The following is a 72,089-nucleotide window of genomic DNA, read 5'->3' on the forward strand; positions in this document are numbered from 1 at the left end:
ACTGATCTCCTTTCTTGAACCCCGACCCTTTCTTATGGTCGTGGTTTCCTTTGTGTCGTTTCTCAGATCTTCGTGAGGTGCCATCCTCACGTTTCCTTTTGTTCTCCTCTGAGCTCTTCATAGCTCTCAATCTGACAACATCTTGAGTGAGGGAGAGGGATAGATCAGCTACGGATCTAAATGTCGTAGGCCTTGAAGCCTTGACGCTTGCCTTTATCTCCGGTGCCAGACCCCCAATAAATCGAGCAATCCTTCGCGGCTCCGGGGTCACCAGATAAGGCACTAACCGAGATAAAGTGTTGAACGTAGTAAGATACGCTTGACAATCGAGGTTCTTCATAACTAGAGACACAAAATCCGATTCAATTCTTTCAACCTCATGCTGTGTAACACCTCGAAAAATTTCGTCCAATAATGTCTTGACACGTGTCATAAGGTTCCGGTATGTGAAAACATACTTTAGAGGGACTAAAAGTGACAAACAGTGAAAACTATGGAACGTAAGGGTCCAAAGTGTCAACAATGGATAATTAGGCTCTATGATAACCACACATAATGTTTATAACCTTAAACGGATGGTTCATGGATCATACGACGCGGAAATTGCACAAAAGTGAAGTATTACAAACTATAGGGGCCAAAAGTGTCAACATGTTGAATTTATACCTCTGAGTGAACTTTTGGCAGACCCGAAGCTTTGTAAAGCTAAAATATACTCACTAGAATATGTGGTAAAAATTTCATGAAGTTTCGTCAACGTATGAGAAAGTTATGGCCAAAACCGTACTTGAAGGACTAAAAGCGTCAACGTCGAATTTCAGGGCTTTTCGGTTGAGCGCAAAATGTTCCGAGGACATTTCCATGTTGGTAAAAGTCCTAAGATTCTTAGAAACCAAGTTTGGGGGTTTACGGGTCAAGAAAAGTAGCCGAAACATCGCGTGCAAGTTCAGGGGCCAAAGCTGTCAAAGATTGAAACTTGTTTGGCTGAACAGGGGGTCAGGCGACCCGCCTGGACTGAACCAAGCGGGCCGCGTGGGGCTCCCAGCGACAGAAATTTCGATTTGGGTTGATTTGGGTCCGAAATTTAGTTGAATACAGCTGGTTCTTGCCTCCAAAAGCCCCAATTAAAAGCCATGCATGGCTATGACTACAGTAACCCTCATTTTTCAGCTTTAAATCAGATCTTCACCTCATTCTTGGGCATTTTCATAGTAACCAAAAAGCTCTCATTGCAAGAATCTTCAAGGCAGACTTCCTGGAGCTAATCTGATCATCAAGACCGATTCCTAGTGTTCACTAAGCACCTATAGGACCTTTGTAAGCTTCCAATTCGTTCTCTAATCCGTTCTTGCTTTGATTATTGCTAAAAGTCAAACTGTTTGTTCATAAGCTTTGACTTTCTGATTAAACGGATTTCTCTCAGTCATTTCCCGAATTGAAACCTGATATATGTTGGTATTCATGTGGGAAACAAACCCTCTAAAGGGTATTATCTGAATCCCACTACATGCATGCTAATTGTCGAGTCAAACGTGATTCTAAAAAGTCAACAGAAGTGATTTTTGAGAAAAATAACTTAAATGGTAAAATAAATGACATGCAATCTGTTTGATCTTCATAGATAGCTTTATTATGAATATAAGAATGTATTTTACCACGATCAACTCGACAATCTATAGTATAGACACGAATCGGAACCGAAAGTCTTGTAAAACGATTATTTCGTAGACTATCGATTCGGATTCACACATGCATGTTCGAGATCTGTATTGGAGAGTATTTTTGACTATTTTTATTTTAGTTAAACTTTCTGGAATTTTCGTTGATTAAGTCTATGCTTAGCCGATTCGAATGCATGTTTCCGATTTATGCATAAAGTTGACTATTTTGCCCTTTTTGATAAAAAACGTGATTTTTGGAAAAGTGAAAGAGTAGAAATCTTTATTTTTAATATATAAACTTGCACCGAAAATTTCGGATCAGTTGGTGGTCCAGATTGTGAGTTATGGCCATTAGCGTAAAACTACATTATAAATTTACATAATCGGTCCTTTTCGCGTATAACCTATTTCTGGCCACGTTTTGATGCAAAACTTTTTACCAACTGATGTATTATAATATTCTGGGAATTTTGATGATTTTTAATTAATTTTTGGCTGAACGGATCCTAGATCGCCTAGTTATTTCGGGTTATGTCGGTTTTGACCGTTTAAGCCATAAAATGAGTTTTACACATTCTTTTGACCCGAAACCTTTTTCTACTGATTTTATAAGTTAAATAAATTATTTTAAGTATTCTGGAAATATAAAAATCTCAGATTTATTGTGAAAACCCGAAAACGCCCTTAAATCGCATTTTTAGCGTTTTTAACGCATAGTAAGCGTTATACTCATATTAAACATATAAGACTCATACCTACTGATGTAATTAGTGTATTTTTATAAAATAACAGTAAGTATAAATATTTGAACTCAGATGTCCAGTTTTGGCATTTTTTAGCCCTTGTGAAATTACTAAAATACCCCTACGGTGCATAGTTTGATTTTAAATGTTAAGTTTGGTATATGGGTCATACCCTACTGTTATAATATGTTAAATGAAGTATATTTACTGTATAAACCAGACCCGGAACTCAGATTTCTAATTTGACTCTTTTATAATCTTTTAAATGACCAAAATGCCCTTATGAGGCATAAATTGAGTTTAAATTTATTCGGGGCATAATAGAACATAACTTGCTGATATTATATCATATTTAAAGCATATTATCTCAGGGAACTTGCATATGACTCCTTTACCTACCCGTAACGCTCTTTTAGCGCTCGGTTCGGTTTATGTGACTAGTTTGCATAAATTGACCGAAGCGGGACAAACGTTATCATTTTTGTCTCAAAATCCAGAGTGTATTTAGTATACCCATATTATACAAGTATTCAAACTTGTCGGGTCTAAATCACGTTCTATCCGGTCTTCGCTTAATCATGCGCTTGAACCGTATATTTCCTTAAAACTAACCGGTCTAAGCTTAGGCTTAATTAAAGACCCGTTAGTATTCTAATTGGTTATTTATACCATCGTTCCAGACTAGAGCCTTCCGGTAAATTGTACCTACGCTTACTTAAGTGAATACGGCTGAGTTATTATAATTCTTGCTATTTAAGACAGGAGCTAGCTCAGGTAAATACTCTTAACTTATTTTCCCTATTATGGGCTTGGGATACGGTAATATAAATACCGCATGGTCAGGTATGGGATTCGAAGACCAATGTGTCGGGAAATCCAAATAACCTGTTTTAATTCGTATTGCTTGACTGAAACATTGGGGGTTAATGCGACCGTGTCCTGGATATCCTTGACTCATTAATTGCAAATGGCCACGACCTAAGCACGGGGTGTAGGCATACACCTGACAGATGCTTTATGCTTATTATTTGATTATACCCAATATGGGATTCCCAATAAGGGAATAGTGGTGTGTCGGTTAATCTTGAACCGGCATAGGACCGGGCCCCGTATGTAGAGCAAGTTATGTAAAACTGATAACATGAGATATAGTTTGTCCCAAGTATAAAAGATTAATCTTGCCTTGTGCATCTTAATCAAGTGTCAAAATAGTTTTGTGCCTTGTGCGCCTAAACCAATTTTCATAAACTCTTTTCAAATGAGTCAGTTGAGTGTATTTACCAGTGAAAACTGACGTATTTTCCAAAGTCTAAGTGACAGGTACAAGTACGTAATAGGCTGGAAGCTGCTCAGGGCGTTAATAAGGAATCTTGCAAATTCTAGGCGTCTAAAGTCTGTTGAACAATACTTAATTTTTAAGATCCGCCTGTGGATCCTCTACTTTCCGTTGTAATACTTGATATTACTTTATATTCGGATTGTAAAATATTATCTTTTGCTTCCGCTGTGCATTTATAAATTGTGTTGTTTGCCTATGATGTTATCAACTACGTCACGATACTCCCCACCGGGCCCACCGGTGACACGTGGAAATTTGGGGTGTGACAGGTTGGTATCAGAGCCAACATTGAGTGAATTAAACACTAGCCCTTAGTGTTTAATCTCAATGACACAATAGCACATTCCTTAACCTTCTGAGTCTAGACTTAACATAGGAATACTCCCGATTCTAATCTGGAATTTACTGCTTCCAATTATTTTATATATTGGATACGTCGCCAAGCGAAGGAGCCGTAATAGGAGTTCTCCACACCCGGAGTCCCGAGATGCTGAGCTTCGTACCACGGCTAAAGTGAAATGAACATCCAAGGAGAAAGCATTCAGAAATAAAATGAAGAAGAAGCTCCTTTTACTGAAGATCGTTTCCTTATTAGTCCTTATAAGGACATATTTATCTTTCAGTCCCTGCGAGGACAACATTATTCCTTTCAAGTCCCGCTTAGGGCAACTCTATACCTTTACTTTTATATAATGGAATGATTACGTTTGGACTTTCATTCTAAATAAGAAATATTAAATAAATGGAAAATATCAATTTTTATTTGATTTGCCATTTAACAAGAATCTTAGTAAGGCAAAACCTAGCTTGAATGTCTTAATAAAAGGCCTGGCCAATATGGTAAAACCTGGTTGAAAAGATTCAAATCTCTGTTAACATATGTAAACATGTTAACACTCCTGGCTAAGCATGACCGTAAAATCACACAAGCCACTCTTTTTTTATAAATTATCTACAGATTATATTTGTATACAAGTCTGATAATGACTTGATGCCTACGGGTAATAAATTTGAAAATTGGGATTTATTTAAAATTCCCTGCAAGTAAAATAGCCATCCATTAGTGATGTAGTGCCTACGGGCCAAACTTATTAAACATCCATTAGTGATGTAGTGCCTACGGGCCAAACTTATTAAACATCCAATAGTGATGTAGCGCCTACGGGCCATAATAATTGTCATATAAGACAAAAGGCAGTGGTGGCCTATGACTCCCTGTCAAGAAAAAGGTAATGAACTAGGTTCAAACCTCAAGGCTTCGATTCTCTGAAATCCTAGCTTATAATTTATAAATGTCCTTGTGACTAGGCCTTTGTGCCACCTCAATATCCGTAATGTTTTATAACTAGGATAAATTGTAGTGCCTCGATTCTCAGAAATCATGGCTTATAAATTAAACTTGTCTACTCGACTAGGCCATTTGTGCCATTACTATCTTATAAATTAGGATTCATGATAAAAATCCTGAATAAAATAAATATTATTCCTTTTCTGTTAAGTGTATGTATTAAAAGAGAATCTTAAAAGGTTTGACCTAGCTTGAATATCATTAAAGACCTTGCTAAGATGGTAAACCTGTGTAGAAGAGATTCAGATCCTGATTAACACTTGAAAACGTGTTAACATTCCCGACAACAGTGATGCGATAAAATCACGATTGTCACCTTTATATTAGGAGCTTCCAAACCCCTTAATTAGCCTATATGATCGATAGGAATCATGGCTAATAAACGTCGAACATGATGTACACATCTAAACATCCACCTGGGATGTATACCTACGGGCAAAGATGCATGCATGAAAACGATAGTTTTATTTCATAACTTCTTGTCAAGACAATGAATTATGAAATTTCCGATCCAGAGGAATCGTTGATTATGTATTAAAAATTTCCCTAGTGACAAGGCATCTGTGCCATCGAAAAGTCCTATGGAACAAGCCGTTGTGCTATATAAGATGTCGCTATGACATTGACAGTCGTGACTTATGTCCCCTGTCTAGTAAGTATAAAGGATTTATTCCATTTAAACGCCAAAGATGGTTTATTTAAAAATCTAGGCAAAACATGATCAAATAAACTTAATACTATCTATTGGCCTATATGGTTTGTTTGCACCATGGCTATTTAAATTATCAAGTTCGACAATTTCCTATAATTAAGTAAGCTATTACTTCATGGTTAGTTAGCCTTCAAAGCTTTACCACGTCTGACTCCTCTGGGGCTCACAATCATCTAGTTAGTCAGAATGATGTGCATTGACTAGCCTTTGTGGCAAAATAAATTGTTTTTCCAAAAGATGACGATTGTAGTCTTTGACTCTCTGTCCAAAGGTGAAGAACTATGTTCGAACCTTAAGATCTCTGATCCAATAAGATTACAGCTTATATATTAATTCCTTAAGTGCCATATTTTGTATGTCCTTTGTGACAAGGCTTCGGGCCTATGATTATTAATGTCCTTCATGTCAAGCCTCCCAACTATCTAAAGATTGTCGTTATGACAAGGACAATTGTGACGTGGTGATCCCCAGTCAAAAGGTGATGGACTCGGTCCAAACCATAAACTCAATTGATAGTCCTTTTGACCTAGGCTAAATATAATTGACATACTTTCTAGTAGCATACTATAAGGAAGTTATAAACCAAACAGCCATTATGGTTTAGTAATACCATGACTTTATAAATCATCCATTACGATGATCTCATAATAACTTGCATCTAAGCATACGTTATTTTTGGTGTTAGTACCAAAGCTCCAGAATGGAGGTTTCCGACGAAGCGCACAGCAGTGCAGCGGCTAAAAACAAGAATGCAAGTATAAATATAAATGTTAATGGCACTACTCTTCAGGCCTTGATTAGCGCAGCAATTAGTGAAGTTGTGGATAAGGTGCTTGAGAACAAAAAGGAACCGAGTGTCACTCACTCAAAGATCCATACGGAAACGCATACATCAGCTCGAAAGGAGAGCTTCGTTCACTCTTCAGATGAAAAGAACGAACCTCAGGAGTTAGTACTCTATGATAAGCCCCGTTCAACTGAGGGCGGGTGCACCTACAAATATTTCGTCTCATGCAAACCCAGAGATTTCAATGGCGAAAAAGGAGCAATTGATGCTATGGAATGGCTTGAGGAAATGGAAACGGTTATGGACATCAGCGATTGTGCTGATAAGGACGTAGTAAAATTTGTTTCACAATCTTTTAAAGGAGAGGCTCTTGTATGGTGGAAGGCCATGATGCAGTCCACGAGGAAAATTCCCCTATACCTTATGGGATGGTCCAAGTTTGCGGACCTTGTCAAAGAGAACTACTGTCCACAGCACGAAGTGGAAAAGGTGGAGACAGATTTTCTGAATCTCACAATGAAAAACCTAAATTGTCAGCAATATGTTACCGACTTCAACTCCCTATCTAGACTGGTACCCTACTTAATTACCCCGGAACCAAAACGCATTGCGCGTTTCATCGGTGGTTTAGCACCAGAAATAAAAGGAAATGTCAAGGCTTCAAGGCCAATCAACTACAGATCAGCTGTAGATCTATCCTTGTCTCTCACTCTAGATGTAGTGAGACAAAAGTCGTTCATGAAGGAAACTAATGACAAAAGACAAAGGGAGGAGGATAACTCTCAGAATCCTAAGAAGAGCAAATCCAAGCTCAACAATAACCAACAGGATTCCAACAAAAAGCCTACATGCAAAACCTGCAAAAGAAGACATTGGGGGCAGTGTCGGTTAAGCCAGAAGATAAAGCAATGTGGCATCTGTAAAAGAACTGGCCACCAGTCCCACGAATGTAGGGACATGAAGGATGCAAACTGTTTCAGCTGTGGTGAAAAGGGGCACATCAGTACTAATTGCCCTAAGGCTGCCAAGAAAGGAGCAGCTAGGTCGGGAAAGGATAAGAAAGGAACTGTCTAGACTACCGGTTGAATACCTGAGACAGTGCACATCGATAATAGCATTAGGTACGTCCTTTACCATTTAGCATTGATAATGACTGCCAAGTATTTTTTTTTGCATTGATGCAAGGGATAATAAACCTTTAGCAAACCATAAGCTTAGCAAACTATGGATTACACTCATAAGGACTCCATATATTAAATATGAGGTATAAGTTACCAATGGAATCTTTAATGACCTCTCTCCCATCCTCGGAGAAAATCCTTTCATAAGAATCTGGAGTACTCTTCCCCAGAAAGAATACGACAATATATATTATTTATCTTATTTTATTATTTTTCTCATTGTTTTCTATCGTCTGCGAATGCCAAACTATGTTTGATAAGAATACCATATGAGGATTTGTGTATCCTAGTGTGTCCCATAGATTGCTTCCATGCCTGATCAATATGGAGGTTTAATGCATGGGATCCCCGAAGATACCCCAATGATCATATTGTACTAAAGTCGACTAGTAGTATTCAAAGAAGATATCCAATATAAAAATGTCCTTATAAGTATCGCTACTTAGGACATCCTTGCAATGGTAAAGGGAATGTGTCATTTATCTGACACCGGCAGCGATAGATGAGCCAAAGTCTGAGAATACGGAAATCTCTGACATCTCTATGTATCATAATTACCTTCTTTATAAGAATTACCATGGTTACCTTCTGAGAAGCAAGAGGATGTTAGGACAAACATCCCGCTTAGGGCTGCAGTTATTGTAAGAATCTTATATCTGTTGTTACCAACGAAATAGGAAGAACTAAGAGCCAAATAAATAAGTTTTGGATAAGGTTTTGTAAAGCCAAAATTCGAGGTTCTAAGAACTCCGATTTTTAGTAAATAAGAAAGACAGTTCATCTTGCTTATGCATTGATTACCGCAACCCTATTTAGGCAATAGCTAGGAATCCCCAAATTGCTGCCAGGATCGTCGATTTATTCGACTGACTTAAAGGATTAGCTACCCCTTAAGGTTAGTTTTAAGCAATGATTGGAATAACCATCTCACCCTAAGATTAGCTTGTCTATAATAGTTGTTATATAAGTATCAGGGCTGCTCCTTTGGGAGACCTTGTATAGATAGATGTTAAACATCTATTGCTAGAAAGAAAATTGGTAAGTCCAATTATCAGGATCTAAAAGTTGCCTTGGAAACAACGAATAAGATCGAGCAAATCCATAACCATCTATAAGTTGCCAGTATTCGGCAGAGAATCAAGGATTCATGGAAATAGCAAACCTCCTAAGTTCTTGTTAAGAAATGAGGTTCAACAAAAGATATCACCCTGGAAAGGTGTGCCAATCTGTTAATTGTCAGGCTAGTAAGCTCAGAATATATGAAATCATTCGAAGTAATCGAATATATCAGGATCAAATAACTTATGAGCTAAAACCTATTTAAGGAGCTTGGTGGAGCTCGCAATGTATTACACCCTAAGGATTAAAGGATATGTTTCGCCAATAAGTCAAGAAGCACTGTCACATAACGGTTGGCAGACAGACGGACAGAGTGAGCGTACCATCCAAACATTGGGAGACATGCTTCGAGTATGTGTGATTAATTTAGGTGGCAGTTGGGATAACCGCCACCCTTGATAGAGTTCTCCTATAACTACCATACTAGTATTAGGGTCGCGCCTTTTGAGGCCCTATACGGTAGAAAGTGTAGATCGCCCATTTGTTGGGCAGAAGTTGGAGATGTCCAGTTGTCTGGACCAGATATCGTCTTTGAGACGACAGACAAGATCGTTCAGATCCGTGATCGTTTGAAAGCTGCCAGGGATAGGCAGAAAAGTTATGCGGATCCTAAGCGCAAGGATTTTCACTTCGATGTAGGTGATAAAGTGTTGCTTAAGGTATCACCTTGGAAAGGTGTAATGTGATTTGGAAAAAAGGGCAAGCTAACCCGAGATACATAGGACCTTTCGAGATAATCGAACATGTCGGGGCAGTCGCTTATAAGTTAAACTTGCCTGAGGAACTTAGCGCTATTCATAATATGTTCCACATCTGTAACTTGAAGAAGTGTTTCGCTGATGAATCACTGGTTATACCGCATACAGATATACACATAGACGAGAGTCTAAAATTTGTGGAAAAACCTTTGTCGATTGAGGATCGACAGGTAAAGAAGCTTCGAAGGAAGCACGTGCCTATTGTTAAGGTCAAGTGGGATGCCCGTAGAGGACCCGAATACACGTGGGAAGTGGAATCCACGATGAAAGAAAAATATCCCCATTTGTTTGAATAAATCTCGGGGTCGAGATTTCTTTTAAGGGGATGAGGATGTAACACCTCGAAAAATTTCGTCCAATAATGTCTTGACACGTGTCATAAGGTTCCGGTATGTGAAAACATACTTTAGAGGGACTAAAAGTGACAAACAGTGAAAACTATGGAACGTAAGGGTCCAAAGTGTCAACAATGGATAATTAGGCTCTATGATAACCCCACATAATGTTTATAACCTTAAACGGATGGTTCATGGATCATACGACGAGGAAATTGCACAAAAGTGAAGTATTACAAACTATAGGGGCCAAAAGTGTCAACATGTTGAATTTATACCTCTGAGTGAACTTTTGGCAGACCCGAAGCTTTGTAAAGCTAAAATATACTCACTAGAATATGTGGTAAAAATTTCATGAAGTTTCGTCAACGTATGAGAAAGTTATGGCCAAAACCGTACTTGAAGGACTAAAAGCGTCAACGTCGAATTTCAGGGCTTTTCGGTTGAGCGCAAAATGTTCCGAGGACATTTCCATGTTGGTAAAAGTCCTTAGATTCTTAGAAACCAAGTTTGGGGGTTTACGGGTCAAGAAAAGTAGCCGAAACATCGCGTGCAAGTTCAGGGGCCAAAGCTGTCAAAGATTGAAACTTGTTTGGCTGAACAGGGGGTCAGGCGACCCGCCTGGACTGACCCAAGCGGGCCGCGTGGGGCTGCCAGCGACAGAAATTTCGATTTGGGTTGATTTGGGTCCGAAATTTAGTTGAATACAGCTGGTTCTTGCCTCCAAAAGCCCCAATTAAAAGCCATGCATGGCTATGACTACAGTAACCCTCATTTTTCAGCTTTAAATCAGATCTTCACCTCATTCTTGGGCATTTTCATAGTAACCAAAAAGCTCTCATTGCAAGAATCTTCAAGGCAGACTTCCTGGAGCTAATCTGATCATCAAGACCGATTCCTAGTGTTCACTAAGCACCTATAGGACCTTTGTAAGCTTCCAATTCGTTCTCTAATCCGTTCTTGCTTTGATTATTGCTAAAAGTCAAACTGTTTGTTCATAAGCTTTGACTTTCTGATTAAACGGATTTCTCTCAGTCATTTCCCGAATTGAAACCTGATATATGTTGGTATTCATGTGGGAAACAAACCCTCTAAAGGGTATTATCTGAATCCCACTACATGCATGCTAATTGTCGAGTCAAACGTGATTCTAAAAAGTCAACAGAAGTGATTTTTGAGAAAAATAACTTAAATGGTAAAATAAATGACATGCAATCTGTTTGATCTTCATAGATAGCTTTATTATGAATATAAGAATGTATTTTACCACGATCAACTCGACAATCTATAGTATAGACACGAATCGGAACCGAAAGTCTTGTAAAACGATTATTTCGTAGACTATCGATTCGGATTCACACATGCATGTTCGAGATCTGTATTGGAGAGTATTTTTGACTATTTTTATTTTAGTTAAACTTTCTGGAATTTTCGTTGATTAAGTCTATGCTTAGCCGATTCGAATGCATGTTTCCGATTTATGCATAAAGTTGACTATTTTGCCCTTTTTGATAAAAAACGTGATTTTTGGAAAAGTGAAAGAGTAGAAATCTTTATTTTTAATATATAAACTTGCACCGAAAATTTCGGATCAGTTGGTGGTCCAGATTGTGAGTTATGGCCATTAGCGTAAAACTACATTATAAATTTACATAATCGGTCCTTTTCGCGTATAACCTATTTCTGGCCACGTTTTGATGCAAAACTTTTTACCAACTGATGTATTATAATATTCTGGGAATTTTGATGATTTTTAATTAATTTTTGGCTGAACGGATCCTAGATCGCCTAGTTATTTCGGGTTATGTCGGTTTTGACCGTTTAAGCCATAAAATGAGTTTTACACATTCTTTTGACCCGAAACCTTTTTCTACTGATTTTATAAGTTAAATAAATTATTTTAAGTATTCTGGAAATATAAAAATCTCAGATTTATTGTGAAAACCCGAAAACGCCCTTAAATCGCATTTTTAGCGTTTTTAACGCATAGTAAGCGTTATACTCATATTAAACATATAAGACTCATACCTACTGATGTAATTAGTGTATTTTTATAAAATAACAGTAAGTATAAATATTTGAACTCAGATGTCCAGTTTTGGCATTTTTTAGCCCTTGTGAAATTACTAAAATACCCCTACGGTGCATAGTTTGATTTTAAATGTTAAGTTTGGTATATGGGTCATACCCTACTGTTATAATATGTTAAATGAAGTATATTTACTGTATAAACCAGACCCGGAACTCAGATTTCTAATTTGACTCTTTTATAATCTTTTAAATGACCAAAATGCCCTTATGAGGCATAAATTGAGTTTAAATTTATTCGGGGCATAATAGAACATAACTTGCTGATATTATATCATATTTAAAGCATATTATCTCAGGGAACTTGCATATGACTCCTTTACCTACCCGTAACGCTCTTTTAGCGCTCGGTTCGGTTTATGTGACTAGTTTGCATAAATTGACCGAAGCGGGACAAACGTTATCATTTTTGTCTCAAAATCCAGAGTGTATTTAGTATACCCATATTATACAAGTATTCAAACTTGTCGGGTCTAAATCACGTTCTATCCGGTCTTCGCTTAATCATGCGCTTGAACCGTATATTTCCTTAAAACTAACCGGTCTAAGCTTAGGCTTAATTAAAGACCCGTTAGTATTCTAATTGGTTATTTATACCATCGTTCCAGACTAGAGCCTTCCGGTAAATTGTACCTACGCTTACTTAAGTGAATACGGCTGAGTTATTATAATTCTTGCTATTTAAGACAGGAGCTAGCTCAGGTAAATACTCTTAACTTATTTTCCCTATTATGGGCTTGGGATACGGTAATATAAATACCGCATGGTCAGGTATGGGATTCGAAGACCAATGTGTCGGGAAATCCAAATAACCTGTTTTAATTCGTATTGCTTGACTGAAACATTGGGGGTTAATGCGACCGTGTCCTGGATATCCTTGACTCATTAATTGCAAATGGCCACGACCTAAGCACGGGGTGTAGGCATACACCTGACAGATGCTTTATGCTTATTATTTGATTATACCCAATATGGGATTCCCAATAAGGGAATAGTGGTGTGTCGGTTAATCTTGAACCGGCATAGGACCGGGCCCCGTATGTAGAGCAAATTATGTAAAACTGATAACATGAGATATAGTTTGTCCCAAGTATAAAAGATTAATCTTGCCTTGTGCATCTTAATCAAGTGTCAAAATAGTTTTGTGCCTTGTGCGCCTAAACCAATTTTCATAAACTCTTTTCAAATGAGTCAGTTGAGTGTATTTACCAGTGAAAACTGACGTATTTTCCAAAGTCTAAGTGACAGGTACAAGTACGTAATAGGCTGGAAGCTGCTCAGGGCGTTAATAAGGAATCTTGCAAATTCTAGGCGTCTAAAGTCTGTTGAACAATACTTAATTTTTAAGATCCGCCTGTGGATCCTCTACTTTCCGTTGTAATACTTGATATTACTTTATATTCGGATTGTAAAATATTATCTTTTGCTTCCGCTGTGCATTTATAAATTGTGTTGTTTGACTATGATGTTATCAACTACGTCACGATACTCCCCACCGGGCCCACCGGTGACACGTGGAAATTTGGGGTGTGACATGCTGCGGCCAGAAGTTCTCCTTGATCAGGGCCACAAACTGTTCCCATGACAAACCGTACAGTGTGGCCTTACCGGCAGCTTGTAGGAGTGACTTCCACCATGCTAACGCATCTCCCTTGAACGACTGGGACACGTACTTCACGACGTCCCTATCAGCACACCCGCAGATATCAACCACAGTATCCATCTCATCAATCCACGTCATGCAATCTACTGCTCCTTTTTCCCCAGTAAAATCTCTGGGTTTGCAAGATACGAAATATTTGTACGTACAGGACTTGCTGTGCGTATCATGTTTCAGCTTGACTTCTTGCTTAGGAATACTGCTGTGGTTGGAGGAGTGGTTATCATCCTCATCTTTCTTCGGCTCACTCTTTTTAGAAGGTGGCTTACTATGAGCCTCAGAATGAGTCTTGGGCTTTACGTGCGTTACTGTTCGGGTCCTACTCCGAGTACCGCTAGATTCCCTGAATTGCCTATCCATAGCTTTGGCAACAGCGTTATCTATCAGTGCTTGCAATTCTTCACCAGTGACGTGAATCCTGGTATTATCTGGGTGTTCTCCAGAATGACTGTTGGTTTCCTCCGATTTGGCCATTGTAGCTTTAAGCTACAATAAAGGACAAGGTCTAATTTAGAACCTAACAGTATTATCGTTCTAGACGATTTATTAACCATGGTATCAAGAACCTTAACAGTTAATTTAATAAATTTCATTCAGGCTCTTAATAGCAACTATATCATGGAATGAAATATATATATATGCACCATAGGCCTAGTCACTACGGACAGTTACTAAATTGTAAATTTAGATTTTTATAGGATTATCAATTGTATAATTAAACAAATAATCCTTTACTAGACAGAGGGTCATAAACCACAACTGCCACTATATGACGTAGTCATAACCCGTAGGTATCAAGTCATTAATAGGCTTGTATACAGATATAATCTGTATATAATTTGTTAATAAGGCATTCAAGCTAGGTTATACCTTACTAAGATTCTTATAAAATGGCAAATCAAATAAAAATTGATATCTTCCATTTATTTTAATATTATATTCATGCATATAAATAAAATGAGAAATTCAAATTAACCATTTCAAATTTTAAATAAAGTAACTAGTACATCTTTGCCCTAAACGGGACTTTAATTCAAATAACATGAATAACATGCCCGCGTAGGGGCTAAACAAATAACAACAACAACAAACAAAAAAAATAAACCCACGCAGGGGTTAACAGAACAACATACCCACGCAGGGGTAGAATAAGGAAATATACCCACGCAGGGGTAGAATACCGGAATAGATGTCCACGCAGGGACATGAGTAAAAGAGCTAACAACAAAGGATTCAACGATCCTTCTTACTCTTACCCTTGAGCAAATCAAACATCTTCTTGAACATGCCATCGTTGCGTCGACGATCAGCTCGCATCTCATGTTGCAAATCACGTCGTACATTGTTTATTCCTTGCAGGATTTCCTGAACCTGCGGCGGCGACATCATAGGTGCCGGCGGTGGTGGCTGGTACTGCTGTGGCTGCGATGGCTGCTGGTAGCCCTGCGGTGGGAAACCAAAAGCTGATGGTCCCGTAGCCCAGGGACCTCCAAATGTACTCTCCTGGTTGAGAGGGTTGTAGCCTGAGGCTAACCAATAGGGATCTCCCGTATAATCATAACCGGGAGGGAAAGTCGGCTCAAACGGGTTGAACTGCGCTGCGCTGGCGTAAGCCGGAATCGGCTCTCCGAAGTTCTGCGGCGGCAGAGGCGGAATCGGCGCAGAAGTGACCTCCGAAACGGGATGCGGAGACTCCCCCATCTCGGACTCCTCATGAAGAGGTGAGTAGCGGCTGCTACCAATGTGCGAAGGGGTACCAATGCGAATCCCTCCTCGCGTAGACATACGCGCATTCCTCCGTGGCCTCTGAGGCGGAGGTGGCAAAACTGGTGGTGGCGGTGGCGACGGAGTGATTACGTCGCGCCAGAGGGCCTCAGATAGGTCCTGCTGCAAGGGCGGCTGTTGAAGCTGCTGCTGCTGAGAGTGGTGCTGCGAGTGCACCGGCGAACCATGGCGAGACTGGAGCATCGGAGAGTTGTGGCGGCTGGGGGTGTAATACCAATCGTGCTGCCAAAACCTCTCCTGAAAGCTATCAACACCATTGTAGGGTGATCCCCTAAATGGTGACCCATCCGATATCTCGATAGGATGGTTGGGCGTACCTGACGGTGGCAGTGAAGGGTCCGTGTCCTCGTCAACTTCCATCTCGTGACCACCAGAGAAGTGGTCTTCAGGTCCTAGTGGGTTATGACCCACTGGCTCATCCAAGAAAGCGTCAGGGTTGTATAGGCCCTGATAAGCTGGTGCTGGGTAGTGGTGAGGTGACTGATGAAGAGGTATATAAGATCCATGGGAACCATGGGGCCCATTTTCCGAGTGGGGCCCAAATGATTGGGGTAGTGATGGCGAAGTGCTCGCAGATACCGAGTGCCTGGCTGGCTCGGCGAATGATCTCCAAAGATCGTTGGCTGCAGTGTTGTGCGAAGCTGATGGAGCTCGCCTGTGTGAGGGTCCTGCCTCATGATCGTGCGATGTGGCGAATCCTCCTCGTCCTCGCATACGTGGCGGCATGATGAACCTGTCAAAATTTAAACAAGTTGCACAACAAAATATATAAGACAAAGCTAATAATAAAAATAAAGATAAAATAAACGAAATGTCGAACATTTCCTAAGTTCTTTGTCTAGACTCGAAAATCGAGGATTGTGCAATTGTGTAACTGAGATTAAACACAAAGGACTAGTGTTTAATTCACTCAGCGTTGGCTCTGATACCAACCTGTCACACCCCGATTTCCACGTGTCACCGGTGGGCCCGGTGTGGGGTACAGTGACGTAGTTGGCATCGTCATAGACAATCAACACAATATAATAATGCACAGCGGAAGCAGAATAGATACATTTCAACTTTAATTAAAATGACATAATAAACATCATAAGTAGTTGAAACGGATCCACAGGCGGATCAAGTAAAAATAAGATAAAATTGTTCAACAGTTATTTGTCGTCCGAGCTTGCGAGACTATAGTGGACGCTCTTAGGAAACAGCCAGCCTAGTTCGTATAGTACCTGCACTTAACCTTTTGGGAAAAATACGTCAGTTTACACTGGTAAATACAAATCGACTGACTCATTTTGAAAATGATTAAAAATTTATTTAAATGCACAAGGCATAAATATTTTTATTAACTTGGGATAATTATGCAATATAAACTTGTGAACGATTTACATGCACTCGTATCTTTGGTGGCCTGGGATCTGTTGTCCGGGCTAAAGATTAAATGACACACCACATCAAAGAGTTATACACGCCAAGTGTACGCCTACACCCCGTGCTCTGGTCGTGGCCATCTCGTAAGATAATGCCAAGGATATCCGGGACACGGTCAATAACCCCCCAAAGCCTAAAGTAAGACAAGACTGTTTAAACGGGTCGCATAAGCTATTCAAGACTGTACACCCATAAGGTGCAGGACTTGTGCGCCCGATCAAGCGGTATTTTAAATACCGTACCCCAAGCCCGTATAGGGAAAATAAGTCAAAATGTATTTACCTGAGCAAGTATGTAACACAATCGGTAAGTGTGGTAGCTTTTACTGGGCCTCCTAATCTGGAACAAAGGTTTATAATAACCTATTAGATTCCTAACGGGTCTTTTATTTAAGCCTAAGCTTTGACCGGTTAGATTTTAAGGATGATACGGTTTACGCACGATTAAGCGAAAGACCGGATAGAATGTGATTTAGACCCGACAAGTTTGAATACTTGTATAATATGGGTATACTAAATACATTCTGGATTTTGAGATAAAAATGATAACGTTTGACCCGTTTCGGTCAATTTACGCAAACTAGTTACGTAAACCGAACCGAACGCTAAAAGGGCGTTACGGGTAGCCAAAAGAGTCAAATGCAAGTTCCCTGAAATAATATGCTTTAAATATGATATAATATCAGTAAGTTAGGTTCTATTATGCCCCGAATAGTTTTAAACTCAATTTGTGCCTTAGAAGGGCATTTTGGTCATTTAAAAGATTCTAAAAGAGTCAAATTAGAAATCTGAGTTTCGGGTCTGGTTTATACAGTAAATATACTTCATTTAACATATTATAACAGTAGGTTATGACCCATATACCAAACTTAACATTTAAAATCAAACTATGCACCGTAGGGGTATTTTAGTAATTTCACAAGGGCTAAAACTGCCAAAACTGGAAACCTGAGTTCATATACTTATACTTACTGTTATTATATGAAAATATACTAATTACATCAGTAGGTATAAGTCTTATATGTTAAAAATGAGTATAACGCTTACTATGCGTTAAAAATGCTTAAAATGCGATTTAACGCCGTTTCCGGGTTTTCAAAATAAATCTGGGATTTATATATTTCCAGAATACTTAAAATAATTTATTTAACATATAAAATCAGTAGGAAAAAGTTTCGGGTCAAAAGAATGCATAAAACTCATTTTATGGCCTAAACGGTCAAAACCGACATAAACCGAAATAACTAAGCGATCTAAGATACGACCAGCCAAAAACTAAATAAAAATCATCAAAATTCCCAAAATAATATATAACATCAGTGGGTAAAAAGTTTTGTATCAAAACGTGGCCTGAAATGGGTTATATGCGAAAAGGGCCGTTTATGTAACTTAAGGACATAGTTTTACGCTAATGGCCATAACTCAAAATCTGGACCACCAACTGATCCGAAATTTTCGGTGCAAGTTTATATATTAAAAATAAAGATTTCTACTCTTTCACTTTTCCAAAAATCACGTTTTATATCAAAAAGGGCAAAATAGTCAACTTTTAAGCATAATCGGAAACATGCAAATGAATCGGCTATGTATAGACTTAAGCAACAAAAATTCCAGAAAGTTTTACCAAAATAAAAATGGTCAAAAATAGTCTCCAATACAGATCTCAAACATGCATGTACGAATCCGAATCGATAGTCTACGAAATAGTCGTTTTACAAGACTTTCGGTTCCGATTCGTATTTATACTAAAGATTGTCAAGTTGATCATGGTAAAACACATTCTTACATTCATTAATAAGCTATTTATGATGATCAAACGGATTGCATGTCCTTTACATTACTATCTAAGCTTATTTTCACAAAAACAACTTCTGTTGACTTTTTAGAAACAAGTTTGACTCGACAATTAGCATGCATGTAGTGGGAATCAGAGATTACCCTTTGGAGGGTTTGTTTCCCACATAAATACCAACATATATCTGGTTTCAATTTGAGAAATGACTGAGTGAAACTCGTTTAATCAGAAAGTCAAAGTATATGAACAATCAGTTTGACTTTTACTAATAATCGATGTAAGAACGAATTAAGGACTGAATTAGAAGCTTACAAAGGTCCTATTGAAGCTTATCTAACACTTGGAGTCGGCCTTGATGTCTAGAAATGCTCCAGAAATCTTGAGAGGGTTCTTGAGAGTTGAGAGCTCTTTGTTTACAAATGCAATTGCCAAGAAATGAGTGAATAATCTGATTTAAGAGGGGAATTCAGAGGTTATAGAGGTTCACAGACGTCCTAGGCATACATGGGCTCTCGTTGGTGATTTATGGAGGTGATACCAGCTGTTACACACCCACAAAACTGACCCAAAATGCAAAATTCGTATTTTTCTGTTACTGGGCAGGCCATGCGGCCCGCTTAAGGCAGCCCAGGCGGGCCGCCTGGGGTTCTGCAGGTCCAACAACTTTCAAACATTGGCAGCTTTGGTCCCTGGTCTTGCACGCGATGTTTCGGCTACTTATCTTGACTCATAAACCCCCAAACTTGGTTTATGTCACACCCCGATTTCCACGTGTCACCGGTGGGCCCGGTGTGGGGTACAGTGACGTAGTTGGCATCGTCATAGACAATCAACACAATATAATAATGCACAGCGGAAGCAGAATAGATACATTTCAACTTTAAATAAAGTGCAATGATAATTATCACAGTAGTTGAAACGGATCCACAGGCGGATCAAATAAAATAAGATAAAAATAGTTCAACAGATATATTGTCGTCCGAGCTTGCGAGACTATAGTGGACGCTCTTAGGAAACAACCAGCCTATTTCCGTATAGTACCTGCACTTAACCTTTTGGGAAAAATACGTCAGTTTACACTGGTAAATACAAATCGACTGACTCATTTTGAAAATGATTGAAAATTGATTTAAATGCACAAGGCATAAATATTTTTATTAACTTGGGATAATTATATAATATAAACTTGTGAACGATTTACATGCACTCGTATCTTTGGTGGCCCGGGATCTGCTGTCCGGGCTAAGAATTAAATGACACACCACATTAAAGAGTTATACACGACGAGTGTACGCCTACACCCCGTGCTCTGGTCGTGGCCATCTCGTGAGATAATGCCAAGGATATCCAGGACACGGTCAATAACCCCCCAAAGCCTTTAAGTAAGACAAGACTGTTTAAACGAAGTCGCACAAGCTATTCAAGACTGTACACCCATAAGGAGCAGGACTTGTGCGCCCGATCAAGCGGTATTTTAAATACCGTACCCCAAGCCCGTATAGGGAAAATAAGTCAAAATGTATTTACCTGAGCAAGTATAAGTCACAAATGATAAGTGTTGGTAGCTTTTACCGGGCCTCCTAATCTGGAACAAAGGTTTATAATTAACCTATTAGATTCCTAACGGGTCTTTTATTTAAGCCTAAGCTTTGACCGGTTAGTTTTAAGAATGATACGGTTTACGCACGATTAAGCGAAAGACCGGATAGAATGTGATTTAGACCCCACAAGTTTGAATACTTTTATAATATGGGTATACTAAATACATTCTGGATTTTGAAATAAAAATGATATCGTTTGGCCCGTTTCGGTCAATTTACGCAAACTAGTTACGTAAACCGAACCGAACGTAAAAAGGGCGATACGGGTAGAAAAATGATTCAAATGCAAGTTCCCTGATATAATATGCTTTAAATATGATATAATATCAGTAAGTTATGTTCTATATTGCCCGGAATAATTTTAAACTCAATTTATGCCTTAGAAGGGCATTTTGGTCATTTAAAAGATAATAAAAGAGTAAAATTAGAACTCTGAGTTTCGGGTCTGGTTCATACAGTAAATATACTTAATATAACATATTATATCAGTAGGGTATGACCCATATATCAAATTTATCATTTAAAACCGAACTATGCACCGTAGGGGTATTTTAGTAATTTCACAAGGGCTAAAAACGCCAAAACTGGAAGTCTGAGTTCATATACTTATACTTACTGTTTTTATATGAAAATATGCTAAACACATCAGTAGGTATAGGTCTTATATGTTTAAAACAAGTATAACGCTCAACATGCGCTTAACACGCTAAATATGCGATTTAAGGGCGTTTTCGGGTTTTCAAATTAAATCTGAGATTTTTATATTTCCAGAATACTTAAAATAATTTATTCATCATATAAAATCAGTAGAAAAAGGTTTCGGGTCAAAAGGATGTGTAAAACTCATTTTATGACTAAAACGGTCAAAACCGACATAAGCCGAAATGACTAGGCGATCTAGGATCCGTTCAGCCAAAAATTAATTAAAAATCATCAAAATTCCCAGAATATTATATTACTTCTGTTGGTAAAGAGTTTCGTATCAAAACGTGGCCAGAAACGGGTTCTACGCGAAAAGGACCGTTTATGTAAATTTATAATATAGTTTTACGCTAATGGCCATAACTCACAATCTGGACCACCAACTGATCCGAAATTTTCGGTGCAAGTTTATATATTAGAAATAAAGATTTCTATCCTTTCACTTTTCCAAAAATCACGTTTTATATCAAAAAGGGCAAAATAGTCAACTTTATGCATAAATCGGAAACATGCATTCGAATCGGCTAAGCATAGACTTATGACATAAATTTCCAGAAAGTTTAACTAAAATGCCAATGGTCAAAAATGCTCTAAAATACAGATCTCACACATGCATGTACGGATCCGAACCGATAGTTTACGAAAAAGTCGTTTATTAGGACTTTCGGTTCCAATCCGGGTTTACACTAAAGATCGTCGAGTTGATCGTGGTAAAATACATTCTTATATTCATAATAAAGCTTTCTATGAAGATCAAACAGATTGCATGTCATCTATATCATTATTCATGTCATTTTTCACAAAAATTGCTTCTGTTGACTTTTTAGAAATAGGTTTGACTCGACATTTAGCATGCATGTAGTGGGAATCAAAGAGTACCCTTTTGAGGGTTTGTTTCCCATAATATTACCAACATGTATCAGGTTTCAATTCGAGAAATGACTGATTGAAACTTGTTAAATCAGAAAGTCAAAGCTTATGAACAAACAGTTTGACTTTTAGCAATAATCACAACAAGAACGGATTAAAGAACGAATTGGAAGCTTACAAAGGTCCTATAGGTGCTTAGTGAACACTAGGATCGGCCTTGAAGATCAGATGAACTCCAGAAATCTGCCTTGAAGGTTCTTGCAATTGAGAGCTTCTTGGTTACTATGAAATTGCTCAAGAAATGGATGCAAAATCGGATTTAAAGCTGGAATTTGAGGGTTACTGTTTGCCTAGCCATGCATGGCTTCTAATTGGAGCAAAAGGAGGCAAGAAACAACTGGATACCACTCAAAATCGGAGCCAAATAACCCAAATCCGCGACTTCTGTCGCTGGCAGCCCCACGCGGCCCGCTTGGGTCAGACCAGGCGGGTCGCCTGACCCCTGATCAGCAAAACAAGTTTCAATTTTGGCAGAAATGGTCCCTGAGCTTGTACGCGATGTTTCGGCTACTTTTCTCGACCCGTAAACCCCCAAACTTGGTTTCTAAGAACCTTAGGACTTTTACCAACATGGAAATGTCCTCGGAACATTTTGCGCTCAACCGAAAAGCCCTGAAATTCGACGTTGACGCTTTTAGTCCTTCAAGTACGGTTTTGGCCATAACTTTCTCATACGTTGACGAAACTTCATGAAATTTTAACCACATATTCTAGTGAGTATATTTTAGCTTCTCAAAGCTTCGGGTCTGCCAAAAGTTCACTCAGAGGTATAAATTAAACATGTTGACACTTTTGGCCCCTATAGTTTGTAATACGTCACTTTTGTGCAATTTCCGCGTCGTATGATCCATGAACCATCCGTTTAAGGTTATGAACATTATGTAGGGTTATCATAGAGCCTATTTATCCATTGTTGACACTTTGGACCCTTACGTTCCATAGTTTTCACTGTTTGTCACTTTTAGTCCCCCTAAAGTATGTTTTCTCATAACGGAACCTTATGACACGTGTCAAGACATTATTGGACGAAATTTTTTCGAGGTGTTACATCCTCACCCCCTTAAAAGAAATCTCGACCCCGAGATTTATTCAAACAAATGGGGATATTTTTCTTTCATCGTGGATTCCACTTCCCACGTGTATTCGGGACCTCTACGGGCATCCCACTTGACCTTAACAATAGGCACGTGCTTCCTTCGAAGCTTCTTTACCTGTCGATCCTCTATCGACAAAGGTTTTTCCACAAATTTTAGACTTTCGTCTATATGTATATCTGTATGCGGTATAACCAGTGAATCGTCAGCGAAACACTTCTTCAAATTACAGATGTGAAACACATTATGAATAGCACTAAGCTCTTCAGGAAAGTTTAACTTGTAAGCGACTGACCCGACACGTTCGATAATCTCGAAAGGTCCTATGTATCTCGGGCTCAGCTTGCCTTTCTTTCCAAATCTCATCACACCTTTCCAAGGTGATACCTTAAGCAACACTTTTTCACCCACATCGAAGTGAAAATCCTTGCGCTTAGGATCCGCATAACTTTTCTGCCTATCCCTGGCAGCTTTCAAACGATCACGGATCTGAACGATCTTGTCTGTCGTCTCAAAGACGATATCTGGTCCAGACAACTGGACATCTCCAACTTCTGCCCAACAAATGGGCGATCTACACTTCCTACCGTATAGGGCCTCAAAAGGCGCAACCTTTATGCTGGAATGGTAGCTATTGTTGTAGGAGAATTCAATCAGTGGTAAGTTCTTATCCCAACTACCACCCAAATCGATCGCACATGCGCGAAGCATGTCTTCCAGAGTTTGAATAGTACGCTCACTCTGACCATCGGTCTGAGGATGATAAGCCGTACTAAAATTCAAACGAGTGCCCAACGACTGTTGGAAACTCTTCCAAAAATGTGACGTATATCTAGTATCTCTATCAGAGATAATAGATATAGGTATACCATGTAGCGCTACTATCTTATCGACGTATAATTGAGCTAACATATCTGAGCTATACGTCTCCTTGATGGGTAGAAAATGGGCTGACTTAGTCAGTCTGTCTACTATGACCCATATGGTATCATTTCCCTTTTTCGTCTTCGGCAACTTGGTGATAAAATCCATTGTCACCATTTCCCATTTCCATGTGGGAATTTCAGGTTGCTGAAGCAAACCTGACGGCTTCTGATGCTCAGCCTTAACTTGAGCACAAGTCAAACATTTTGCTACATGTTCAGCTACTGACTTCTTCAAACCAATCCACCAGTAGTTCGTTTTCAAATCCTGGTACATCTTATCAGCTCCAGGATGAACGGAATATTTAGAGCTGTGGGCTTCCTGGGGGATAACATCCCGAATTCCTCCATAAACTGGAACCCATATTCGTCCGTTTAGTCGTAGCATTCCATCTTTGTCGTGGGATAACTGCTCCTCAGTTACTCCCAACTTTTCTGCAGGATAGTTAGCTTCCAGCACAGCTTCCTTCTGTGCAGCTAACACCCTTTCATTCAAATTATTCCTTATTTCAATGCGCTTGGCATTGATTCTGATCGGTTTCACCCTTTCCTTTCTGCTTAAGGCGTCGGCAACCACATTTGCCTTTCCTGGATGGTATCGTATCTCGCAATCATAGTCATTGAGAGTTTCCATCCATCGCCTTTGACGCATGTTCAATTCCTTCTGATTGAACAGATGCTGAAGACTCTTGTGATCCGAATAAATTATGCACTTGGTGCCATACAAGTAATGTCTCCATAGCTTCAAAGCAAATACAACTGCACCCAATTCCAAATCGTGGGTGGTGTAGTTCTTCTCATGCACCTTGAGCTGTCGAGAAGCGTAGGCAATGACCTTGCCTTTCTGCATGAGTACACAGCCCATGCCCGTATGTGATGCATCACAATACACCACAAATTCCTCTATTCCATCAGGCAATGTCAACACTGGCGCATTGCTCAGCTTCTGCTTCAGAATGTCAAAGGATTCCTGCTGCTTAGGGCCCCAATCAAACTTAATCTTCTTACGGGTCAATGAGGTTAGGGGCGCAGCAATCCTTGAGAAGTTCTCGATGAATCTCCTATAATATCCTGCCAATCCGAGGAAACTGCGAATCTCAGTAGGCGTCTTCGGCTCCTGCCAGTTCATGACTGCTTCTACTTTAGCGGGATCTACTTGGATACCACGCTCGCTTACAACATGTCCAAGGAATTGGACTTCTCGAAGCCAAAATTCACACTTCGAAAATTTGGCATAAAGCTTCTCTTGATTCAGAAGTTTGAGAATACAACGAAGGTGTTTCTCATGATCAGCTTGGCTCTTCGAGTAGATAAGAATGTCATCAATGAAGACGATGACGAACTTATCTAAATAAGGCTTGCAGACGCGATTCATGAGATCCATGAACGCGGCTGGTGCGTTAGTGAGCCCAAACGGCATCACTAGGAACTCGTAATGTCCATAACGAGTCCTAAACGCTGTCTTGTGTACGTCTTCCTCCCTGACTTTCAACTGATGATATCCTGACCTTAGGTCAATCTTGGAGAAATAGCTTGCTCCTTGCAACTGATCGAACAGATCGTCGATCCTGGGTAACGGATACCTATTCTTGATAGTGACCTTATTAAGCTCACGGTAATCGATGCACAGACGCATCGAACCATCCTTCTTTTTAACGAACAAGATTGGCGCTCCCCAAGGAGATGAGCTAGGTCTAATAAAACCTTTAGCTAACAAATCATCCAGCTGCGTCCTCAACTCCTTCATCTCCGTTGGTGCCAATCTGTATGGTGCTCTTGCTACAGGTGCTGCACCTGGAATGATGTCTATCCGAAACTCCACTTGCCTATCTGGTGGCAAACCAGGTAGCTCTTCAGGGAAAACCTCAGGATATTCCGAAATAACAGGGATATCCTCAATCTTCGGCTTCGGCTCATCAATGGTAACTTGTGCCATATAAATGACACATCCCTTCTGCATGCATCTGGATGCTTTGAGCATGGACACTTGCTCAGGCAATCCATGTTGGGTATCTCCTTGAATAGTAAGTGACTCACCGGACGGAGTCTTAACTATTACTTGCTTTCTGTTGCACAGAATCTGGGCTTGGTTATGTAACAACTGCCACTAAAATCCATAATTAGGATGGTAATTAGGTAATAAGGAAACCCTAATTGAGAAACCCAAGTAATTCTGCACTAACCCTAAAATTTCCAGAATAATCGGAATCAGGATCAGGGCCCCTAAAACTCAGGGGGGCAAAACCCTAGCTACGATTATCATCATAACTCTCTGTCGAAATAGAATTTTAAAAATCTATCGACTCAGCAAGCCTACACACGCAAAAACCTAGTCTATGAAAATAGGGTGGTCACTCGCGTAGCGCGACGCCTAAAGGGGTACCCCCTCGCGCTACGCGACGGTGACAAATTTTCAGTATAAATAGCAGGGGTTGGGACTTGAAATCTGGCACTTGAACGACGTTAAAATTCATAATATACGTCGAGTTATAAGCAAAACAGTCCAACACACACACAATTATCGAAACGCTGCCGCAATCAGGGTAATAACTCGATCGCTATTACGATTCAACGTCCGATCGATTATAACTATCCAACGATAGTCCGGGTGCTGCTCAATTGAGCTTGTACTTTGATTATTCGTCGTGATTTCGACTTGAATATTAGAGTGCTGTTCGAATTCGGACTATGCTCTGTTATTCGTTGTGAATCCGATTGAATTATCGAGTATTGCACTGATTAATCGTTGTGAAGGTTTAATCTCGTGAATTGATGTAATTGCTGTATTAGTTACTAACCTGTGTGTGTGCATTGTGTTAAATTAGGTTTAAGCAAGGCTAATCAGTAGGCTTATATCTATTGCTCGTTAATCTGCAATGTGAGTCATTCTTCTTTTTAAACTGTTTTCTCACAGTTTGTGAGTAAATATTACAATACCTCAAATTATTTTCAAAGGTTATAAATACAGGGATTAAGTCTTTGTAATCACCAAATTACAGCTGGTATGTGGGGTATTGTGCACAGTACTGTTATTATCACTCTATGTGAGTGAATATTACTCTATGTGAGTTATTTCTACTCTGTGTGAGTACACCGTCACTATTTGGGCAACGAGACCCAATAGTGGTATGACCACAGTCACAGAAATGAATCGAGTGACAAATACCCATTCTTGATAATTGGTTGATAGAAACATTGTAATCGCTCTTAATACTGTAAATTATAACTAACGGGTCGTTTTAGAAAAACAGAATGATTCACTCAGTATTTCCCTGCTGACAAAACCTTTTTCAAACATGTTTCAGGTGATCTGTGTGATCCAGGAAAAGTGCAGTAAAGCACTATCAAGCTCAGAGAAGTGGCTCAGTGTAAATAAATGAATAAAACGTGTTTTGAAAAATAAAGATTTCTATGTGAAATCAACTTATTGTAAATTATGGGATTTATCCCTTAAACTTTGTGTAATATATTAAACGAGCATATTTCACGGATAAAAGATCCTGTTATAAAAAGACTTCCGCTGCCGCATTAATTAAATACCACGGGAACTGTCTCGCGGTCCCCCGACTCCGTCCAGGGTGGGTCGGGGAGCCGTGACAGCGAAGGTGGTATCAGAGCTAATAATTAAATTGAGCCACTGATCGAGCCACTGATTAAGCCTAAATTAAAGCATTTTGGACCACGATACTTAATTTTACTAATTGTTATTCTGTGATTATTTGTTTTATTAACTGATTATTTGATAGTTACAGTATGGGTAAACAAAAGTTGTCTGCTATCTACCACAAACTAGATGTGGCATCTTCTTCTAGAAATCCGGTAAATCTAGAAGAAGGAATCTTTGTCCGCAAGGCAAACTATGAGAATCCACTTTCCCCAGAGAAAAGGGATTCGATACTTAAAAAGAGTCAGGAGACAAAGAAACCCCGAACCAAGAGAGTTAGGTTTAACCCCGAAGTCCAAGAGTTGGGTAATAGTACACCTTGGGAAGATAAAATAGACGGGAAATGGGCAAATCTCTATATGCTAGCTACTGTAGCAGAAAATGCTAATCTTTAAATATCCGATAAGTTGGGTCTAGTAAGAGAAATCACAATCCCGTAAATAAATAAAGTCCTAAGTGTGTTTATTTCTATTGTTCTTTGTATAAATTAGTATGCAATAAAACTTCAGTATTTTTTTTGTTAAACTTTGTTCCAAAGTTTTAACATTGCATTTTACATATATGCTATGCAGCATGAATGAGATGTCGGAAACATTCCAGAATCTCAACTTATATCCAGTACCTATCGAAGTCTCTCACGACTTTACTGGTTACATTGCTGACATAGAAGAACCTGTGGAATTCCAAGCTCCACCGCTGGAAAAAGCCAAACCTAAAAAGAAGAGAAGATATGTAGGGTGGAGGAAAGTGCGCCGTAGGAAAACTGCCACTAGGAAACTCCATAAAATAGAAAATCCTGTGAGTGTGAGCAAGGGAAAGGAAATAGAAACTGGAGAAGGTTCGAAATTACCTGAAAAAGAAATAGGAATAGATCTGAAACAAAAGGGAATAGAGATTGGCGAAAGCTCTAAACAATCTGAGGAATTCACGTTCCAAGACGAAATAGATCGCCTACTGGAGAATTGTGATGTTTTAGAGCCTATCAACGATAATCTCTTTTCTTACCCGGCTACAGTTCAATTCCCACTAAACCTAGGACCAGCTATTCCAGACCCACTAGTTCATACCAGACCATTAGGCCAAATGGAGGAATGGTGGACTAATGATTGGCAATTCCAAAACATAGTTAACAGTCCTTATAGTTTCCTTCCACAATTTGACCCAGAACCACTCCCAAATCCTCCCATGAGTAATGAAAACCTAGCTGAACTCCGTCAGTTCGGTGAAGAACTGATAGGTACAGGTAATAGGATCAGGGAAATGGGGGAGCATCTAACTTGGAAGTACGATGAGAGGGAGCACCGTTACTAGAACCGTCAGTTAAACCACAGAAAGCCGTATTATATGATAGTAACTTAAAATTCTGTAAAATGGGCAATAAAACTCTGTAAAATACGGTGTGTATGGATGCATATACAATATACTAACAAAGTAAAAGTCGAGAAATCGACAATTTTGGTTATATTCGTATGATGTGATAATCTATGTGTATCTATGTGAATTTTGTCATTGATAAGTTAGACACTAATAATTTTACTAATTAACAGATGGAAAACGCTAATAATGAACCAATTAATGAAGAAAATCAATCTGAGTAAGAACAGGAAGATCAATATATAACTCGACAAGATATCGAGCATTTTATCGCCCAAGGGATAGCTCATGCTATTCCAGAAATTGTAGCTGCTGTTCGAAAACCTGCTGAACCACAATTAATTCCTAGTAAACGTATTCCAGAAGATAACGGCAGTAACAGCATAAATGGAGGCGGTAATCATGACAATCATGATCCGCAACAGGCCCCACTCCCTAAAAGAATGAAAGCTGCAACGCCTGGTTGCACTTACAAAGAATTTCTTGCTTGCAAACCCGCTGAATTTGCAGGTAACGAAGGGGCAACTGCAACACTGCGTTGGTTAGAGAAAACCGAGGCAGTAATTGCAATAAGCAAATGTGCCGATGGAGACCAGGTGATGTATGCATCAAATCTATTCAAAGAAGGAGCACTCGAATGGTGGAACACGGTCCTCCAGGCAAAAGGAAGAAGCATAGCCTATGCAATGAGTTGGGAGGAATTTAAGAGTTTAGTAGAAAGAAAATTCTGTCCCGAATACGAGAAGGAACAAATGGCAAACAAGTTCCTAAGTCATCGTATGCTAGGAGTAGATTGTCGGGGATATACTTCGACATTCTTTGAATACGCAAGGGTAGTGCCATCACTGGCTTCGCCAGAACCGGTACTTATCTCTCGTTACATCTGGGGGTTAATTAGTGAAATCCGAAACATCGTTAAAGCTGCGAGACCTCGTACTATTGACGATGCTGTAGAATTAGCTAATACCCTAACAGATGAATTGGTACGCACAAGAGAGGAAGATCGCAAGAAGGAATTAGCTCACAAGATTACCCAAGGATTTCGTATGGGTAATGTCAAGAAGAGAGGAACCGGACAATCCTCATCATCTCCTTTCTGCAAAGTTTGCAAAAAGAAGCATTATGGACAATGCAATATGGTTTGCAATTTTTGCAAAATGAAAGGACATCGGGAAGAAGACTGCAGGAAGAAAACAAAAGTTTGTTACAATTGCAGAGAGAGGGGACACTTTCAATCTGAATGTCCTAAGTTAGCTAAACCTATAGTTAACCAAGCCAGACCCACGGAAGGAACAACCAAGAAAAATGCTCGTGCATTCCAGCTGACCACTCAAGAGGCCGAACTCATTCCAGATGTGATAGCCGGTACGTTCTTAGTTCACAACGTCTTTGCAAAAGTATTATTTGACTCTGGTGCGAACCAAAGTTTTATAAATACTTTATTTTGCCAAGACCTTAAGTTACCTTTAACCACTCTTAGGCAAAACTTTACAGTAGAAACCGCAGAAGGAAATTCTGTAAAATTAGATAAAATCTGGCAAGAAGGAAAAATAGAGTTATTAGGCCATAAGTTTTCTGCAAATTTGTTACCAATGAATTTAGCAGGATTCGATGTAGTATTAGGAATGGATTGGTTAATAGCCAACCATGCTCGAATCCTATGTGACAAAAATGCAGTAGAAATTCAAACCCCTACAGGAGAAGTAATTTTAATTACTGGAAATAGACCTCGAAAGCCACTAAAATTCATCTCAGTAATGAAGTTGGCTAGTTATTCGAGAAAACAGGAAATGATGTATATGATTTCAGTAATCATTAATACTAAGGATAAGGAACTTCAGGACATCCCAGTAGTGTCAGAATACCCAGACGTTTTTCCAGAAGAATTACCTGGATTACCACCTGATAGGGAAGTAGAGTTTAGAATTCATTTAATTCCAGGTACTGCACCAATAGCTAAAGCACCATATAGATTAGCACCTACCGAAATGCTAGAATTGAAAAAGCAATTAGATGAATTATTAAGCAAAGGATTCATACAACCTAGTTCATCCCCTTGGGGTGCACCGGTACTGTTTGTGAAAAAGAAAGATGGATCGATGAGAATGTGTATCGATTATAGAGAATTGAATAAGGTTACAATTAAGAATCGATACCCACTACCTAGGATTGATGATCTTTTTGATCAATTGCAAGGAGCTAGGTATTTCTCTAAGACAGATTTAAGATCCGGATACCATCAGTTGAAAGTACAAGAAGAAGACATACCTAAAACTGCTTTCAGAACTAGGTATGGTCATTATGAGTTTACAGTCATGCCCTTTGGATTAACGAATGCCCCAGCAGCATTCATGGACATGATGAATCGAATCTGTAAACCATACTTGGATAAATTTGTGATCGTTTTCATTGACGATATACTTATTTACTCCAAAAGCCAAAAAGAACATTGTGAACATTTACATGTTCTCTTAACCTTGTTAAGAAACGAAAGGCTTTATGCCAAATTATCAAAATGTGAATTTTGGTTGCAAGAAGTACAATTCTTAGGTCATGTGGTAAATCACGAAGGTATCCATGTAGATCCTACTAAGATAGACGCAATTACGAAGTGGAAAGTTCCACAAACAGCTATGGAGATAAGAAGTTTTCTAGGCTTAGCTGGATACTATAGACGATTTATCAAAGATTTTTCTAAGATAGCCGTACCATTAACTAAGTTAACCTGTAAAACTGCTAAGTTTGAATGGGGACCTAGACAAGAAGAAGCCTTTAAGATTTTAAAGCATAGGTTGACAAATGCACCAATCTTAGCTTTACCCGAAGGAACAGAAGATTTTGAAGTATATTGTGATGCTTCAAAATTGGGATACGGATGTGTGTTAATGCAACGCAAGAAGGTAATTGCGTATGCCTCTAGACAATTGAAAAAGCACGAAGAAAATTATACGACTCATGATCTAGAATTAGGAGCCATAATTTTTGCCCTTAAGATATGGAGACATTATCTGTATGGAAGTAAGTTTACTGTCTATACAGATCATAAAAGTTTAAGATATATATTTGGGCAAAAAGAATTAAACATGAGGCAAAGAAGATGGATGGAGATGCTAAGCGATTACGACTGTGATATCCAATATCACGAAGGAAAGGCAAATGTAGTTGCAGATGCCTTAAGTCGTAAGTATCATGAGAAACAGAAACAAGTCCGTGCTCTGAGGTTAAATCTACAAGTAGATTTAATGGCACAAATTAAAGAAGTTCAGAAAACAGCAATCCAAGACGATGCTGAAGGAATGAAAGGTTACCTAAAAGAATTAGAACAAGGAAATGATGGAATTTGGAAATTCCATAAGAAACGAATTTGGGTACCTAAGCAAGGAGAATTAAGAAATAAGATCTTAGAAGAAGCTCATAAATCTAGGTATACTATGCACCCAGGAAACAATAAGATGTACCAAGATTTAAGGAAAAATTTCTGGTGGATAGGAATGAAAAAGGATATAGCCGAATACGTATCCAAGTGCTTAACTTGTTCACAAGTTAAAGCTGAACACCAGAAACCTTCAGGACTACTACAACAGTTAGAAATGCCTGTATGGAAATGGGAACTTATAACAATGGACTTTGTTACAAAGTTACCCAAAACCAAAAGAGGTAATGATGCGATTTGGGTAATCGTAGACCGATTAACCAAGTCAGCTCATTTCCTACCAATGAAAGAAACCTTTAGTATGGAAAGGTTAGCACAACTCTACGTGGACGAAGTAGTATCCCTACATGGAGTCCCGCTCTCCATTGTATCGGATAGAGATAGTCGATTTACTTCGCATTTCTGGAAAAGTTTTCAGAAAGCAATGGGAACTCGACTAAATCTAAGTACTGCTTATCATCCACAAACAGACGGACAGAGTGAAAGGACCATACAAACGTTAGAAGACATGCTCCGAGCATGTGTAATTGACTTTGGTGGTAATTGGGATAGCCATTTGCCATTAATTGAATTCTCCTATAACAATAGTTATCATTCAAGCATCAAAGCTGCACCATTTGAAGCACTGTATGGACGTAAGTGCAGAACTCCAGTATGTTGGGCAGAAATCGGAGAAAGTCAATTATCAGGTCCTGAAATAGTACAAGAAACTACTGATAAGATAACTCAGATTAAGGAAAGATTAAAAACGGCTCGAGATCGTCAAAAGAGCTATGCAGACAACCGTCGCAAGCCTTTAGAATTTCAAATCAGAGATAAAGTACTTTTAAAAGTCTCTCCTTGGAAAGGAGTAGTACGATTCGGTAAGAAAGGAAAGCTAAGTCCAAGATACGTTGGACCATTCCCCGTGATTCAACGAATAGGACCAGTTGCTTATCGTTTACAACTACCAGAAGAATTAGCTGGAGTACATGATGTATTTCATGTATCCAATCTTAAGAAATGCTTAGCAGACGAATCCCTGGTAGTACCTCTTCAAGATGTAGAGGTGAACGAAAAATTGAAGTTTATAGAGAAACCACTACAGATCGAAGATAGAAAAATCAAGTTTCTCAAGCACAAACGATTAGTGTTAGTAAAAGTCAAATGGAATTCAAGAAGAGGACCAGAATACACTTGGGAACTGGAATCAGAAATGAAGCGAAAGTACCCTCATCTATTCCAGTAAATCTCGAGGACGAGATTTTTCTTAAGGTGGGGAGGATGTAACAACTGCCACTAAAATCCATAATTAGGATGGTAATTAGGTAATAAGGAAACCCTAATTGAGAAACCCAAGTAATTCTGCACTAACCCTAAAATTTCCAGAATAATCGGAATCAGGATCAGGGCCCCTAAAACTCAGGGGGGCAAAACCCTAGCTACGATTATCATCATAACTCTCTGTCGAAATAGAATTTTAAAAATCTATCGACTCAGCAAGCCTACACACGCAAAAACCTAGTCTATGAAAATAGGGTGGTCACTCGCGTAGCGCGACGCCTAAAGGGGTACCCCCTCGCGCTACGCGACGGTGACAAATTTTCAGTATAAATAGCAGGGGTTGGGACTTGAAATCTGGCACTTGAACGACGTTAAAATTCATAATATACGTCGAGTTATAAGCAAAACAGTCCAACACACACACAATTATCGAAACGCTGCCGCAATCAGGGTAATAACTCGATCGCTATTACGATTCAACGTCCGATCGATTATAACTATCCAACGATAGTCCGGGTGCTGCTCAATTGAGCTTGTACTTTGATTATTCGTCGTGATTTCGACTTGAATATTAGAGTGCTGTTCGAATTCGGACTATGCTCTGTTATTCGTTGTGAATCCGATTGAATTATCGAGTATTGCACTGATTAATCGTTGTGAAGGTTTAATCTCGTGAATTGATGTAATTGCTGTATTAGTTACTAACCTGTGTGTGTGCATTGTGTTAAATTAGGTTTAAGCAAGGCTAATCAGTAGGCTTATATCTATTGCTCGTTAATCTGCAATGTGAGTCATTCTTCTTTTTAAACTGTTTTCTCACAGTTTGTGAGTAAATATTACAATACCTCAAATTATTTTCAAAGGTTATAAATACAGGGATTAAGTCTTTGTAATCACCAAATTACAGCTGGTATGTGGGGTATTGTGCACAGTACTGTTATTATCACTCTATGTGAGTGAATATTACTCTATGTGAGTTATTTCTACTCTGTGTGAGTACACCGTCACTATTTGGGCAACGAGACCCAATAGTGGTATGACCACAGTCACAGAAATGAATCGAGTGACAAATACCCATTCTTGATAATTGGTTGATAGAAACATTGTAATCGCTCTTAATACTGTAAATTATAACTAACGGGTCGTTTTAGAAAAACAGAATGATTCACTCAGTATTTCCCTGCTGACAAAACCTTTTTCAAACATGTTTCAGGTGATCTGTGTGATCCAGGAAAAGTGCAGTAAAGCACTATCAAGCTCAGAGAAGTGGCTCAGTGTAAATAAATGAATAAAACGTGTTTTGAAAAATAAAGATTTCTATGTGAAATCAACTTATTGTAAATTATGGGATTTATCCCTTAAACTTTGTGTAATATATTAAACGAGCATATTTCACGGATAAAAGATCCTGTTATAAAAAGACTTCCGCTGCCGCATTAATTAAATACCACGGGAACTGTCTCGCGGTCCCCCGACTCCGTCCAGGGTGGGTCGGGGAGCCGTGACAGGTTACTCGACAACCAATCCATGCCTATCACTATGTCGAATCCAGCTAGCTTAAAGGGAAGCAAGGATAGCGGGAAAGAATGATTCCTAATGGATATAACACATCCATCTAGAACAGTCGAGGCGGTTTCTATGGTTCCATCGGCTAATTCCACCTCATATTTCACACTTAAGGTTTTAACAGGAAGGTTCAACAGTTTACAAAACTTATCATCTACAAACGACTTATTGGCTCCTGAATCAAACAAGACTCTAGCAAAAACATCATTTACAAGAAACGTACCGGTAATGACGTTGTCGTCAAGGACTGCTTCCTTAGCGTCCATTCGGAAGACTCTCGCATTAGTCTTCTTTCCATCATCAACCTTCTTCGCATTCTTTGGGCAGTTGGGCCGAATGTGCCCTTTCTCGTTGCAACCGAAGCAAGTTGCATCCTTCATTTTCTTGCAATCCACAGCTTTATGATCTGTGGACTTGCAGATTCCACATCGTTTTTCTGAAGACTGGGATTTCGTCTCCAAACGACATCTCCCAAAGTGGTGCCTCCTGCAGGTCTTGCATCTGGGTTTCTCACCCGACTGATGATCACTTTTCCTAGACCCCGACCCTTTCCTGTGGTCGTTGTTCCCTCTATGTCGCTTCTCAGACCTTCGTGAGGTGTCATCCTCACGTTTCCGTTTGTTCTCCTCAGAGCTCTTCATAGCTCTCAATCTTACCACATCCTGAGTGAGGGAGAGGGACAGGTCAGCTACTGACCTAAATGTAGTAGGCCTTGAAGCTTTAACACTCGCCTTTATCTCCGGTGCCAGACCCCCAGATAAGGCACTAAACGAGACAACGTGTTGAACGTAGTAAGATACGCTTGACAATCGAGGTTCTTCATAACTAAGGATACAAAATCCGATTCAATTCGCTCGACCTCGTGCTGCGGACAGAAGTTCTCCTTGATCAGTGCTACAAACTGATCCTAGTTCATGCTATATAGGGCGGCCTTACCGGCAGCTTGAAGTAGTGACTTCCACCATGCTAACGCGTCTCCCTTGAATGACTGGGATGCGTACTTCACAACATCCCTATCAGCACACCCGCTGATATCCACCACAGTATCCATTTCATCAATCCACGTCATACAATCGACGGCTCCCTTTTCCCCAGTGAAATCTCTGGGCTTGCAAGATACGAAGTATTTGTACGTACAGGACCTGCTGTGCGTATCATGGTTCATCTTAACTTCTTGCTTTGGGACGCTGCTGTGGTTGGAGGAGTGATTATCATCCTCAGCTTTCTTCGGCTCACTCTTTTTAGAAGGAGGCTTACTATGAGCCTCAGAATGAATCTTGGGCTTTGCGTGCGTTTCTGTTCGGGTCCTACTCCGAGTACCACTAGATTCCCTGAATTGCCTATCCATAGCTTTGGCAACAGCGTTATCTATCAGTGCTTGCAACTCTGCACCGGTAACGTGAATCTTTGCATTATCTGAGTGTTCCCCAGAATGACTGTTGGTCTCCTCCGATTTGGCCATTGTAGCTTTAAGCTACAATAAAGGACAAGGTCTAATTTAGAACCTAACAGTATCATCGTTCTTAAACGATTTATTAACCATGGTATCAAGAACCTTAGCAGTTAATTTAATAAATTTCATTCAGGCTCTTATTAGCAATCAAGGAATGAAAATATATATATATATATATTGGCACCATAGGCCTAGTCACATGGACAATTACTAAATTATAAATTTAGATTTTTATAGGATTATAAATTGTATAATTAAACAAATAATCCTTTTCTAGACAGAGAGTCATAAACCACAACTGTCACTATATGACATAGTCATAACCCGTAGGTATCAAGTCATTAATAGACTTGTATACAGATAAAATCTGTAGATAATTTATTAAAAAGGGTGACGTGGGTGATTTTACGAATCACGCTTAGTCAAGAATGTTAACATGTTCTCAGACGTTAACAGGGAGTTGAATCTTTTCAACCAGGTTTTACCATCATGGCCAGGCCTATTAATAAGGCATTCAAGCTAGGTTATACCTTACTAAGATTCTTATAAAATGGCAAATCAAATAAAAATTGATATTTTCCATTATTTTAATATTATATTCATGCATATAAATAAAATGAGAAATTCAAATTAACCATTTCAAATTTCAAATAAAGTACTAGTACATCTTTTGCCCTAAACGGGACTTTGAAATAACATGAATAACATGAATAACATGCCCGCGCAGGGGCTAAACAAATAACAACAAAAGCAAAATAAAATAAAGCAAACCCACGCAGGGGTCAACAGAACAGCATACCCACGCAGGGGTAGAATAAGATAGATATACCCACGCAGGGGTAGAGTACAGGAATAGATGTCCACACAGGGACATGAGTACATGAAATGATAATCGAAGGATTCAATGATCCCTCTTGCTCTTACCCTTGAGCAAATCAAACACCTTCTTGAACATGCCACTGGTGCGACGGCGATCAGCTCGCATCTCGTGTTGAAACTCACGTCGCATGCTATCAATCCCATGCAGGATTTCCTGAACCTGCGGCGGCGACATCATAGGCGCCGGTGGCGGTGGCTGGTACTGCTGCGGCTGCGGTGGCTGGTACTGCTGCGGCTGCGGTGGCTGCTGGTAACCCGGAGGGTAACTAAAAGTAGACTGCCCAGCAGCCCAAGTGTCTCCCAATGGACCACTAGGTGGGAGTGAGCTGTAGTTCACAGCTTGCCAATAAGGGTCTCCTGTGTAATCATAACCCTGAGGGAAAACATGCTCGAACGGGTTAAACTGAGCTGCACTAGCATAAGCTGGAATCGGCTCTCCAAAATTCTGCGGCGGCAGAGGCGGGATCGGTACTGAAGTGACCTCCGATACAGGATGCTGAGACTCCCCTGTCTCGGACTCCCCGGGAAGAGACGTGTAGCGGCTGCTACCAACATGTGGAGGGGTGCCTATGCGAATCCCTCCGCGCGTAGACATGCGCGCATTCCTCCTTGGCCTCTGAGGCGGAGGAGGTAAAACTGGTGGCGGCGGTGGTGACGGAGTGATCACGTCACGCCATAGGGCCTCAGATAGGTCCTGCGGTAGAGGCGGCTGCTGCTGAAGCTGCTGCGAGTGGTGCTGCGAGTGCACCGGCGAAACCTGGTGAGACTGGAGCATCGGAGAGTTGTGGCTGGGGGTGTAATACCAATCATGCTGCTTAAATCTCTCCTGAAAGCTGTCCCCACCATTGTAGGGTGATCCCCTAAATGGCGACCCATCCGATATCTCAATCGGATGGTTAGGCGTACCTGATGGTGGTAGCGAGGGGTCCGTATCCTCGTCGACGTCCATCTCGTGACCACCAGAAAAGTGGTCCTCCGGTCCAAGTGGGTTATGACCCACTGGCTCATCCACAAAAGCATCAGGGTTATATAAACCCTGGTAGACTGGTGCTGGATACTGGTGCGGTGACTGATGCAAAGGTATGTAGGATCCATGCGAACCATGGGGCCCATTCTCCGAGTGGGGCCCAAACGAGTGGGGTAAAGACGGTGAAGTGCTGGCGGATACCGAGTGTCTAGCAGGCTCGGCGAAAGACCTCCAAAGGTCGTTGGCGGCTGTGTTGTGCGTGGCGGATGGTGCTCGCCTATGTGAGGGCCCTGCCTCATGGTCGTGAGACGTAGCAAATCCTCCTCGACCTCTCATACGGGGCGGCATAGTGATCCTGTCAAAAGTCAAACAAGTTGCACAACAAAATATATAAGACAATGCAAAATAATAAAAATAAATTAACGAAATGTTGAACATTTCCTAAGTTCCTTGTCTAGACTCGAAAATCGAGGAATGTGCAATTGTGTAACTGAGATTAAACACATTAGGATAGTGTTTAATTCACTCAGCGTTGGCTCTGATACCAACCTGTCACACCCCGATTTCCACGTGTCACCGGTGGGCCCGGTGTGGGGTACAGTGACGTAGTTGGCATCGTTATAGACAATCAACACAATATAATAATGCACAGCGGAAGCAGAATAGATACATTTCAACTTTAAATAAAGTGCAATGATAATTATCACAGTAGTTGAAACGGATCCACAGGCGGATCAAATAAAATAAGATAAAAATAGTTCAACAGATATATTGTCGTCCGAGCTTGCGAGACTATAGTGGACGCTCTTAGGAAACAACCAGCCTATTTCCGTATAGTACCTGCACTTAACCTTTTGGGAAAAATACGTCAGTTTACACTGGTAAATACAAATCGACTGACTCATTTTGAAAATGATTGAAAATTGATTTAAATGCACAAGGCATAAATATTTTTATTAACTTGGGATAATTATATAATATAAACTTGTGAACGATTTACATGCACTCGTATCTTTGGTGGCCCGGGATCTGCTGTCCGGGCTAAGAATTAAATGACACACCACATTAAAGAGTTATACACGACGAGTGTACGCCTACACCCCGTGCTCTGGTCGTGGCCATCTCGTGAGATAATGCCAAGGATATCCGGGACACGGTCAATAACCCCCCAAAGCCTTTAAGTAAGACAAGACTGTTTAAACGAAGTCGCACAAGCTATTCAAGACTGTACACCCATAAGGAGCAGGACTTGTGCGCCCGATCAAGCGGTATTTTAAATACCGTACCCCAAGCCCGTATAGGGAAAATAAGTCAAAATGTATTTACCTGAGCAAGTATAAGTCACAAATGATAAGTGTTGGTAGCTTTTACCGGGCCTCCTAATCTGGAACAAAGGTTTATAATTAACCTATTAGATTCCTAACGGGTCTTTTATTTAAGCCTAAGCTTTGACCGGTTAGTTTTAAGAATGATACGGTTTACGCACGATTAAGCGAAAGACCGGATAGAATGTGATTTAGACCCGACAAGTTTGAATACTTGTATAATATGGGTATACTAAATACATTCTGGATTTTGAAATAAAAATGATATCGTTTGGCCCGTTTCGGTCAATTTACGCAAACTAGTTACGTAAACCGAACCGAACGTAAAAAGGGCGATACGGGTAGAAAAATGATTCAAATGCAAGTTCCCTGATATAATATGCTTTAAATATGATATATATCAGTAAGTTATGTTCTATATTGCCCGGAATAATTTTAAACTCAATTTATGCCTTAGAAGGGCATTTTGGTCATTTAAAAGATAATAAAAGAGTAAAATTAGAACTCTGAGTTTCGGGTCTGGTTCATACAGTAAATATACTTAATATAACATATTATATCAGTAGGGTATGACCCATATATCAAATTTATCATTTAAAACCGAACTATGCACCGTAGGGGTATTTTAGTAATTTCACAAGGGCTAAAAACGCCAAAACTGGAAGTCTGAGTTCATATACTTATACTTACTGTTTTTATATGAAAATATGCTAAACACATCAGTAGGTATAGGTCTTATATGTTTAAAACAAGTATAACGCTCAACATGCGCTTAACACGCTAAATATGCGATTTAAGGGCGTTTTCGGGTTTTCAAATTAAATCTGAGATTTTTATATTTCCAGAATACTTAAAATAATTTATTCATCATATAAAATCAGTAGAAAAAGGTTTCGGGTCAAAAGGATGTGTAAAACTCATTTTATGACTAAAACGGTCAAAACCGACATAAGCCGAAATGACTAGGCGATCTAGGATCCGTTCAGCCAAAAATTAATTAAAAATCATCAAAATTCCCAGAATATTATATTACTTCTGTTGGTAAAGAGTTTCGTATCAAAACGTGGCCAGAAACGGGTTCTACGCGAAAAGGACCGTTTATGTAAATTTATAATATAGTTTTACGCTAATGGCCATAACTCACAATCTGGACCACCACCGATCCGAAATTTTCGGTGCAAGTTTATATATTAGAAATAAAGTTTTCTATCCTTTCACTTTTCCAAAAATCACGTTTTATATCAAAAAGGGCAAAATAGTCAACTTTATGCATAAATCGGAAACATGCATTCGAATCGGCTAAGCATAGACTTATGACATAAATTTCCAGAAAGTTTAACTAAAATGCCAATGGTCAAAAATGCTCTAAAATACAGATCTCACACATGCATGTACGGATCCGAACCGATAGTTTACGAAAAAGTCATTTATTAGGACTTTCGGTTCCAATCCGGGTTTACACTAAAGATCGTCGAGTTGATCGTGGTAAAATACATTCTTATATTCATAATAAAGCTTTCTATGAAGATCAAACAGATTGCATGTCATCTATATCATTATTCATGTCATTTTTCACAAAAATTGCTTCTGTTGACTTTTTAGAAATAGGTTTGACTCGACATTTAGCATGCATGTAGTGGGAATCAAAGAGTACCCTTTTGAGGGTTTGTTTCCCATAATATTACCAACATGTATCAGGTTTCAATTCGAGAAATGACTGATTGAAACTTGTTAAATCAGAAAGTCAAAGCTTATGAACAAACAGTTTGACTTTTAGCAATAATCACAACAAGAACGGATTAAAGAACGAATTGGAAGCTTACAAAGGTCCTATAGGTGCTTAGTGAACACTAGGATCGGCCTTGAAGATCAGATGAACTCCAGAAATCTGCCTTGAAGGTTCTTGCAATTGAGAGCTTCTTGGTTACTATGAAATTGCTCAAGAAATGGATGCAAAATCGGATTTAAAGCTGGAATTTGAGGGTTACTGTTTGCCTAGCCATGCATGGCTTCTAATTGGAGCAAAAGGAGGCAAGAAACAACTGGATACCACTCAAAATCGGAGCCAAATAACCCAAATCCGCGACTTCTGTCGCTGGCAGCCCCACGCGGCCCGCTTGGGTCAGACCAGGCGGGTCGCCTGACCCCTGATCAGCAAAACAAGTTTCAATTTTGGCAGAAATGGTCCCTGAGCTTGTACGCGATGTTTCGGCTACTTTTCTCGACCCGTAAACCCCCAAACTTGGTTTCTAAGAACCTTAGGACTTTTACCAACATGGAAATGTCCTCGGAACATTTTGCGCTCAACCGAAAAGCCCTGAAATTCGACGTTGACGCTTTTAGTCCTTCAAGTACGGTTTTGGCCATAACTTTCTCATACGTTGACGAAACTTCATGAAATTTTAACCACATATTCTAGTGAGTATATTTTAGCTTCTCAAAGCTTCGGGTCTGCCAAAAGTTCACTCAGAGGTATAAATTAAACATGTTGACACTTTTGGCCCCTATAGTTTGTAATACTTCACTTTTGTGCAATTTCCGCGTCGTATGATCCATGAACCATCCGTTTAAGGTTATGAACATTATGTAGGGTTATCATAGAGCCTATTTATCCATTGTTGACACTTTGGACCCTTACGTTCCATAGTTTTCACTGTTTGTCACTTTTAGTCCCTCTAAAGTATGTTTTCTCATAACGGAACCTTATGACACGTGTCAAGACATTATTGGACGAAATTTTTTCGAGGTGTTACAGTTTATAAGAACCTTAGGACATTTACCAACATGGTAATGTCCTCGGATAACTTTGCGCTCAACCGAAAGGCCATGAAATTCGACGTTGACGCTTTTAGTCCTTCAAGTACGGTTTTGGCCATAACTTTCTCATACGTTGACGAAACTTCATGAAATTTTAACCACATATTCTAGTGAGTATATTTTAGCTTCTCAAAGCTTCGGGTCTGCCAAAAGTTCACTCAGAGGTATAAATTAAACATGTTGACACTTTTGGCCCCTATAGTTTGTAATTCCTCACTTTTGTGCAATTTCCGCGTCGTATGATCCATGAACCATCCGTTTAAGGTGATAAACATTATGTAGGGTTATCATAGAGTCTATTTATCCATTGTTGATACTTTGGACCCTTACGTTCCATAGTTTTCACCGTTTGTCACTTTTAGTCCCTCTAAAGTTCGTTTTCACATACCGGAACCTTATGACACGTGTCAAGACATTATTGGACGAAATTTTTCGAGGTGTTACAGGGACCTAAGGGAAGATGGTTGCTAATCAGAGGAGCTCCAGAGAAGAGTCTTGAGTGAGAGTGGAATGAGCAAGTTCAAGGTTCACAACTTCTTCTCCTTATATAGTGAACTATGGAGCACAAGATCAAGCCAAAGAAGTCTATGATTGATACAAGATCATCCCAGGTGTCTCTATGAAGCTATATACTGCCTATCAAGCCCCTGAATTCGAATACCACCTTAATAAGGCGGTGGAACTGACTGAACTGGCAGCGACAGTCTTACGGACCGTAAGCCAGAGCTCTTGCGGTCCGTATGCTCCTCTTACGGACCGTATGCTTAACGGTTGCGGTCCGTAACCGACCCTTGCTCAAATCGCCTAGTTACTATCTTACGGACCGTAAGCCCTTGGCTTTGCGGTCCGTATCCGATGACCAGAGGACAAAAATTTGGGATTTCATAGGCTTTGAGCATGCACTTCTTTCCAATCCGAATCTTGTGCATTTCTTTTCAGCTGAGGGTCCCTTTTGCTCAGATATTGCATGCCTTACATGCACTTACTCTCACTTGGCACTTAGTGGCAAGTTTAAAGTGACGGAAATTTCAAGAATTCATGCTTGGACATATTTTAGCTCAATGTTTAATTCTTTTAATCAGAATTGTAAATTTCCTGATTGTAGTAGTAACATTTTAAGAATCCAATTTCCATAAAAATGGAATTTTATTTATTTAGGAATTAACCGGCTAAATATATATCAGATGTTTATCATAATGATTTAGGGTCTTGGGATTTGTAATTTGGGTCGCTCAGAGATATTTTAATAACATGTCGCCCTTGGGTCGTTCAGAGGTATTTTAATTACGAGATGTTACAAAGTAGATGTTTTGAAACCTTTTACAAATTCAAAAAAACAATTATTATTATTATTATTATTATTATTATTATTATTATTATTATTATTATTATTATTATTATTATTATTATTATTACTATTACTATTACTCTCACTATCACTATCACTATCACTACCACTACCACTACCACTACCACTACCACTACCACTACCACTACCACTACCACTACCACTACCACTACCACTACCACTACCACTACCACTACCACTACCACTACCACTACCACTACCACTACCACTACCACTACCACTATGAAAGAAAAGTTAACATCACTTAACAATGGCTAGCTAAACAAGATCAATTGGATTATTCCTTGCGGTACATAAGAAGCTTGAAATGCTTTTCTTGGAGATGATGTGGTTCGTAATTTCATAAAGCAAACATTTGGAAAATAAATTCACGTTAACCATTAATAACACCAAGCATAATGAGCAGGTAACTTCATGCAGCCATAGCCTTATGAATTGTTTGGGGGCAACTTTGTGCAACACAGGCAGTGGCGAATACATAAAATTTTGTTACTGGCGGCATAAATGGGATACGTAAAAAAATGAGTCAGGTTAAACTAAACAAACAAATATATTAATCATTTTTAAGTTGGTTGATGTATATAAAAGATAAAAAACATGAAAAATAGTATTAATATTTGAAATGATTTTACTGGTAGTCCTTGTATAATATATATCATAAATAATAAAATAAGAACATTAATTATAAAAATGATAAATAAATAAATAATTAATAAGTACTGTAAACAATGCTATACGTCTAAAAAACAGATAGATAGTATTATTCATCAAAAATATATATATAGAAACTATTAATAAACATTTGAAATTTGTAAAAATTAATTTGGTTATTGAATGTTGGTGTGGCCGCCGGTTTTTTTTTTTTTTTTTTTTTTTTTTTTTTTTCAATAGAGAGAGGACATAAAAAGCTAAAAAATAATAGGTTTAAACTAGGTATTTTTTTACTTTTTTCTAAAATCTAAGTCATCTTTTTTCCTTCTTCCTTTTTTTCACCATTGTTAAAAGTTCATCCACCAAAGAACAGAAAAATGTATATGACGGAAAAAACGCATATGACACTACATATCTTTAATGTTCTCTGGTCAATTACAAGGTCAAAGGTTCACTCCATTCTCAGATTGTTATATATCCATTTTATATATGGTTGAGCTCATAGAATAATGAGAATCCCTGGGTAAACATTTCTCTACCTAAGACTATTTAAAAACAACGGGTAATGATGATATGTGCTACTCTTCAAAAAATGGTATGACAAAGCAATAACAAAGAACACAAGTAAACAATGATTAGGATAAAGGGAATGAGATTTTACCTAAAATTTCCGAGATCACCGATTCCAACAATGAACAGAAGATAGAACAACCATGGAATCTTGTAACAAAAGCAGCTCCAGCGCGCAAGCACTTTCATGGCATAGGTTTGTTGGTTGCAAGGCCGGTCCAAACGCTAAAACCGTATGTGGTTACGAAGACCAGAAAACAATCAATATGATAGATGTTGGAGAAAGAAAGAAAGGCAACCAATTTGGTACTGTGTTGTTCAAACAAGCTTGAACGAGGGAGATGGCAAGTGTGGTGGGAGGAATTTAAAGTGTGACAGTAGGTTAAACCATATATATATACGTATTATGTATCCATGTAAAACGTATTTCCTTTGCATATATAAAAACTAAATAAAATAGTTCATTATATTATTTATATCTTATTTGTTTTGTCACGTGACTTGAAAAAGCAAAATCGCCCGTGATGGTTCGGTAAGACCTGCTCTACTGGAACAGAAGCATTTAATTTAGATTGTGGGGTATGATGGGGTTTGGGTTGGGCATTGGTTAACACATGGAATGGGAAAAAAAACTCACGCCCATGGGGTATGGTGGGGCTTGGGTTGGGGGCATGAGTTGACACATGACCATTGAGATCCCGCCATGTCACCTTGCTAGCCCGCCCCACGGCTTCAAACCCACGCCAAAGGGGCCACGCCCCAAACCTAAGCCCCAACCCAAGCCCCATACCGCATGGCCTTATAATGAAGTAAAATGGTTATTTGAGGTTTCTCTATTTTATGGAATATTAATAATGGAAATATCAAAATGGTATTGATTTTTATAAAATTAGTGAGATGCCTCGCGCTATGCAGCAGGAATTCGGTTTGTATCAATTCGGTTTTTTACGTTACCAGCAACTAAAACAGAAATTCCCAAAAAATAAAATCTTTATATATCCAAAAACATATTAACACGTATTTTATATCGATCGAAAACCAAAATAACATGTGTCAATACCGGTTGTAGTAAAACCAATACTGGTACTGATGTTGTGCGGTTGGAATTGGTTCGCAATGGTAGAGGCACTCGCATAAATTAAGATGCCAAAAAATATACACTATTTTGAATGCATTTTTTTACCGAAATGTCTGGCAAACAAAATTACACACAAACGTGTGTTCAGATTTTTTTTTTAAAGTTAACGAACACAAACTATTAAAAAAGCAAAACTAAATACTATAAAAATAGATTACAGACGTATATTACAAATACCAGTACTGGTTCCAATTATATCGGTACAGTTATCAAAATATTATAATTTTTAAATATTGTAATTTTTCGTTAGTTTTAAATTAATACTAAGCTAATGAAAACGAACACGAACAACTTCATTTTCTTAACAAACAAACACAAACATAAAATCTCGTTCGGTAAACGTTAATGAACAGCTCGTGAACACATACATATCTTAACAAACGAACACCAATAAGTTTTTTTCGTGTTCGTTCGATTCATTTGATGCCTATGTAAGGAAAAATTACAAAAATAGACAGTTGACCAATCATGTTATTAAATTAGTCATTGAGTTTTAAATGCGTGATAAGCTTGCATATTTTGGGTTGAAAAAATTCTGACCCGAATTAATATATTTGGGTCGTTTTGGGTTTTTTTTTTTTAAGTGCAATGGGTTGGTTTGCACTTCTTTTTAGTAACTAACGGGTCCAATTGGGTCATCCCCTAGAACACGAAGATATTTCATAGGTTAACTTGGTTCTGATTGTAAAAAGGAACGGGTTTAGGTTTTTAGATTGTTTCAGTTCGGAAAACACCATCACCATAAAAAAAAACTCCAATAAAAATCTTAACAATCCTTCCACAATTTTAACAATCGATTGTGGGTTCGAATTAAGTCACGGGTGAATAGTTATTAGTAGATACCTTGGAAGCTTTGATTTGAATGCACTTGAATGCACTGATGGATGGTCAGAATGCACTTGGAAAATTGAACACATGCATTGCATTGATAAAAGCAATTTATGCATGAGTTGGTGGAGTAGGAATCTTGAATTGCACCAGTAGTAATTGGCATGTAGTTGGGAAACAAATAAATGAAAGTTAAACATACATTAAATTAAAATACTTCCAAAAAAGAATCTCACTTCAAATTTATTTAATTATTCTGTTTTTTCCGCTTTGTCAACAACAGATACTTTCTAATCTTTTTTTATTTTATTTTTTTAAAGAAGAACTTCATTAAAACACCGCACCAACCCAAAAGTAGAGAGGCCAAAACACAACCGAAAAAGGCAAACTACCGAAAAAAGACAAACCACCAAAATTACATCATATACATAGGATATTTACACCATTCAATCCAATCTAAATTCTTATGTCTCGACCTATTCTTCAACCACAGGAAACCAAGCGACTTTATGTCTCCTAGAATGTCTTCACTTTTGCCTCTTCCGTTAGAGAAAACCACCTCGTTACGGGCCTTCCAAATGCACCAACAACCGAGCAATATGAGGCCTTTCACAATCGGAGACTCCTCCTTCCTCAATTTGCAGAAGTTTGCATGCTCTAACACATCCTTGAAACCAAAAGCGAACATAGAAGGAATCCGAACCCATGTGCAAAAAGCCTGCCAGAAGTTCAAAACCAAGTTGCAACCTGTGAAGATATGATCCAAGCTTTCATCTAGTCGCCACAGAACGCACAACAAAGAGCATCGAGCTGAACATTTCGTTTATAAAGAGCCGTCTTCGTCGTTTATAAGCTACATAAGGCTAATAAGTCACACACCATTAAAATCCAGCACTGTACAAGTCCAGTACTATTAAACACACCCTCTAGCGGGGGCCATTAATAAGTAAAGGCCCAGCATTATACAAGTCCAGTGGTTATAACTTATAGCTTAAACTCGATAATAGAAAATCATGACTAGTTACATTATCGGGTACTTTAAATGACAACAAACGACAAATACATATAACTAAATATTTAGACTTTTGATAACAAAGTTAACATATCATAAGTTATAAAAAACAATTTCATACGGACACATGCACTTATAATATTAATTTGAAATGACTACATAAATTTTAGCCATACTTGACTAACTACTGTCATAAATCTAACTCTAGAAACACAATTTTCATTTTAAACATATACAAATCCAACTGGCAACAATGGTTGTTTTCATCTATTGGGTGAAATGGGTGGTGGAGGTAATAGTGCCAGACGACAGCTGAGTGACAGTCTCCTATTGGCCCAATAAAATTACGATTTTATCCCGCTTTAAAATTACGATTTTGCCATCAGTGTAAAATTATTTTCAACCCCTTAAAAATAAAATTACGCTTTTGATCCCATCTAAAAAATTCAATTTTCCCTGGGTTCAAACTTACGACTTCGCCCCGTTTAAATTTACAGTTTTGCCATTAGTTTTTCCCCTTATAACTACGATTTTGCCATCCGTTCAAAGTTATACTTCTACCCCGACTTAAAAATAAATTTACGCTTTTGCTCCCAGAAAAAATTTTCAATTTTGCCCTCGGTTCAAAATTACGATTTTGCTCTATTAAATTTACAGTTTTCCCATTAGTTTTTTTTTCTCTCATAGCCACGTTACGATTTTGCCCTTAAATTAAATTTACATTTTCTCCATCTTTTTTGTTTGTTTTCCTGGTTAAATTACAGTTTTTCCCCCAGTACAAAATTACAGTCATGCCGGCAGCTGCCTGACACTCCCCCATTGGTCCATTTAATTTACGATTTTATCCCTGAATAAAATTATGATTTCGCCCTCAGTTCTAAATTATGTTTTCCCATCGTTTTAGTTTTTTTCGCAAAAGTATAAAACTTTTTTTTAATTGGTTGACTTGATTTAATTTGTTTTCGTGTCAAGGAGCTGCCTAACACTCGCTCATTAGTCCTGAAAAATTGCAGTTTTGCCCTGAGCCGAAAAAAACGGTCTTGTCATCGTTTTAGTTTTTTTACTGACAAAATTATAATAGTGTTTTTTAATTGATTGAGAATTATTCGGCCATCGCCCCGCAACGCGAGCATAGCATCACCTAGTTATTATACATATTAAAAGAAAAGCAAGTCACCATGAATAGTAATAAAAAAAGGGTAATATTATTAGACATATAAAAAGCAAATCAAAGATTTTCATAATACTTTTATAATTTTGATTGTCTTATTACTTAATTGGTTTTTATTGGATAGATATCGATTTGGTTTATTACAGTACGAGTACAATATACGCACTCGGTATAGAAATTAACATATGTTTTACTTCGATCAAAAATGATAAAAACGAACATTGGTACAAGCACCAATATTTTTCAAACGGTATCAATCGGTTGAGACTCATGGTAGTTGTACCGATATTCATTTATCGTCGCAGACAGCGTGGATAAAATGAAAAAAAATCGAAAACCATAAAAATGAATATAGATACCGTGATATAGTGATATATTGTCAGTTTATTGAAAGAGAACACAATAAAATAAATATCGGTATCAAAAGCGTTGTTATACGTTAGGTGTCAATTTATAGAACACAAAGGAATTGAATCGAACTGATGTCAATTGGACATCAGTATCATCGATATTCGTTTCTAATTGTTTTTTTATTGATGTAAGGTTTTCTCTTTCAATTACAATAGCAGTTATCGGTATCGTAATGAGCCAAACCGATACCAACCAAATTCCTGCCGCAAAGCACGAGGGAATACCACTAGTTAATTCTAATTCTAAGTGTTCATGAACAGTAAATAAATTTTGATTTTCTTATATTATACCACTAGGTTATCACCCGGGTGCTACCCGAGTTGGAGAAAACTATTAAGATAAATATCAAATGTATAAATAAAATAAAATACAAAGTCTCATGTTACATAAATTAGTGATACAGTGATATACAATTTAAAGACAGTCGAGTACTCGAGTCCCTTTGAAGATGCATATCCTTCGAGTTACCAAAACCTTTCCCTTAGTAAATTGAGTTCCCTCTACAAAAAAAAGCCAAATTATAAGTGTTTAAATATATAATATAAACTTTAGTATCGATATTATATAATATAAACTTTGGTGTAGATACTAAGCTTGTTGAGATATTGGGACAAAAACGCACCAAGTTACTTAGGTATATATAATTCTTAATACAATCACACTACTTCAATCATAAAATCAACTAAACTTTATATAATTGTTTCACATCAATCTTAAATGAAGCAAATACTCTAATTGACAATATGGTTTGAAACATGTACAATCATATCTTGATAACTTGATGTATTTCGAAGATCAACCTCCAACTTCAACAACTTCCCTTTGATATGTTGCTTCAAATCCATAACTGATTACCAGTTGGACCCATTCCAAATTATCTGACCAAACTAAGTCTATGGTAAATGTGTGCTTGTAAGTGAAAAAACACATCCATTACTTATGCTCGTTAAATCTGCACGTCACAATAAGTCTAAGATAAATATGAGCTTGTATTTCCATGATTCTGTCCTTAGCTCTCCTTTTACCATTCTCATATTGACCCCTGTTCATCAATAAGCTCCTGCCATCTTCTCAAGTAGTAGGTTAAAAACTCAACCAAACCCAGAATTAAAAACTCACGCCATACAAACAAAATCGCATGAATTGTAGTCTCATGCCGCAAGACACACTATAAACACACCACATAATGTTGCATATCACCGATATCCCAAAAAAAACACTCATAACAATTTTTTTTGTGTGTGTGGGGGGGGTTACCGGTTGAAAAGGGTCAAGTACGATTAAATTAAATTTTGGTACAGCTTGAAATGTTAAGATTCACAAGAACCACTGTGCATTAAAATAACTTAAACATGTATATTTTTTCTTTATAAGCATTGAAATAACTTTGGACGAATTCATCCCGTTACCTTTTAAGCTCTTTTTTTATTTTACCCATTTGACACATTAGTGATTATAGACATATATAAAGATTCAGGTACCACGCAACACAACCCAACTCGACCCTTTCAAAGGTAAATAGGTTGAAATTGTCATCTCCGCAAGGAAAAGGTGGAAAAAAGTTATAACTATCCACACTATTTGAGTAGATTTAAAATTGTTTACTTACAGTTTTGCTCGCAATAGGTGAACAACAGGCATTTTATTTTTAAGGGTTGGTTTGTAGAAATGACCAACTGTTGCTTAAACGTAATTGACATTCCGACCTGCATATTAAAAATCACACATAATATATATTGGCTCTCTTTTGCAAATCTTCTTAAATCAAGAAAATCTTTTTAAATCAAGCATATGAATCGTTTTAAGCTATATACATGTTAATAGAAAGAATACTAACGGATAGTAGGATTTCAAGAAGATTGCGATCTTATTGGAGAATATAAAGGTCTGAACGAAAGCCAACAGAGACTTCGAAGGAGACTTTCTTCGGTGTATGGATCATTAGCTTTAACCATGGTAGTAACATATGTAAAATATATGAATTATACACACTAATCAAAATAGTAGAGACTTTCTAGTCAAGACACGTTAATTAAACTAATACCCCTACATAAACCTTGCAAAATTACCTTTATATTTTCATTGGATAAACCATAATAAAGATATCAGATTTAGTCTTGCAGAGCGTGTTGCAACATGACCTTCATGTGATGTCCCCATGTAGTGTAAATGATCCTGGGAACTACATTATAGCTGTTAGAACATGCCAAAAAATCACTTTGTCATGTGTAAAGGTGCTTAACATGATCTTAATCAGATTCTTACCCAACCTGTTTTGACATGTTACCCGACTCGCTTATATTGACATGATAAAGATTAGTTTTTGAGTCATTTAAAAGATGAAAATAATACCTGGAAATTCACCATTTGGAAAGATCATGAAAACAACTTTCCCTTTAAGGTGAGCCAATACTTCTGTAGAGCCATTGTCAAAAAAAATGTCAAATAGAATATAATTTTCAATCCACAAATTCGAGTTATAAAGATCTTAAAATTTCTAGCTCAACCCACCAATTTAGCAAATAAACCTTTAAAACGAAGTTATGAAGCTAAACAAAAGTTCCATGAACTATGGACCATACATGGTGTCCAAGCATTGGCGCGTTGTCGATTTTACCTATAGTTGGTTATCAAAACTGACCCGAAACCACATACCGAGCCTAACCCGAAGCAACCTGAAAAACTAAGTACACTAAAAACTGAATTTGACGACATACCCAAACCCAATTAAGTGTAAAAAAACTACCAAAAGTTATAAACACGGATCATAAGCAATCAATAAGCTTATAAGTCTCTTACAAGTTCACAACCCATGTTTAAGTTTATGAAAAGTTTATAACTAATTATCCTCGTTTGACCCGTCAGCGGTAAATTATAACTCAAGTCGACTCACTTATAAGAGAACAAACGGGCTGGCCAGTTTACCTTGTTACTCAACATGGGTGAATCACTCATATACCATGTCTCTTGTATTTCAGTTTGGCAGTGGGCATAGCAAGAGTTGATAAACATCCCTCTTGGTGAAGAAGTGCCAAAAAATCCATCCAATGCGCGTATGAACTCCAACCTGAATTATGTAAATCAAAAGTATAACCATTAGTCAATATAGAGTGCAGGTCAAGATACCCGGGAAAGTTGGATTGACCCAAAACACCATTTGTCTATATAATTACAATAATGATTTATCTTAGGGTGATTAGTGACCTTGTATGATCTCAATTTGATCAGATGAATACTGCTCAATATCCATTTTACAGTCGTGCCATTTACCATGAGGATCAACTACCCCAGGAGATACTGCATTCTTTATCTATAGAATGTAAACCGCAATTGTATCAAAAAACATCAAAAGTAAACTGTTTATATTATGTCCTGAACACTGCAATATATACTGAACTGTTTGTCTAACCTGCCCTGAATCATAGGCCGCGTTTGTTACAAAAAGTGGTGTTTCTATTTCTTGGACCACGTTTTCAGGGAAAAAGCACTGCAAAACCGGAAAAAAAAATATTTAAAATTTGAGAAAGTATAACAGTTACCGGTTACCACCACCGTCACCATACTCTTACACATGGAGTTAATTTGAAGATCAAGAACATACCTGTAGTGGTTGATCGATATCTTAATAAAAGTCCAATATGAATAAACAAACTAAAGTGAAAGGCAGATTCAATGAAAGTAGAATGAACATCCACCATGAACCCTTTTTGACTTGTTGCACAGCCTCCCCATGATGCTGAAAGAAACGAAACGGCAAACTGTAAAAGTCGTTGAGGAAAGCATAAATACGGATCTGATGCCCATTTAACCCGTCGGGTGTTTAGTTACCCTTTTTTCAGTTTACCCATTTGACCCTTACAGGATTAACCCTGATCATCTAATCATAACCAAATGGGTCGAAATGGACACCTCTAATAATTACAAAAATAAAAAGATATATTACCTTTAGCGTTTCCATCACTTCTTTTGTAGGACAACTTTATAAGCTTTTCCACCTGATCAGCATCCAGTGCTGATTCATCTAAAGCGAGGACATAATCCTAAGTTTCAAAAAAAAAATCAATTTCAAGTATCCAGACTTTCAGATCAAGCACATGTTCAGGCTTTTGTATTTGTTAGCTAAATACAAAAATTTTAATAACAAAAATGAAAATGAAAATAGTTTAGCTTACCATAAGTTCATGCAATGGTATCTTCACCTTTGAGAGCATGATTTCATAGTTGTATGCGCGCCGATGATCAATCTGAAAGAAGTTCATAAGTGTCAAAATGATATTTCTAAATAGAGCATATTCAGAAACCAGAATAAAGGTACAAGTTCATAGCAAAAAATTAATATACTATTTTACCAGTTGCACTTTACTCATAGGTGAAACAAAAGTGGGAAACCCGATACATAGGAGAACCGTGTACAAATTCTACATACCCCACCCTACCCGCCAAATTCTACATACCCCACCCTACCCGCCAAGTGGGAAAGCCAAATGTTTAGTCTTTTATAATTTGTAGAAAATACAACCTGGTATAAGACCATATAAAAAATCTGAAACCGTTATATAACCCAGTTATTTCCTACCGTTCCCATACCCCACCCTACACGCCAAGTATGTATAGATGGCTATTAAGTATGATTTAAAACGGGTTCCAACCTAGTTAACTCAAGCTAAATGAACTACAAAATGAAATATCATATTAAGAGGTGTTCGAATAGCATCAAATTAATTATGACCATTTTGGCCTTACATCAGTTTCAATTCTTTTTCACCTACTCATGGTGTGAGAGCAAAATGGTCAAAACCATTTTTTAGCTTATAATCCACTTTTACATATATTAAAAAATGCTTATAATATCCTAAATCCTTTTGACCTATTCCAAATGACAATAACCCACCTTTACATATATTAAAAATGCTTAGTTTAACAATATACCGGAGAAGCCCGGCCCAACCCATTTTGATATAACCCAACTCACTTGACCCGCCACCTACAAGACCCTGCAAACTGCATAAGGAAGTTAAAATTTTGGAATGAAAACTCTTAAATTAGATACAATCGCCAAGTTGAAAGACAAAAATAACTTCACTCACATTATGTAATCTTGATGAATCATCCCATTCTGCTTGGTTTGAAGAACATCAGCAGCCCGCTTTATACTAATATGTACATCTTATTCAACTGAAGCTATTGATAATAACGCCATGTATTTTTTCCATCAGATAACTCACGGAAAAACGTTCGATGATTCAGATCATAATTGTTAAAAAAAAACAAAGAAAAAACACACATACCATTACATATTACATGGACTGAATCCTTGAATCTCCTTAGATTTATCTAAAAAACAAATTATTAAATCCAATCCAAACTTGATTAAAAAAATCCATATGCAAAATCCACGAGAAAATCAATTATAAATTCTTCAATAACAATAAAAACTAATAAACAAACCAGATTACCAAAAGTTGAACAATCGGAACCGTTGAAAAACATCATAGACTCTCACGCACAACTAAGCACGAAAAACTGAGATTCAATTCCAATCCAAAACGCAAACACAAACCCTAGATTTCACGTCACATAGCATATTAAATTTAATCTGAATAGAAATATAAACAAAACACCATAAAAGGAAAATCATACCTTGAACTTTTGAATCGATGTTGTTGCGATGAACCGCTACGGAGCCCGTATGCTTTCTCCGACAACCCAAATCTTCCATCACCAGGGCATTAATGTAACAGATATATTCTTACCTTGAACAACACCTGGATCCGAAATGGACTTGAGATTTGAGAGATGATATAATCAATTGATTGATGAGAAGATAGTTAACCAAAATCATACCTAGGTTTTAGAAAAGAAGTGACGGTGAAGGAGATAGAGAGATTAGTAGCTTCTCAAGGAAGAATGAAAGGAATTTGGGTTACAAAAAATATATAGGGTCCGAAGTCGGGTACCAAATCAAAGAAGTGGAGGTCCGCGTGTGAATTTTAGAGCCCATATCGTTTTCCCGCCAAAATGGATTTCTAGATGCTCTAATCTAATGCCACGTCAGCCCAAATCTTCTTGTTTATTATATATAATAGATAATAGATTATTATAGAAAGCAATAATTTATTTCTAATAATAATGTGATTTTGGTTTGCAATCGTAACGAGCCTTCAAAAAGCATTTATACATCCTCATTAACTTAATTAGGTAATTGATCAACTTATTTTTTTTATTAATTATAATTATATTATTGTTCTTATTATTATCTTATTTTATTATAATTAATTTTAAACATATTTTGGGTTTCTTTAATAACTCTCAGGATAAAAAATACGATCTTTTATAGAGAAATTGGAAAATAATAATCCCATCTTTCTGAAATCAGCCGATAATAATCCCAAGTCAGTTATTAGCCAATAATAATCCGACCTCGTCCAATTTTTTTGTAAAATAGTCTGCCGTTAAAATAAGCTTAACGGAGTTAAGTGTTTTTCCGAATTACAAACTGATGTTTTAGGGCTTTTTATGAGAACGAGGATACGAGTCGATTGATGTAAAACTTACCTCGAAATTGTGTTCGAAATGGCTTAAATTTTGTTAATTGGAAGTTAAACACCTGAATTGAAGCACCATTTTCGTGGGTTGGGGGCAGTATTTCGAGGTATGTTTTACATCAATCGACTCGTATTCTCGTTCTGATCAAAAGCCCTAAAACATCGGTTTGTAATTCGGAAAAACACTTAACTGCGTTAAGTTATTTTAACGGCGGACGATTTTACAAAAAAATTGGACGAGGTCGGATTATTATTTGCTAATAACTGACTTGGGATTATGATCGGCCAATTTCAGAAAGAAGGGATTATTATTTTCCAATTTGCCTTTTTTATAAATTGACGTTGTTTACCCTTTTTCGTTATTCTAATAATATAACATAATACTTCATACATTTCGTTAGTCTAATAATATAGTACAATGGTATATTAAACTCTGAATATATCGTTGAAACATACTTATTTTATCTGCGTTTTAATAAAAGTTTTGTTCAAAATTGAACAAGTCAATTATACTTTTTTTGTTCTTTTCCATGACAAACCAAACTGATGCTGTTCGAACACATTCAGTAGCGGTATAGAGTACCTTTTATATCATAAGCTATAGCGAGTATCGATGATAAACAAAACTGATATCATCCAAACCACATCGGTGACATGTCAATTTACTTTTAAAACCTTTATCGATATTCATTCTTATGGTTTTCCCGATGTAAAACATGTTTCAATATCCTTTTTAACATATCATGACTTTATTTATTTGGGTTTATCTTTCCATCGTTATACAAAGTGCCAATTACGGTACTGATACTTTATTGAATCGAATGATGATACCAATCGACTTCCTGCCGCAACGCGCGAGGAAGTCTACTAGTATGAATTGAATTTGAACGAAACAATCAAAAAGAAAAATAACCTTCTAAAAAATTGCGCTTTAAAATGATAGAGTTAATTACATAGTTAGTCCCTGTGGTTTGCACAAAGCAACATACTTATGTACCAATAGTTTAAAATCACATTCTAGGGTATTAACTTTTCATTTTGTAACATTTGGAGGTATTAACGTTATTTGTAGGTTTAAAATCACATTCTATTAATACCCAATTATGCTATTTTCCGCAAACCACAGGGACTAACCATGTTAATACCCTAGAAGTTAATACCTCCAAACGTTACAAAATGAAAAGTTAATACCCTAGAAGGTGATTTTAAACATTTAGTACCTAAGTATGTTATTTTGTGCAAACTACAGGGACTAACTATGTAATTAACTCAAAATGATACTTAAAACTAATTATACTTAATTAACAACTAAGACAACTAATTACAATAACCATTCACGGAACAGTGACTACTGACTACTGTTGATATACGGCTTAGTGGAACAATATAACGCTTAACAGAACAATGATTACTATTGAGATAAGGCTTAGCTGGACAGTGATTACTGTTGAGATAAGGATTAATGTAACAGTGATTTAGGTCCTCTCCTCTCATTTTATACGACTCGTATACACCATTTGAAAATAAAATTTTACCATGTGTTATTGTTAGTTTTTTTATTGTAGTACGATGACTCTAGGACTAGATACTAGCTCAGTCCCTTTTGCAAGGCTTTTAAATTAGCGACTTTGTATTTTATTAAATATCAAAATATTAACTTATTTTGGTTTTTTTTTTTTTTTTTGAATTATGGTTCATATGATTCATGGAAGAAAAGTTAAAAAAATTCGACAAGATTCATCACTTAACAATGGCTACACACTACAAGAAACGGGTACCTTTAGCGGCGTCATGTGTTGCCGCTAAAAGCCCTTTTTGTCGCCGCTATTGGTTTTAGCGGCGACATGTCACCGGTGTAGATCAGCCGCTATTGCCCTTTTTGTCGCCGCTAATGACACCTTCGCCGCTATTGCCCTTTAGAATTTTAGCGAGGACATGTCGCCGCTAAAGGTCGCCGGTATTAATGTTGGTCGGTAATGGTTAAGGATCAATAGCGGTGACACGTGTTGCCGCTAAAAGTCATTTTTTTGGTACAGCAGCTAAATACAGCTGTAATACAGCCTGTTTCTCTGGCTGAAAAACAAAATCTGCCAAATTTCTAATTTCTGCAACGCAAACAAACGCCATAAACATATACTAAACGCAATAAAATTACAAACAACGTTCAAGTCCTACATTATCATCCTACAGTTGCATAAAAACGTTAAAAATAACAAGTCATACGTCGAAATCATCCTCATCTTCGTTATCGAACATGATATCAGAATCATCGTCCTTTGCCGGTTGTTTTCCTTTTGAACCAAGATAGTTGTCAAGTTGATTCAGAAAGGTCGGGGTTTGGAACAAACTGTTTACAAATTCCTACAATAATAAATATCAAAACGTATATTAGCATATTAATTAATGCTACCAACATATATTTAACAAGGAAACATGCGTTTGTTTATCATTTTATAAATTGCGTAGTTTACCTCAGAAAAGGGTTCTTGAGTCTGAGGTTGCGAAGCCGACAAGTTCGAGGGCGTGTTTGAAGAAGGTTTACGCCACATCCCCCGGTACCATCCCCGCCGCTCACCCAACGCTTCCTTATATGGGCCAATTGGAGGACCATCACCGCTCCATTCGTTTGTGGCCTGCTGTAAATTCCTATGTGTGTGTATATATATATATATATAGAATTGCGCTAAAATAAGAACCAGCTCGAGTTGTAAGAACCGTGAGAACTTTTTGATCCGGGGCGAGGTGGACCAATTTTTTTTTCATAAATGTAGATGCGTATATTATAAACACATTTGAAAAAAAAATTCAAAAAAAAAGTCGTATGTGTAGTTTTGAGCACCACAAGTTTGTGTTTACGGGTACCGTAAATTTTCTGGTAAGATTTACGGTACCCGCAAACAGAAACTTGTGGTTCTCAAAACTACACACACGACATTTTTTTAATTTTTTTTTTTTTTACAAATTTGTTTATAATACACGCATCTACGTTTATGAAAAAAAAAATTGGTCCACCTCGCCCCGTACGGTGTAGTTCTCATGTTTCTTACAACTCGAGGTGGTTCTCATATATATATATATATATATATATATATATATATATATATATATATATATATATATATATAGGGATCGTTAAAATAAAAACCACCTCTAGTCGTAAAAACCATGGTAACCACTTTCTAGCCTTTGGATCAACAAGATGAATGGATGAGATTAAAAGTAACAAAAATTAATATTAAATAGATTTTGTCTTATTATGTCTTTATTATTTTAATCCAAAAGGGTATTTAAGTAAAATAACTTTTTTTTGTCTTTTTGCCTTTATTATTTTTTATTACTTTATTGTTTTATTATATTACTTTTTAGTTTTATTATATTACTTTTTATTATTTTAAAAGATTTTTTTAGTAAAAAAATTTTTAAATTCAAATTTTTTTAACAGAGACAATTTTTTTTGCGGTCCAGGTTTTTGCACGCCGAGTTTTTTCAACTGTCGTTTTTATGCGCCGTTTTTTAATGCCGTTTTTTAACGCCGTTTTTTTAATGCGACGTTTTTTTAACGCGCCGTTTTTAACGCCGTTTTTTACGCGCCGTTTTTTTAACGCCATTTTTTACGCGCCATTTTTTAACGCCGTTTTTTAACACACCGTTTTAGCGTCCCGTTTTACGCGCCGTTTTTTTACGCCCCGTTTTTGTTCACGCCGTTTTTGCGATCGGGTTTTTTTACGTCCCGTTTTCATGAACGCCGTTTTTTTAACGCGACTTTTTTTAATGCGCCATTTTTTAACGTTGTTTTTACTCGCCGTTTTTTAACGCCATTTTTTACGCGCCGTTTTTTTAACGCCATTTTTTACGCGCCGTTTTTAACGTCGTTTTTTTACGCCGTTTTTTTTAACACGCCGTTTTAGCGTCCCATTTTTATGTGCCGTTCATACGGCCCGTTTTACGCCCCGTTTAAATTCAGATTTTTTTAAGAAAATTTTATACTTTTTACAATTTAAGTTTTACGTTAAACTTTTTACGTTTTACGTTTTTTGACGCGCCGTTTTTAACTCCGTTTTTTAACACGCCGTTTTTTACGCGCCGTTTTTTTAACTCCGTTATTTACGCGCCGTTTTTTTCAACGCCGTTTTTTTATGCGCCGTTTTTTTTAACGCCGTTTTTTACATGTTTTTACACGTCGTTTTAACGCGCCGTTTTTTACACGTTTTTTTGCGCGCCGTTTTTATGCTCCGTCTACGCCCAACTTTTTTTACGCCTCGTTTTGCCTAACTTTTTAGACGCCCCGTTTAGCCCCGTTTTTACGTTCCGTATTTTACGGCCCGTTTTTTTACGAGCGTTTTTTTTTACGAAACGTAAAAAAGTTTTACGTTAACGTTTTTTACGTTTTTACGTTTTACACGCCGGTTTTTTACGTTTTACGCGCCAGTTTTTTACGTTAACGTTTTTTTACGTTTTACGCGCCGGTTTTTTACGTTTTACATAAAACTTTTTACGTTTTACTAAAATTTTTTTACGTTTTACGTAAAGCTTTTTACGTTTTACGTAAAGCTTTTTACGTTTTACGTTAAAACTTTTTACTTTTTACGCTTAACGTTTTACGTAGAACTTTGTACTTTTTACGTTTTGCATTTTACGTTAAAAGTTTTTACGTTTTACGTAAAACGTTTTACGATTTACGTTATACAAACGCACCCAGAAATCGCAAACTCGAGAGGTGTCTCAGATATATTGTTATCATCATCGACGCCTCAAAAAAAAAAAAAAAAACCCAACAAACAAAAATAAAAAAAAAACGAGTGGAATCTTAAAAAATACGATGTTTTGGCTCAGATTTTTCCGATAATTAGAGGCTGCAAGAAGGGTTGCAGGTTCAAAAACCTACCCTCCACCATCCTTGCCGCGCCCTCGTCATCAAAATATACAGGTTTTTTTTTGCATCATCATCTCCCAAAAAATCCAAAACGGATCAAAACCCACATATACAAACATTCAAACGCATCTGATGAACATCATTCAAAACACATTCAACATGTTCAAACAGATTCAAAACATTAAAAAAGGCAGCAGATACAACCGATTTAAACATCTAAAACCACCATGAACATCACTCAAACCCCAAGATTCAAACCCAAAAAAAACCCAAGATTCAAACCCAAAAAAAACCCAGATTCAACATATTAAAAAAGCACCAGATTCAAACCCCAAGATTCAAACCCAAAAAAAAACCCAGATGCAAACCCATCAACATATACAAACATATTCAAACCCAACAAAAAACACTTACCAATAAAAACCATCAAGAGAAGTCCAAACCACAAAGATTCAAAACCCATATTCACCTGAATCAACAGAAACAAAAAGCACTAGATTCACCCCACCCCCTTCACCCCGTTACACACCGCCACCACTGCCGTCGACACACCACCACCATCGTCGGGAGGAGACCGGGACCTCCGCCGCTCACGGCGGCGCTGCCGCCGACTCACCACCCAGCCGTCGAACCGCCACCACCCACCACAACATCAAATCAGAGTTCACCAACTCCCACCACCGAACAAACACCTCCCACCATCGCCTCGCCACCGAACAAAATCACCGATCGCATGCCGTACCCAGACCCTAGATCTAGAAAAAACAACAAATCGGAAACAGATGTGTTTGGGTTAGGGTATACCGAACTCGTTGTGGCCGGACTCGATGTGGCCGGAGTCGTCGACGGAGATGGGAGATGCATTTTTGAAGATGTTCTGCAACTTCAAAGAGAGAGAGAGACAAAAATGAGAGATGCATTTTTGAAAATTCAGTAAGTAGATGGAGAGAGAGGATGATATATATATATAAATGGTGGAGAGAGGTTGTCTGACATTAATAAATGAGGAAAGAGGTAGGAAATTGTCATTTGGGGTAAAAAGACCAAAAATCCCTTTTAGTTGGCACAATGTTATTAGTTGAGAGTGGTTCTCGCGGTTCTTATAACTGGAGGTGGTTCCTATTTTAGCGGCTCCCTAAATATGAAAACCACCTCCAGTTGTAAGAACCGCGAGAACCAGCTCCTAGCAATTAGATCTTCAAGATCAATGGATGAGATTAAAAGTAACAAAAAATAATATTAAATACTTTTTGTCTTATTATGTTTTTAATATATTAATCCAAAAGGGTAATTTAGTAAAATTACTCTATTTTGTCCTTTTGTCTTTATTGTTTTTTATTAGTTTTTTGTATTATTATATTAGTTTTTATTTTTTAAACATAATTTTTTTTATTGAAAGCATTTTTAAATTCAGATTTTGTAATAGATTTTTTATACTTTTTACATTTTACGTTTTACGTTAAACTTTTTAGTTTTTGCAGCGTCAAGAAATCTGCTGCTGTTAAAACACAGCGTCAAGAAATCTGCTGTTGTTCAAAAACAGCGTCAAGAAATCTGCTGTTGTTACGTCAAGAAATCTGCTGCTGTTAAAACACAGCGTCGAGAAATCTGCTTTTTGTTAAAACACAGCGTCAAGAAATCTGCTTGATGTTAAAAAACAGGGTCAAGAAATCTGCTTGCTGTTAAAACACAATGTCGAGAAACCTGCTTGCTGTTAGAACACAGCGTCAAGAAATCTGCTTGTTGTTAAAACACAGCTTCAAGAAATATGCTTGCTGTTAAAACACAATGTCAAGAATCCTCCAGCAATCTGCTTGCTGTTAAAACACAGCGTCAAGAAATCTGCTTGCTGTTAAAACACAGCGTGTCTGTTTCCTGGTAAAACACAATGTCGATTAGTCTATTTGCTGGTAAAACATAATGTCAAGAAAATAAGAAATCCTGCATCAAAAATCATTGCTGAAAAGATGTTGTATGATTTAAATTGAAACTGTCAATTTGAATTAAATGAGATATTTAGTTTCCATAATTTTCTAATTAGTTAGTTATCCTAATAATATAATCCATAATTAAAATAATATTCAAATTACACAAATGCCCTTTTAGTTAAAATCCTTCAATGCCACATGTCGCGTTCTTATTGCTTACTAGACTTTCTAGGAAAAACACACTTTATACCCAACTCCTACTCATATATATATATATATATATATAGGGGATGGTTCAAATGAAAACCACTTTTATTGTGAAAACTCGAAAGCTAATTAAAAAAAGCCTAAAAAACACACAAAAAAATTTTTTTTTCAATTTTTTTTTATAAAAACTGCTGGTTTTTATATATATAAAAAAACTTTTTTTCAAAAAAAAAAAAAATTGTGTAGTGCACATGTGTAATAATACACATGTGTAGTACACATACGCATGTGTAGTATTACACATGTGCAGTTCACAATTTTTTTTTTTTAAATTTTTTTTATATAAAAAAACTTGCGAATTTTGGTTTGTAAAAAAAAAAATAAAAAAACTTTTTTTTTGTGTTTTTTAGGCTTTTTTTAATTAGTTTTCGAGTTTTCACAATAAAAAGTGATTTTCATTTGAACCTTCCCCTATATATATATATATATATATATATATATATATATATATATATAGGGGACTGCTAAAATGAAAATCACCTCCAGTTGTAAGAACCGCGATAACCAGTTCCTAGCCATTAGATCTTCAAGATGAATGGATGAGATTAAAAGTAACAAAAAATAATATTAAATACTTTTTGTCTTATTATGCTTTTAATATATTAATCCAAAAGGGTAATTTAGTAAAATTACTCTATTTTGTCCTTTTGTCTTTATTGTTTTTTATTAGTTTTTTGTATTATTATATTAGTTTTTATTTTTTAAACATAATTTTTTTATTGAAAGCATTTTTAAATTCAGATTTTGTAATAGATTTTTTATACTTTTTACATTTAACGTTTTACGTTAAACTTTTTAGTTTTTACGTTAACATTTTTACGTTTTACTCGCCGGATTTTGCACGCTTTTTTCAATCGTCGTTTTTTTAACGAGCCGTTTTTTACACGCCGTTTTTCAAGCGTCGTAATTTTAACGCGCCGTTTTTACACGTTTTTTTTAACGCGTCGTTTTTTACACTTTTTACATTTTAAGTTTTTTACGTTAAAAATTTTACGTTTACGTTTTACGTAAAACTTTTTACGTTTTACGTAAATTTTTTACGTTTTACGTAAATTTTTTACGTTTTACATTAAAAAGTTTACGGTTTTAATTTTTTTTTACAAAAACTTTTTTACGTAAAAAACGAACGCACCCAGAAATCGCACACTCGGGAGGGGTCTCAGATATATCGTTATCATCATCGACTAGGGGGAAAAATAAAAAAAACAACAACATCAAAACAAAGTGTATCTTGAAAAAAAAACGGGGTTTGGCTCAGATTATCCGATAATCAAAAGGCTGCAAAAGTGGGGTTGCCGGTTCAAAAAACCTACCCTCCACCGTCTTTGCCGCGCCGTCGTCATCAAAATCTACGTTTTTTTTTTGCATCACCCCCCCCCCAAATCCAAACCGATCAAAAGCCACATAATCAAAGAATACAAATGGATCATTCAAGAAACCTGTATCCAGATCCAAAAAACCTTCAAACATCAAACAACGTCAAGAACCGAACCAAAAACATCAAACAACCCACCAAAACAGAGACACCCCTCCTTACCCCACCCCTCCACCCATCATTCACCTCCGCCGCCGCCGCCGACACACCGCCCCCCTAACCCACCACAACAATCCCCCTTCACCGGCCACTGCCGCCAAAAAACGTCAAGATCAGAACCAAACAACATCAAAATAACAGAACCAAAAAACATCAAACAAACCCCCAAAACAGATACATAAAGAAAAAATCGCTACCTTTGTCTCTCTCTTCGAGTTCCACCACCGCTGAAGAACCGAAACACCGGCATCACGCGACGCCACGACAGTTGGGTGGTCGGAGATTACTGTGGATAGGAAGGGGGTGGGTGGGTTGCAGTTAACTATCGCCGGCGAGCCCACCGCCATAAACGGGATGAAAGAGATGAGAGGTTTTGGAGCCACCGACATCACGCGCCGCCACCACAGTTGGGTGGCCGGCGATTACTGTTGAGACTGGGGGGGGGGGTTGGCTGGTGGTAATCGGCAGAAACAGGGTGGATGGGAGGTTTTGGGAGGGTTGCAAGTTTTGTGTGCTTCTCCGATGATGACAGAGATGAAAATGGAGGAGAGTGATTTGAATTTAAAAGACAAATGAAAGAGAAGAGTGAAGAGAGAGGAGTGATAAAAAACAATACAAATACCTGCTAAAATTAATGAAGAGAGAGAGAGAGAGAGAGAGAGAGATTAGACATATGGGGTAAATGACAAACTACCCTTTTGGTTGGCATAATCTGATTGGTGGAGAGTGGTTCTCACGGGTCTTACAACTGGAGGTGGTTTTCATTTTAACGGCTCCCTATATATATATATATATATATATATATACATATATAGGGGACCGCTAAAATGAAAACCACCTCCAGTTGTAAGAACCATGAAAACTTTTTGATCCGGGGCGAGTTGGACCAAATTTTTTTTTCATAAATGTAGATGCGTGAATTATAAACACATTTGTAAAAAAGATTCAAACAAAAAAATGCCCCGTGTGTAGTTTTGAGCACCACAAGTTTGTGTTTACGGGTACCGTAAAATTTATTTAAATTTTACGGTACCCGTAAACACAAACTTGTGGTGCTCAAAACTACACACACGGCATTTTTTTGTTTGAATCTTTTTTACAAATGTGTTTATAATTCACGCATCTACGTTTATGAAAAAAATTTTGGTCCAACTCGCCTCGTACGGTGTAGTTCTCATGGTTCTTACAACTGGAGGTGGTTTTCATTTTAGCGGTCCCATATATATATATGGTTAGGATCATGAGTGAACAATATCCTTGTTTGTGAACTATGTGAACTGATCTAGACCCTTGATTTTTATGATCTTGATATTTAGATGAGTGGCATGATGGTAATTTATTTTGTTAGTTTTTTCCTTTTAATTAAATACACAAGGGTATATGTGTAATTACACAATCAAAAAAAGATTTCTACATTTAACTGCTAGGGTTACATTTTAGAATATTTATATAATATGATGTATGCACATTGATTTGTTTAGTTTACTGACATTAAAGATGGCTATACGTATTTATATAATATGATGTATGCACATTTTTTGTTTAGGGCCCACAAGGCATATGAATCCTACAATAGAGATTGTTATGTTGCCACTGAATGAACCATTATTGCTAGTTCTAGTGCCAATTTATTATGATAGTTCCAGTTTTTTGAGTCTGAATATAAACATGATGCCTATTGCCTTGTGATAGTGGAAGGTTTAATTATCAAATTCTTGATACTACTTGTAACATGCAATTTTAATAACTAGAGTACACCTTAAATTTGGTGTACACGTAGGTATGCAAATTTATTGTAGGTATAAACTGTGTATACACCTGTGTAAAGTGGGTTTACATCTGTGTATACAGTGTTGGTCTTTTTATTTATCTAATACATTCATTGACATGTGTAAACGTACTTTGTGTTTTACAGTTGGTAATTTGAAGGAATAATGCCAGATAGGTTGCTGGGAAAAAAGTATGCTCTGAAGATTGCTATGAAGATTTTGTGCTCCCATGCTAACACGTTCCGCGATGGAAGCAATGGCTGGATCCGTACCATACGTGGCGAGTAGGCTTAGTGTTTAAAACGTTCCATGCAAACAATAGTAGTAAAGACTATGTTTTTTGTTTTTCCGATATGCGGTTATTTGTTTGTTTGGTTGGATTATTTTTTTATGTAAACTGAATGTTTAGTTGGTTGGTATACCTTATAATATGTTTTTGAATTTGTTTTTGGGACGTGTTATGGTTTATGGTGAAGTAGTATGAGTTTACTAATAAAAAAAAAGATTATACACAAATGTATATATGTCTGTACATAGGTGTATTAAATTTAAATACACAGGTGTACTTCGGGATTCATGAATATGTGTACGTAAATGAAATCTGGGTTTTTATCGATGAAGAACTGGTGGATTGAAAAAAAAATCTGGCATTTTTTAATGGTGATTATGATATACACTTGTTTAGATTTAAAAGATATTTTAAGTAATCACAAAAAAATAGGAAAATGTAACTTCCATGCATTAATTAAAATAAATAATTAATAATAACTTAATGTATGATTACCATCCTATCCTTTTCAACAAAAAAGATAATCAAGGGCTATGATTAGTTCACACAGTTCACTCTTGGGAGGTTATTTACTCTAGAACCCTACCATATATATATATATATATATATATATATATATATATATATATATATATATATATATATATATATATATATATATATATACTAGGTTATCACCCGCGAACTTCGCGGGTAGAAAAATTTAATTTTAATTAATAGATTTATGCCGTAAAACATAAAAATATGTTTTGACAAATGTTTTATTGAATTATATATTATGAAAGAAAGATCATAAGATGCAAAACCAACAACAAATTTTATGAATATTTGAATAAATGGTTCACTCCATTCCATCTATCATCATTAAGGCACACTAAAACTACTCTAGATTTTTCCAATTATCATCATCTTCTTATTAGGAAAATTAGTAAAGAATGGTTTAAAAGGATACAGTAACACTTTTGCGGATTAAAAGATTCTTTACAAGTGCTATCAATATGTAAGTGTATTTTTCTTCAACCTCTTATTCCCTAACTATGGGTGACCTCCGGGGCATTTTGAGCTTATGTAAAATTGTCATTCTTAGTTTCGAATTTCGAAGCTCAATCTACATTCCAACTTTAAATGAAATAGCTCCTGCATTCGCCATAGGAATACTTTAGTTAGTTGAATAGTTAGTTGAATACATTAAGAAAACGAAAACTTATAACACAGATGCGTATAACAACTTAAGTCCGACCTTCACAAGAAATGAATGCAAATTTCATACTTCTTTTGCCACGAACATACATCTAGCCTTATGACTGTATTATCTAACATATTAAAATTCTCACTCACTTGTTGATAAATCTCCAATAATAAGTAACAAAAAAATTACATTGCCTTCCATTTTCCACATGAATTATCATTTTTTAAGAATTCATGATATACCACTAATTAATAATAATTTAACATTATAATAGATTTTTTTTACTTATAGTAATTACATTCTTTTCCATAGTTCGATCTTTTAGTTTTTTTTTTTAAACTTACTATAAGTAGTTCATTTATGAGGATAGTTTTGGGTGATTACTTGACCCACGTACTAAAACTTATTAATTGAATACAAAATGAATAACCATCCACAATTATACGTAAGTTAGTTCGTGAGGATACTAACCGGTTGAACCCGTCTAACCCATCAAATGAGATGGTATAGTTACTAATTCTGCAGTCAAAACAGATCAAATTGAAGGCTCTTATGCAATAGTAGATGTTTACTGTAACTTACTCAGATAATGAGAACAGGGGAACTGGAAAAGGGAATTTTAGCTCCTACGATGAGTAAAAGTAGAGATCCTGTATGGCCCTTCAAAGATGTTCTTCATTAGAGATACTGCTTTTAGAAGTAGATTTCCATATGATAAAATGGTACCAGCCTGCACCAAAATAAAAATTTTGAACTACAATGCAAAATCACATATGTTAATCTTATCATCTCATGGGATACGCATTGGGGCCAGGTTAGATTAACCTGAAACCTTTTTTTGTCCAAATAAGGCTTAGAAACTTGTATAGTTACTTTATCTAATATAAGAAAAAAACACTTATATTGGTTAAGCAATAGTCTTCTAATTAAAAGAACTTATGTGTTATAAGGCATTGGCCAACCGTTTTCAACTGCACCCATTTAGCTGTTTAACACATTTGAGATGGGACATAACTCGATCGACACATTAAAGAATAAACGGGAAACCATAAGATCACCAAGAGCATATTTCGTATTTCACCAAGAGCAAAAAGAATTTCTTCAAACATAGCAATTATGTCAATAATTTCACCACCTGTGCTCGAATAAAAAACTATAGCATTGAGTTTCACAATTCCAACCCTACCAGAATCAAGATCCCTGTTAGCAACAATATGATTAAAGAAACATTATAACTGCCAAACAAATTAGTATACACAAGATCTACCTTGATCATATCTCGAAGCCCGATAAAAATCCATGGACCTTATTCAAACAAAATCCCACACTCTTCATCGAGGTTTTATACATCCACACACTACCAACACAAACACTACATCATAAGAATCATACAGCTTATTATGACATCTGACTATCAGTTTATTAATATAAAAGCCATGAATATGAGTGTTTATGCAATCACAACTATAATGTAAACCTAATGCATAATAGAATATCACCTCGGGCTTGCTACTGTCCAAATTAAAAGTCCTCATGGTATAATCAGTCCAATAGCATCCAGACATTGGAGAGATCACTCCATCTGACCCAATGCCAAAGTTCCGATCATATAACTTAACAACTTGCTCTGGAGTCAATTTCAGACCCATTTAATCAAGATTATTAACCTAATTCAATCAAGATTATTAACCTAATAAAAAACAACTTTCTACCTACAGTAAATCACAACCACTAAATATAAAGCAATCCTAATGCACAACAATAAATGATCAAAAAACATAAATTTATTAATTGCCTTGATGAAGTCGTTACTAGCTATATGATTGAACCTTTTTAGATCTAGTAAAGAACAAAGAGTTGTTAGCATTCATCTACAAAATTTCGTATCTTATATGAACAAAAAGTGAGTCAGAATTAAAATAGCATGCATAGTGATGTGCGCAATCACATCCTCTATCACTATGCATCATTCTCTTCCAAAATAATTATGATCAAGAACATTATCACACCATTCAACTCCATGTTAGCATCATACGAACTATGTAACGAAATTAAACTTATAATTCACATTAGTAAAAGAGACAACACTGTTAATTAAAAAGTAGATAAAAGGTTCATACCCGGCTCCATACAAGATTCCATACTTATGTCACAGAACCAATAGGGAGTTTCAGAGAAGAAAAGGTAAATTGTAAGTTTCAATAGGAAGTTCCAAACTTGTATAATATGGTATTTTCATAATTAAGTTAAAAACACGTTGTAGCGCATCATATATATTAATTAAATAAACATGTTCACACCACTTCTTGTTTTGCTTGGGAGGTCCATACCCGATCCACCAATCTATTATTTTTTAATCTGACTATACAACAAATACGGAACAGAATTATTGATCTCAAAGTAAGCATAAATCCATTATAATCACAGCAAGGGTTGCAGAGATACTTAGTTCACCTACTTTTTCTAACAGTTGACCAAAAGTCAAAATTTCCAACTTCAAGATAGACATACTACCTAGATGCCAGCTCTAACTTGCAAAAAAACACATTTTTGCTTCTTGTAGTCATATGTATTTCCATTTATAGGTCCATGAAGCACCATAAGCATGTGACTATAGAAAATAACTCAAAATAGTTGTTCTGTTTAACATAAGTAGAATATCCTCTCACCATGTAATAAATCATAAATCAATGTTTTAGATTGATAAGAAAATGCCATTCCACAACTCATACAACTGACCCATGAGATAAAGGAATTCCGTGTTTCTACCAAAAACTTGCATAAGAGTAAAGAGCCGAACTTACACATAACCAAAGAGAAGCCTTTCTTCTCAAATCTACCATGATTTCACCAACCTGCACATAATCAAGTTAGTTGAAATCTAAAATAAAACACAATCATTATCCTATAAAAAGCATTTTAGCAAATCTTGACCAATTTTTCAATAAGAACTTGTACATCACGCAGTAAAAGTTATACATTAACAAATTTCCCTATATCTTTTTCTGTTTGTTGCGTCTTCAATGGTCTCTCAAACCTTTTGATTTAAAATCCATAACCCATAATATAATCAGCAAAAACCCATGACCAAATTCATCAAAAAAAAAGAAAACAAAATTGATAAATTAAAAGTTAGGGTTTGCTTACGGTGGGAAGAAGATAAAGCAAAAAAAAAAAAAAAACGATACCTTTATGTACCTGGATGAAAATTAGGATCGGGTAAAACCAGTTTTAGTATCCACTGACAATAAAAAGAATCGGATGGATGTGTGCCAAAATCATGGAATATCTAGAACAAACAAAAAGAAGTTTTATCCAAAGTGATTTTTCATGGAAATTTTACATCAATCCAAAATATAACATCGAAACATTACTCACACAAATAGGTAGACTGAGAAGACAAACATTCAAAATAGTCATCTTTTACCTTAATGCTACTCAATATATTTGTTACTCCAATGTAAAATCTCTACCATCTGATTCACTACATGACCCTTGAAAACTCATGCTTGTGACGCCATTTTTACTTGTATGATATATATTAACATGATGAAGAAAAAACAATTGTCCCTGTAAAATGTCACTTTAACAAAAAAATTTATATGACCCACATAAATAGTTGCAGATTCAAAAGGAAAAAGATTACTAATATATCAAAGCGGCGTTCACCTTGACAATGAGGTTCAGTGGTTCACGCTCATCTTTGTCCACCTTGGATTCCATCAAGCATGGAAATGAAATACTCATGAGCATCTTGCGGTTCATAACTTGCTAGATTTCCCTGTGCAGCCACCATATGAAAAACAATGGCAAGTAATC

General features: G+C 37.2%; 1 protein-coding gene, 1 long non-coding RNA gene and 1 other non-coding gene across 20 annotated transcripts in view; all 3 read right to left on the reverse strand.

The window, feature by feature from the left end:
* Positions 1-37,346: 37,346 nt before the first annotated feature.
* LOC118486343 (extensin-like) lies at positions 37,347-45,672 on the reverse strand. The gene is made up of 2 exons (XM_035982725.1): positions 45,408-45,672; positions 37,347-38,939 (listed from the first exon to the last, which is right to left on the reverse strand). The coding sequence occupies exons 1-2, from the start codon at positions 45,503-45,505 to the stop codon at positions 37,640-37,642; spliced, it is 1,398 nt and encodes a 465-aa protein (XP_035838618.1). The 5' UTR covers positions 45,506-45,672; the 3' UTR covers positions 37,347-37,639.
* A 4,464-nt stretch (positions 45,673-50,136) lies between these two features.
* On the reverse strand, positions 50,137-55,785 carry LOC110908147. 18 transcript variants are annotated; one of them, XR_004879945.1, is made up of 17 exons: positions 55,721-55,785; positions 55,517-55,641; positions 55,333-55,437; positions 55,165-55,210; positions 54,964-55,057; positions 54,806-54,877; positions 54,049-54,120; positions 53,820-53,916; positions 53,478-53,612; positions 53,286-53,363; positions 53,081-53,186; positions 52,802-52,943; positions 52,229-52,291; positions 51,946-52,058; positions 51,714-51,821; positions 51,486-51,582; positions 50,492-50,943 (listed from the first exon to the last, which is right to left on the reverse strand). It is a non-coding gene; the product is annotated as an uncharacterized LOC110908147 (transcript). The 18 variants fall into 18 exon arrangements; XR_004879944.1 differs by having other exon boundaries at positions 50,492-50,828; positions 52,802-53,186; positions 54,768-54,877; XR_004879943.1 differs by having other exon boundaries at positions 50,492-50,936; positions 52,802-53,186; positions 54,768-54,877.
* Positions 55,786-70,758: 14,973 nt separating this feature from the next.
* Positions 70,759-72,089, reverse strand: part of LOC110908146 — a 2,123-nt gene continuing 792 nt past the window's right edge. The window contains exons 3-4 of the long non-coding RNA XR_004879198.1: positions 71,459-72,051; positions 70,759-71,125 (exon numbers count right to left, since the gene is read on the reverse strand). This is a non-coding gene — a long non-coding RNA (uncharacterized LOC110908146). The remainder of the gene's footprint in view (positions 71,126-71,458; positions 72,052-72,089) is intronic.

This window comes from Helianthus annuus, chromosome 14 (assembly GCF_002127325.2).
Source record: "Helianthus annuus cultivar XRQ/B chromosome 14, HanXRQr2.0-SUNRISE, whole genome shotgun sequence".
In the NCBI taxonomy this organism is placed as follows: domain Eukaryota; kingdom Viridiplantae; phylum Streptophyta; class Magnoliopsida; order Asterales; family Asteraceae; genus Helianthus; species Helianthus annuus.

What these genes read in the sequence shown, in the direction of transcription:
- LOC118486343 (XM_035982725.1), bottom strand. Translation starts at nt 45,505, where the DNA reads ATGAAAGTGCTTGCGCGCTGGAGCTGCTTTTGTTACAAGATTCCATGG. An exon ending in GGTGATCTCGGAAATTTTAG is followed by an intron (nt 38,940 to 45,407) that starts GTAAAATCTCAT and finishes GACTTTTGACAG; the next exon opens with GATCACTATGCCGCCCCGTA.